Source organism: Somniosus microcephalus, chromosome 1, assembly GCF_052327205.1.
Source record: "Somniosus microcephalus isolate GS21.2 chromosome 1, FLI_Smic_1.0, whole genome shotgun sequence".
NCBI lineage: Eukaryota > Metazoa > Chordata > Chondrichthyes > Squaliformes > Somniosidae > Somniosus > Somniosus microcephalus.
Genome location: NC_140987.1, coordinates 210,257,276 through 210,329,364, shown reverse-complemented (window position 1 = coordinate 210,329,364; position 72,089 = coordinate 210,257,276). Strand labels below are relative to the sequence as shown.

The following is a 72,089-nucleotide window of genomic DNA, read 5'->3' as shown; positions in this document are numbered from 1 at the left end:
GTTGCTGCTTACGGTTGCAGGCCCACAGGCGATAGAGGTATTTACTACATTTGTATTTAATCCAGAGGAGAACAGAGAAAAATTAGAAGATGTGCTAAAAAAATTTGATGCACATTGCTCTCCCAAAAAGAATGAGACCTATGAAAGATACATCTTCTGTTCTCGGACACAGCAGCAAAATGAGACTTTTGATAGCTTTATAACTGATCTGAAACTGAAAGCACAGACATGTAATTTCTCTGAGCTCAAAGCATCCATGATTCGTGACCAGATTGTGTTTGGTATTCATGATAAAATAGTCAGGGAACGTCTGTTGAGAGAAACCGAACTAAATTTGGAAAATGCGGTGAAAATATGCCAAGCCAGCGAGCTAGCTCGAAAGCACGCGAAGACTTTCAGTGAAATCAATAATGATGCGATTGTAATGAGTGATAATGCTGCTGTCGGTGCTGTGTCCTACAAGGGGAAGAAACGTGGGCAGAACAGAAATGAAAAGCAATCAGAGGATGAAATTTTTAATTGTAAACGCTGTGGTTACAAACACCAGTTAAGACAATGCCCAGTGTTTGGAAAAATGTGCACAAAGTGTAATGGAAAGAATCACTTTGCCAAACAATGCTTTTCAAAAGTAAAAACTAAGAAAGGGCAACGAGTTAATGTAATTGAGGACATTGATTTAAGTGAGACAATTTTTGTACGAATGGTGTCATGTGACGATATCAAAAAGGATACAGAAAATGTGCAGCCCTCAGAAATGGACAATGCAGTCAATGCAGTAAAAGTGGACAAATGGATGATCCCACTGCAGATAAATGGAGCATTAGTTACATTGAAACTGGACACTGGGGCAAAAGCAAACTTAATCAGTATGAGTGACATAAAAAATATGAAAGAAAAGCCCAAAATACAGAAAAAGTCAGTACTACTGAAGAGCTATAATGGACAGAAAATAGATAGCTTAGGTGTATGCAGACTTAAAGTGACAGTCAAAGACAAAGTGCATCATCTCATGTTTTCTGTTGTGGCTGAAAGACTTGATTCGATACTAGGTGACAAAGCTTGTGAAGACTTAGAACTGGTCAAGAGAGTCTACCGTATAAACTGTGCCATAAGCAGACCAGATGACTCAGGTGATGAAGCAGAGAGCCCATCAAGGATGAAAAGGCCAAAGGGTATCCATGTCTTCAAAAAGCCTAGTTTCTCCAAGAAGAAAGAAAAAGACTTTAAGATCAAAGAGAAGCCAAAGGAAGAAAAGCACAAAGAGGAAAAACACAAGGAGAACAAGTCCAAAGATATAACTGCAGCAGATGTTGTTAAGCAGTGGAAAGAGAAAAAGAAAAAGAAGAAGCCTGCACCAGAGCAGGAAGCAGTTCCGGTGGATACTCCTTCTTCCCTCAGGCCAATCTTTGGTGTTCCATTAGCCGAGGCTGCTGAGAGGACTATGCTGTATGATGGGATCCAGCTGCCAGCAGTTTTTCGAGAGTGCATTGACTACATTGAGAGTTATGGCATGAAGAGTGAAGGAAACACTGAAACCCTCTCCAAGCAAAGATCGCAAGGAGACCTCGATCTATACAAGAGCAGATTGATGACAATGCCGCAACTGCATCTTGTCATTCACCGCCAGAACAATCTCATGAAGACACATCAGACTTACCCGTGTTGAGAAGATCCACACGTGAAGTAAAAAAGCCTGATAGACTTAATCTTTGAGTACAATGTAAAGCTTTGAAAATGTGTTGACTGTTTTGAAAATGTTTATGATTATAGAGCACTAACAAAAGTGTTACTGATATTATCTTTATTGTTTTCTTGAAAGTTGATTGATATTGATTTTGTTAAACCTCAAAGAAAGGGGGATGTAATGATCAATAACATATCATTCTATAGTGGACACTAGGTGGAGCCGTAGAGCTGTGTAGAGATGTATGTATAAGACTACACTACACAGCTGTATGTATATTAAGACTACATTACCCATGAGGCAATAGGCTACCCACAAGGCAACAGTCAAGATGGAAGCCTCTACAGATACTGTACCTAGTCCACATGTGCGCAATAAAAGTGTCTAGCAAAAGCTAGCTGTGTTCATAATAAGAATGTCTATTTATTAATGAACATAAGAAATGAGAAATGAGAAAACAATAGAGCAGGATAGCGATGGGGGAAATAATAACCAGAGTGTGACAGGAAGGGACAGAGGCCTAGAAATTCAGTTTGGGCCCGCCAGCTCGCTTGCGCCCAGAAGTTACCGCTGCGCGCGGAGCCACTTGCGCCCGCCGGAAATTCAGTTTCAGCGCCCCAAGTCGAAGCCGGCCGCTATTCAAGGGTGTGGCCGCCCCCGCTTGGGGCGCTGAAAATGAATCTCAGCGCGCTAGGTGCCGCAGCGCCACCCGCTGCGGAGCGGCAGGCTGTGGTACTGCAGGCCTTCCTCCCTCTCTTAAGGGGGAGGTGCCTGCAACAGCGAGATCACCGCTCGCTAGTGCCGGCAAATGAGCCCGGCACCATGGAGAAGTGCCGGCCTCCCGGAAAACAGCCGGCAATGCCGCGGGGGGGGGGTGGATGAGACCGGGGAAGGAGGTGCGGGCAGGCGGCCGCCGAAAAAGCGGCCGGCCGCACCTCCACCTTAACTCACCCCACTAAGGCTGCAGGGCGGCCCCGTTTTCAGATCGCTGTTTGCGGCCGCTGCGGAAGAGGCGGCCGCAACTAAATATGGCGGTTGGGCCGGTAGCGGGGCGGTAGCGGGGCACTGCGCACACCGATGACGTCATCGGTGGCGGCGCAGCGCTACTAGCTAACGCCGCCATTACCGCAGCGCTGAATATCGGCGCAATCTCAGCAAGTGGCGCAAAAGCCCTCTTTGGGTGAAAACTGGGCGCAAAGCCGACTGAATTTCTAGCCCAGAATGTTTAAAAATAAGAGTGCAACAGAAAATGGGCCAAAACAAGGAGAAATGGTAAAAAGACAAAGTTAAAAGCTCTATATCTGAATGCACACAGCATTCGTAACAAGATAGATGAGTTGACGGCACAAATAGATACAAATGGGTATGATCTGATCGCCATTACAGAGACGTGGTTGTAAGATGACCAGGGTATTTGACAATTCAGAAGGATAGACAGAGGAAAGGGAGGTGGGGTGGCTTTGTTGGTAAAGGATGGGATCAGTGCAGTGGTGAGAAGTGATATTGGCTCTGAAGATCAAGATGTATAATCGGTTTGGGTGGAGATAAAAAATAATAAGGGGAAAAAGTCTCTGGTGGGTATAGTCTACAAGCTCCCGAACAGTAGTAATACTGTTGGACAGAGTATAAATCAGCAAATAATGGAGGCCTGTTAAAAAAAGGTACGGTAATATTCATGGGTGATTCTAATCTCCATATTGATTGGACAAATCAAATTGGCCATAGTAGCCTTGAGGAGTAGTTCATAGAGTGTATCCGGGATGGTTTCCTAGAACAGTATGTAATGGAACCAACCAGGGAGCAGGCTATCTTGGATCTGGTACTGTGTAATGAGACAGAATTAATAAATGATCTCATAGTAAAGGATCCTCTAAGAAAGAGTGATCATAACATGGTTGAATTTCAAATTCAGTTGGAGGGTGAGAAAGTTGTATCTCAAACCAGTGTCCTGATCTTAAACAAAGGCAATTACAATGGCATGAGGGCAGAACTGGCTAAAGTGGACTGGAAAAATAAATTAAAAGATAAGACAGTTGAAATGCAATGGCGGACATTTAAGGAGATATTTTATAACTCTCAACAAAAATATATTCCAGTGAGAAAGAAAGATTTTCAGAAAAGGGAGCACTATCCGCGGCTAACTAAGGAAGTAAAGGATGATATCAAATTGAAAATGAAGGCATACAATGTTGCCAAGATTGGTGGGAGCCCAAAGGATTGGGAAATGTTTAAAAACCAGCAAAGGATGACTAAAAAATAACAAAGAGAGAGAAGATGAATTATGAGAGTAAACTGGCAAGAAATATTAAAACAAAAAGTAAGAGCTTCTACAGAAAAAGGAAGAGAGTAGCTAAAGTAAATGTTGGTCCCTTAGAGGATGAGAATGGGGAATGGGGAAATGGCAGAGACTCTGAACAAATATTTTGCATCTGTCTTCATGGTAGAAGACACTAACAACATCCCAAATATGGATAATCAAGGGGCTACAGGGAGGGGGGCACTAAAGACAATCACTATCACTAAGGAAAAAGTAATTGGTAAATAATGGGACTAAAAGACGACAAGCCCCCTGGACCAGATGGCCTGCATCCCAGGGTCTTAAAAGAAGTGGCTGCTGACATAGTGGATGCATTGGTTGCAATATACCAAAATTCCCTGGACACTGGAGCGGTCCCAGCCGATTGGAAAATTGCAAATGTAACACCCCTATTTAAGAAAGGAGGGAGACAGAAAGCAGGAAACTATAGACCAGTTAGCCTAACATCTGTCATTGGGAAAATGCTGGAGTCCTTCATTAAGGAAGCAATAGCAGGGCATTTGGAAAATCATAATGCAGTCAAGCAAAGTCAGCATGGCTTTATGAAAGGGAAAACATGTTTAACAAATTTGCTGGAGTTCTTTGAGGATGTAACGAGCAGGGTGGATAAAGGTGAGCCAGTGGATGTGGTGTATTTGGATTTCCAGAAGACATTCGATAAGGTGCCACATAAAAGGTTACTGCATAAGATAAGAGCTCATGGAGTTGGGGGTAATATATTAGCATGGATAGAGAATTGGCTAACTAACAGAAAGCAGAGAGTCGGGATAAAAGGGTCATTTTCCGGTTGGCAAATGGTAACTAGTGGGGTGCCACAGGGATCGGTGCTGGGGCCTCAACTATTTACAATCTACATTAATGACTTGGATGAAGGGACCAGGGGTAATGTAGCCAAGTTTGTGGATGATACAAAGATGGGTGGGAAAGCAAGTTGTGCAGAGGACTCAAAGAATCTGCAAAGGGATATAGACAGGCTAAATGAGTGGGCAAACATTTGGCAGATGGAGTATAATGTGGGAAAGTGCGAGGTTATGCACTTTGGAAAGAAAAATAAAAATGCAAATTATTATTTAAATGAAGAGAGATTACAAAATGCTACAGTTCAGAGGGACCTGGGGATCCTTGTGCATGAAACACAAAAAGTTAGCATGCAGGTACAGCAAGTAATCAAAAAGGCAAATGGAATGTTGGCCTTTATTGCAAGGGGGTTGGAATATAAAAGTAGGGAAGTCCTGCTACAGCTGTACAGTGTATTGGTGAGACCACACCTTGAGTACTACGTACAGTTTTGGTCTCCTTTTGTAAGGAAGGATATACTTGCATTGGAGGCTGTTCAGAGACGATTCACGAGGTTGATTCCTGAGATGAGGGGGTGGACTTATGAAGAAAGGTTAAGCAGGTTGGGCCTATACTCATTGGAATTTAGAAGAATAAGAGGTGATATTATTGAAACATAGAAGATACTGAGGGGGCTCGACAAGGTAGATGCAGAGAGGATGTTTCCCCTCGTGGGGAAATCTAGAACTCGGGGGCATAGTTTCAGAATAAAGGGGCACCCATTTAGAACTGAGATGAGAAGGAATTTCTTCTCTCAGAGGGTCGTAAATCTGTGGAATTCTCTGCCCCAGAGAGCTGTGGAGGCTGATTCATTAAAATCATTTCAGGTGGAAATAGACAAACTTTTGCCAGTGAAGGGTTATGGGGAGCGGGCGGGGAAGTGGCTTTGAGCCCTAGATCAGCCACGATCTTATTGAATGGCGGAGCAGGCTCGAGGGGCAAGTGGCCTATTTCTACTCCTATTTCTTATGTTCTTAGGTTGCTCTTATAGAAATATAGAAGATAGGAGCAGGAGTAGGCCATTCGGCCCCTCGAGCCTGCTCCACCATTCAATGCGATCATGGCTGATCATCCAAATTCAGTACCCGGTCCGTGCTTTCTCCCCATACCCCTTGATCCCTTTAGCCTTAAGAAATATATCCAACTCCTTCTTGAATATATTTAATGAACTGGCCTCCACCGCCTTCTGTGGTAGAGAATTCCACAGGTTCACCACTCTCTGGGGGAAGAAATTCCTCCTCATTTCTGTCCTAAATGGCTTACCCCTTATCCTTCGACTGTGACCTCTGGTTCTGGACTCCCCGGCCATCGGGAACATCCTTCCTGCATTTAGTCTGTCCAGTCCTGTCAGAATTTTATAAGTTTCAATGAGATCACCTCTCATTCTTCTAAACTCCAGTGAGTACAAGCCCAATCGACCGAATCTCCCCTCATACGTCATTCCTGCCATCCCAGGTATCAGCCTGGTGAATCTTCGCTGAACTCCTTCCATGGCAAGAACATCCTTCCTCAGCTAAGGCGACCAAAACTGCACACAATACTCAAGATGTGGTCTCACCAAGGCCCTGTGCAACTGCAGCAAGACATCTTTGTTCCTGTACGCAAACCCTCTCGCTACAAAGGCCAACATACCATTTGCCTTCTTAACCGCCTGCTGCACCTGCATGCTTACCTTCAGCGACTGGTGCACAATGACACCCAGGTCTCGTTGCAATTCCCCTTCTCCCAATCTATTGCCATTTAGATAGTAATCTGCCTTCCTGTTTTTGCCACCAAAGTGGATAACCTCACATTTATCCACGTTACATTGCATCTGCCATGTTTCTGCCCAATCACCCAACATGTCCAAATCATCCTGGAGTTTCTCGGCATCCTCCTCACAGCACACACACCCACCCAGCTTTGTGTCGTCTGCAAATTTGGAGATATTACATCTAGTTCCCTTGTCTAGATCATTAATGTATATTGTGAATAGCTGGGGTCCAAGGACCGATTCCTGCGGTACCCCACTAGTCACTGCCTGCCACTCGGAAAAAGACCCGTTTATTCCAACTCCTTGCTTTCTGTCTGCCAACCAGTTCTCTATCCAAATCAATACCTTGCCCCCAATCCCATGTGCCTTAACTTTACACGCTAATCTCTTATGCGGGACCTTATCGAAGGCCTTCTGAAAGTCCAGATACACTACATCCACTGGCTCTACCTTATCTATTTTACCAGTTACATCCTCAAAAAATTCCAGTAGATTAGTCAAGCATGATTTACCTTTTGTGAATCCATGTTGACTTTGTCCGATCCTGTCACTGTTTTCCAAGTGCTCTGCTATTACATCTTTTTTAACGGACTCTAGCATTTTCCCCACTATCGCTGTCAGGCTTACTGTAATTCCCCGTTTTCTCTCTACCACCTTTTTTGAATAGTGGGGTAACATTAGCTACCCTCCAATCCATGGGTACTGTTCGAGATTCCATCGAATGCTGGAAGATGATCAGCAATGCATCTACTATTTCTAGGGCCACTTCCTTAAGTACCCTAGGATGTAGATTATCAGGCCCTGGGGATTTATTGGCCTTCAAGCTCAGCAAGTCTTTGTTTCAGGGCCTATAAAAACAGGCTTTGAAGGGCGATTTTGCACTGAGTGCGATTTTCAACAGAGTGCTGAGAGTTGGGTGAGTCAGGGAGTCTTAACTGGTTGCTGAAATCAAACTTTAGTTTGTTCCACATTTACTGTGTACTGTTTACTGTTTAAAATCTAAATTTCCCAGCTTTAAGCAGGGTTAAAAAGGGATAAACAAGTCCTACAACTCAGAGCAGCTGAAGGCAGTTAACAAGGGAAACTGGAGTAATCTGGTTAACCTGGTTCTGCTGTAGCTGGGCTCAGCTCAGCAAGTCTTTGTTTCAGGGCCTATAAAAACAGGCTTTGAAGGGCGATTTTGCACTGAGTGCGATTTTCAACAGAGTGCTGAGAGTTGGGTGAGTCAGGGAGTTAGGTGAGGCAAGGCCTCAGAGCTTCGGCGGGTGCTTCAGCGGCAGAGCGGGCCTACAAAGGGCTCCAGAGGCCAGGTAAGGCTTACTTTACTGGTGGTATTGAACCAAGTTAACTTAAATTGATTAAAGGGGTAGGCCATGCCAGGAGAGCCTAGCCCCGTGATGTGCTCCTCTTGCTCTATGTGGGAATTCAGGGACGCTGCCAGTGTCCCTGACCAACACGTGTGCCAGTAATGCATCCAGATGTAGCTACTAACAGGCTGTCTTGCGGCGCTGGAGCTGCGGGTGGATGGGTTGTGGAGCATTCACGATGCTGAGAGGGTCGCGAATTACTCATACAGTGAGTTGGTCACACCGCAGGGTAGGGCTGCACAGGCAGAAGGGAAATGGGTGACCACCAGGCGGAACAATAGAAGCAGGCAGGTAGTGCAGGGGACCCCTGTGGCCATCCCCCTTTCAACCAGGTATACTGCTTTGGATACTGTTGAGGGGGATGACTTACCAGAGGAAGGCAGCAGCAGCCAACTTCCTGGCACTGGGGGTGCTCCTGCTGCCCAGGAAGGGAGGAAAAAGAGTGGGAGAGCAATAGTGGTAGGGGATTCTATAGTAAGGGGAACAGATAGGCGTTTCTGTGGCCGTAGACGTGAATCCAGGATGGTTTGTTGCCTCCCTGGTGCCAGGGTCAAGGATGTCACTAAGCGGCTGCAGGGCATTCTGGAGGGGGAGGGCGAACAGCCAGAGGTCGTGGTCCACATTGGTACCAACGACAAAGGTAAAAAGAGGGATGATGTCCTGCAGCAAGAATTTATGGAGCTAGGTAGAAGATTAAAGAGCAGGACCTCAAAGGTTGTAATCTCTGGATTACTCCCGGTGCCACGTGCCAGTGAGTATAGGAATAGGAAGATAGAACGGATGAATGTGTGGCTAAAGAGTTGGTGCAGGAGGGAGGGCTTTAGTTTCCTGGATCACTGGGTCTGCTTCTGGGAAAGGTGGGACTTGTACAAGTCGGACGGTTTACACCCGAACCAGAGGGGGACCAATATCCTTGCGGGGAGGTTTGCTAGCACTTTTGGGGGGGGTTTAAACTAACTTGGCAGGGGGATGGGATACAGAGTGGAGCTATAGTAGGGGGTGAATTACAGCCAAATACGGAGGAAAAAACAAGTCAGCTGGGAAGGCAGAGCAAATATGTGAAGGCAAAAGGGAATATGGCAAGGCTGGAAGGCATTTATTTTAATGCAAGGAGTCTTGCAAATAAGGTGGATGAACTGAAGTTGTTGTTGAACACATGGGAGTACGATATTGTTGCTATCACGGAGACATGGTTGAGGGAGGGTCAGGACTGGCAGCTCAATATTCCGGGGTATAGAATCTTCAGGCGAGACAGAGGGGGGTGTAAAAGGGGAGGGGGTGTTGCAATATTAATTAAGGAGTCAATTACTGCTGTAAGGAGGGATGATATATTAGCGGGTTCCTCTAATGAGGCCATATGGGTAGAACTTAAAAACAAAAAGGGGGCAAGCACTTTGCTGGGAGTGTACTATAGGCCCCCAAACAGTCAGGGGGAGATAGAGGGACAGATATGTAGACAAATCTCAGAGAAGTGCGAAAATAATAGGGTAATAATAGTGGGGGATTTCAACTTCCCCAATATTAATTGGGATAGTCAGAGTGTGAAAGGCTTAGAGGGTGCAAAATTCTTAAAGTGCATCCAGGAGAGCTTTCTGAGCCAGTGTGTAGAAAGTCCTACAAGAGAGGGGGCGGTACTGGACCTAATTCTAGGGAATGTAGCCGGGCAAGTGGTGGAAGTGTCAGTAGGAGAGCATTTTGGCGACAGTGACCATAATTCGGTGAGATTTAAGGTGGTCATGGAAAAAGACAAAGACAGCCCGGAAATAAGGGTTCTAAATTGGGGGAAGGCCGATTTTAATATGATAAGGCAGGATCTGGCCAAAGTGGACTGGGAGCAGCTACTTATAGGAAAATCCACATCAAAGCAGTGGGAGACTTTCAGAAGGGAAATAGAGAGAGTACAACGCCAACATGTTCCTGTAAAGGTCAAGGGTGGTACCAACAAGCAAAGGGAACCTTGGATGACAAGGGATATACAAAAATGCATTAGGAAAAAAAGGGGGGCTTTTGGCAGTTACAAAAGACTAAAGACGGAGGAAGCCCTAGAGGAGTATAAAAAGTGCAGGGGCATACTTAAAAAAGAAATTAGGAGAGCGAGGAGGGGCCATGAAATAACACTGGCGAGCAAAATAAAGGAAAATCCTAAGATGTTTTATAAGTATATTAAGGGCAAGAGGATAACCAGGGAAAGGGTAGGGCCCATTAGGGACCAAAGTGGCAATCTGTGTGTAGAGCCAGATGATGTAGGCGGGGTTTTAAATGAATTTTTTGCATCTGTGTTCACTATGGAGGAAGACGATGTAGACATAGAAATCGGGCAAGGGGACTATGATATACTTGAACATATTAGCATCGAGAGGGAGGAGGTACTAGCGGTTTTAGCAGGCCAAAAAGTGGATAAATCCCCAGGCCCGGACGAGATGTATCCCAGGCTGCTGTGTGAGGCAAAGGAGGAGATTGCAGGGGCTCTGACACAAATTTTCAGAAACTCTCTGGCCACAGGGGATGTACCAGAGGACTGGAGAACAGCTAACGTAGTACCATTATTCAAGAAGGGTAGCAGGGATAAACCAAGGAATTACAGGCCAGTGAGCCTAACATCTGTGGTAGGGAAATTATTGGAAAAAATTCTGAGGGACAAAATTAGTCTCCACTTGGAGAGGCAAGGATTAATCGGGGATAGTCAGCATAGCTTTGTCAAAGGTAAATCATGTCTGACCAATCTGATTGAATTTTTCGAAGGGGTGACTAGGTGTGTGGATGAGAGAAATGCTGTGGATGTGGTATACATGGACTTCAGTAAGGCTTTTGACAAAGTCCCGCATAGGAGACTGGTCAAGAAGGTAAGAGCCCATGGGATCCAGGGTGCCTTGGCACTTTGGAGCCTAAACTGGCTGAGTGGCAAGAGGCAGAGTGTGATGGTCGAAGGTTGCTTTTGTGACTGGAAGCCTGTGTCCAGTGGGGTACCTCAGGGATCGGTGCTGGGTCCCTTGCTGTTTGTGATCTACATAAATGATTTGGATGAGAATGTAAAAGGTATGATCAGTAAGTTCGCAGATGACACGAAAATTGGTGGGGTGGTAAATTGCGAGGAGGAAAGCCTCAGGCTACAGGATAATATAAACGGGTTGGTCAGATGGGCGGAAAAGTGGCAAATGGAATTTAACCCTGAAAAGTGCGAGGTGATGCATTTTGGACGGACAAATAAGGCAAGGGAATACACAATGAGTGGTAGGGCCCTAGGAAGCACAGAGGGTCAGAGGGATCTTGGTGTACATGTACATAGATCCCTGAAGGCAGCGGATCAGGTAGATAAGGTGGTTAAAAAGGCATATGGGATACTTGCCTTCATTAGCCGAGGCATAGAATATAAGAGCAGGGAGGTTATGATGGAGCTGTACAAAACGCTGGTAAGGCCACAGCTGGAGTACTGTGTGCAGCTCTGGTCGCCTCACTATAGGAAGGATGTGATTGCTTTGGAGAGGGTGCAGAGAAGATTCACCAGGATGTTACCTGGGATGGAGCGCCTCAGCTATGAAGAAAGACTAAACAGGCTGGGGTTGTTTTCCTTGGAGCAAAGAAGGCTGAGGGGGGACCTGATTGAGGTGTACAAAATGATGAGGGGCATAGATAGGGTAGATAAAGAGGAACTTTTCCCCTTAGTAGGGGGGTCAATAACAAGGGGGCATAGATTCAAGGTAAGGGGCAGGAGGTTTAGAGGGGATTTGAGAAGGAACTTTTTCACCCAGAGGGTGGTTGGAGTCTGGAACTCACTGCCTGAAAGGGTGGTAGAGGCAGGAACCCTCACAACATTCAAGAAGCATTTGGATGAGCACTTGAAATGCCATTGCATACAAGGCTATGGACCAAATGCTGGAAAATAGGATTAGATTAGACAGGGCTTGATGGACGGCACAGACACGATGGGCCGAAGGGCCTCTTTCTGTGCTGTATAACTCTATGACTCAATCCCATCAATTTCCCTAACACCATTTCCCTACAAATACTGATTTATTTCAGTTCCTCCCTTTCATCAGACCCTATGTTCCCTGGCATCTCTGGGAGGTTATTTGTGTCATTGGTACCGATATGGATAACGACCTCTGGCTGTTCACCCTCCTCCCTCAGTGTCCTGCAGCTGCTCAGTGACATCCTTGACCCTGGCACCAGGGAGGCAACATACCATCCTGGAGTCATGCCTACAGCCGCAGAAGCACCTGTCTACTCCCCTAACTATCGAATCCCCTACCACTATCGCTCTTCCACTCTTTTTTTCCTCCCCCCCCTGTGCAGCTGATTGGTAGGTATTACTTCACTCTCCTGAATATTAGTTGGTGGTATGTGACTTTATGATTTTGTCAGGAAATTTATTTTGGTAGTCTTCACGGTGATTTGGAAACATGTTACAGTCCTACTAAACTTATCAAGACAATCATACAGCTCCACGGCATAACAATGTCATCTTCATTATTTATCAGCTGTCGCTTGCATACCTTTGGAACTATCAATGGCTGCATGAGTATATAATCAACAACACAAGTCAAAATGCAACCTACTATTAAGCTACTTCCATACGATAGCATCATGCTGGCTGAGTAAAGTTTGCAGCCATTTCTTCATGTCCCTCTCAATAACATAAAAAACCAGAACAATGTTATCTCCAGTAGTTTCCTGATGGCTGTGCCTGCAACATTGAAATACTCTGCTCGCCGCACATTTGTAAATTCAAATCAAATTCCACCTACAAGCCCAAAAATACTGTACTTGGAAGTTAACAAATAAACTACCAGTTAAATCAGTATTAACTTAACCATTGCTCACCATAGGGAAAATTGGGCTCCTAATGTCCAATGTTGAAGATTACTCTGCTGCTGTTTGGAAAAATGTACAACCCATTTCTCAATTAAATCATAAAGGGTCAAAATTACTGTTTTTACTAATACCGTAGGAAAATTAGATGTGAGTAAACCTTTTGAAATTTGTGGAGAAGTTGTTCCCTATTTAGCACTGATCTGACCATTCCTACTCCAAAAAAGGATTAGTAAGATTCAGTGAAAAGACAGTTGAAGTATTTTTTTGCTTATTAAGACTAGCCTCAGCTTTTGAAATTGTCAGCTGTTTTCTAGCTTTAGTAGTCCATTGTAAAAAGTCACTTAAAGTAGATTATAGCAACACCAGCAGATGTCTGGATCTAGCCCAGCAAATACAAGCCCGAGAGAGGTAAGCAAGGACAAAATGATAACCATCAAGATGAGCTAATTGGTTTTATGTCTAAGTGTTTCTTATGCCTTGTGTTTTAAGCAGAGTGGTTGAGAGAATGGAGAAGACAGCTAACAAGAAAGTGCTCCACATGGTGCAAGCACTATTGAGTCAACCTGGGAGTTAGTAATGCTCAAAGAAATTGTAAGATTTGCAAAATTCCCACATTCCCCCAAGGTTATCAATAAAAGGGACCCTGGATGGACAATTTTAAAAAGGGTACCCAAAAGATGGCGTCCGCACCTCGTGACCAAAAGCCTGTAAGATATTAAAAGCTTGGACTCTGCAGCACAGAGCAGGCAGTTTTGGGAAATCGAAACTTAAAATGCATTTCTGCGAAAAGGACTTTGTGTTTGAAAAGCCAGACAGCTAGGCAAACACTGAATATGCATTGCGTCAGATCGGAACAGATCGAACCCAGTTAGGCCTAAGCATGAGGCCATTAGTTTGTCCACATAAATAATTGGAAACAGCTCAAAGAAGCCACCAAGGCTGGACAGGCCGATTAAAATGCATTAATGACAAAACAACTCGGACACCGGGCCATCAGGTGCGATAAACGGCCATCTAAAGCCAGTTAGTTTAGATTGGTATAATCATTTAAAAACAGCCCGCCAAAAGTTAAACAATGGACTGACCTGATCTGGCGCGCAGATAAGGGCCTTCGGAAGGAGTATAATTGTAGGCCCATCAGTAGCAATCGCTCTCTTGGCTCTTGACTCTGACCCCTTGTCTGGTCTTGGGCTGCTGCCGCCCGTACTCGTGCCCTGGCCTCGTGGCGGGTTCTCTTCTTGCTCCCCGCATTAATTTGCAACCAAGGACATCCATACCAACTGCGGGAGGGGAGCGAGACCTGAGTCCAAAGTCATATAGGACACCCGGGCCACGAAAGAAGACGAAACGAAACGAGACGAAGAAGAGGGTAAAGACCCGACAAGAGCAGAGAAGGGCAGCAAAAGACGTATTGAAAAAAGCCAAATGCCTAGTTATAAGCTGGCGTTTGGGGAAGAATTTAGACAAATATGCTGGCATTTGACGCTTGGGTAGTTATAGTAATCTCGGATGTAGTGCTTAAGTTGTCCACCAGAGGGAGACAAATGCTAAGGGGATTATAATTACTAGTCTTAAGGTAAAACTGCATTATGGGTAGAATGACATCATAGGATCCACCATCTTAGATTGCTCGTGCAGTTGTTTTGATGTGCATGCCTGTAGTTGTGAGAGCTCTGTTCTCTCCTGGTTCTGTGTAAATTAAAAGCAAAGTTTTGAGTTCCTGAAGTCTCACTTATATCCCTTATTTGCACCTTAACCACCCGGTTATAACATTTTGGTGACGAGGATTAACAGTTTCAAATTGAAGAAGGGAAAATACAAGAACACTGCATCTGAATCACGGCTACTCGAATAGGAGAGATTTCTGCTTTTGATGTTCAAAATCAAACTTGGATCGAATACTGTGAGTTATTAGAGCATTTCTTTGAAGCAAATGATATTGTCGATGTTGGAAAACGGAGAGCTATTTTGCTAACTTCGGTGGGAAGTCTAACATATCGTTTATTGAGAAACTTATGCAGTCCTGCAAAGCCTGGAGATAAATCATTTACTGAATTAGTGGACTTGCTAAAGGAACATTTCAATCCCAGACCGAGTGCGATTGTACAACGTTTCAAATTTAATTCACGGAACAGGATACCGGGAGAAACTGTGTTGGATTATGTAGCGGTGTTGAGAAAACTGGCACATGATTGCAATTACGGGAACAGCTTGAAAGACATGCTGAGAGATAGGCTGGTTTGCGGAATAATGGATGCTCGAATGCAGAGGAGATTATTGTCCGAGACTGGGCTTACGTATGAAAAAGCGTTGGAACTTGCACAATTAATAGAGACAGCTAACCGTGATGTACAAGAAATACAAGGTTCAGACTGGTCTGCTACAAAGCAAGTTGGAAGTCAGTTTATGGTGCACAAGTTAAATATGAGTCATACATCACAACGTGAGCATTTAAAGGCATGTTATAGATGCAATGGAGATCACCTGGCAAGGGAATGCAGGGTTCTGGAGGAAAAGTGCCACAAGTGTGGAAAAAAAGGACATATCAAACGTGCATGTAGAGCAAAAGCTACCCTGGAGGTATACAAACCTAAAGGGGGAGAAAAGCAAAACCTGTTAAGAGAAGTGAAAAAACAGGGAGCACATCACATCAGTGGAGAAGCTGAGAAAGAAGACGACGTGTTCATAATGCATAGTATGGTAGAGGACATTCCAAAAGTGGATCCTATCACTTTGCAACTGATAGTAAATGACACTAAGGTCAACTTTGAGGTGGATACTGGATGTGGCGTAACCATAATGAACAGGGAAGAGTATTCAAAATTGTGGAACCATGCAAAAGTTCCAGAGTTAAAGTCTTGCTCTATGAAGCTTAAAACCTATACAGGCGAACGAGTGGCAACATTGGGTACAGCTATTGTAACTGTGAAACACAGGGACACCGTGGAACAGCTACCTATAGTTGTAGTATCGGGTTCTGGACCAAATTTGTTAGGTCGGGGCTGGATAAAAGAACTTAAATTGGATTGGGGAGCAATAAATCAAATGGAGAGCGGCAAACAGTTGTCGTTGCAAGAAGTTTTGATTGAACATGAGAACATGTTCAAGGAAGAACTTGAAACATTTAATGGCCCCCCAGCTAAGATTTATGTAGACAAGGAGGCACTGCCAAGATTTTTTAAACAACGACCTGTGCCTTATGCCATGAAACCGAAGGTAGAGGCTGAGCTTGATCGTCTTTTGAGGGAGAACATTCTGGAACCCGTGAAATGTTCAGAATGGGCAGCTCCAATTGCACCTGTTTTAAAACCAGACAATTCGGTAAGAATCTGTGGAGATTATAAATTGACTGTAAATAGGGTATCTAAACTAGAACAGTATCCTATTCCTAAAACTGAGGATCTTTTTGCAAACCTGGCTGGAGGGAAGAAATTCACGAAGCTGGATATGAGTCATGCTTACTTGCAGATTACGCTAGATGAGGAATCCAAGAAGTATGTAGCCAAGTGGGAAAATGCAGTGAATATTTAAGTCCACTAGATGGCGCGGTTCATTTTCCCCTTTAGAATTTGAGAAAAGGGTTATGGGTAAGGCCATGTGATGCCAAAGGAACCTCCCCTTTCTTCACAGCCTCCATTTTCTAGATCCAGCGTGGGGGGTGTGCTCAGGAGAGTTGGGGTGAATATGACTTTTTAAATGAACTTAGTCTGCGTAAAGTACAACTAAAACAGCATTTAGTGCAGCCAGACATAGTTTTAAAGTGATATTGTTTCCCAAATCACTCGATATCACGGGGATGCTTGTAGATTGTCCCACCATGTGCTGGTGTTAACCTTTGTTAAAATTGTTGTTGAGCCCTTGGGGCTACGTTTCGAAAGAGTTTAATACTTTCTGTTTGCTTGTAAGAGGTGACAAGTGATAACGGGACATACGAATGTATGGTATGATATGTTTTGTTTTGTATAATGATTGTTAGTTAATTAACTGCCTTCACCTGTGGTTTGCCTCATGTTCTGTTTTGCAGCAAGCCACTGCCGTATTTTGTCAACTGTGTTTTATGTATTTACAATTTCATCCTAAACCTAGACCCAAGTTATTAATACAGAATAAAAAACCCCAAAAACGAAAGTTCGTGTCCTGTGCTGCTCCATTTCGCCAGGCTACACATTTTGGTACCAGGAGTGGGGTCTGTTAGCTTGGAGTTTCTCAGGTTTGGGAAAGTTACATAAAATACGGCAGTGGGGGAAGAGTGGTGTGGTGCCAAGTGGACCTGGAGACGGACGGAGAGTGCTGCCTGGGGTTGCTAAGGAGGACCAGACCAGACAGACGGGATCCAGAGGGCGCCAGGACCAATCTGGGAGAGGACCCATCAAGGCACCGAGGAGGGACACCATTGGAGAAGAATCGTCACAGCGGCCATCCCATTCAGTGACTGTCAGGGACTTGTGAACTGAGTCAAAATGTTAGACCCTCCTGAGGAGGCGGGTGGAGCTCACAATTCGGATGGTGAGGACAATACCTCGAGTGTGGGTGAGGGCAACCAGATAGATCAACTCAAGGCACAGATTTCAGAGTTGAAAAAAAACCATGACCAAGCAATGGCAATTATTGCCACTCTAGGTAATGGGGCAACCAAGTCATATGTGTATGTACCTAGAGAGCGTCAGATCCAACCATTCAGTGGTGAGGTATCTAAAGATAGTCGTTCAGTTGATGAGTTCATTGAAGAGGTTGAAAGTGTACTACGAGCTAGAGATCAGACTCCTGCAGAGCAGGTAGATTTCATTCGATCTTTGTTGAGGGGGGCAGCCCTACAGGAAATTAGGTTACGGTTGGGTGGAGAGTCTAAGCAGCCCAGTGACCTGTTCAGTTACCTAAGGGGGGCTTTCACCGAAAAACGCAGTGAGTCCCAGCTGTTAGAAACTTTCTATGGACGCAAGCAAGAAGAGGGTGAAGGTTTCCAAGAATACTCACATGCACTCTCTCAGATTATTAGAACTTTGGTAAAGCAATCACCTGATGCTGTGCCGGACACAAAACGGGTTGTCAGAAACAGATTTGTTGATGGTGTTAGAGATCCCTCACTCCGGAGAGAGTTGCGCAAGTTTGTACGAGGCAACCCCCAGTCTACCCTGTTTGATGTACGTGAGGAAGCTGTCTTATGGTCCTTAGAAGACCAGCCCTGTAGCACTAAAGTTGCAAAGAGCAAGAATGTAGTGTGTGACAGTACGGGGAGGGATCTTCAGTGTTCTGCCATTGGGGTACCAGGCAGCCAGGCTGTCACTTTACAGGATGTTCTTAAAGTGGTGGCGGAACAGGGTAAAGCTATCGGGGAACTAACAGAGGCAGTACGGGGTCTTGCTCTACAGAAGGAAAACACGGGTAATGACAAGGTTGGGAAACCTAGAGCCAAGCCAAAGTTCACTGATGAAGGTCAGCCTATTTGCTTTAAGTGCAACGGGGCGGGGCACATTGCCAAACAGTGTCCTCAGAAGCACGAGGTAGCAAACACATCCACCAATGCTGGCTGGGGTGCAGGAAAACTAACTCCCTCAATTGCCATGAGCCGGGCAATGCGAGGAAAACCTGCAGGCTCTCAGAACAGTACTGGTATTCGTGACAGATTTCTTGACCGTGCAGTAGGTAAATGTCCAGTAGTAGATCTCAAGATTGGGGGGGTTACTGCTAACTGTTTACTGGATACCGGGAGCCAAGTCAGCACTATTACTGAAGTTTTTTTCAGAGAGCACTTACTTGGGAGGGATGAGGATATGCTGCCTACAACCGGGTGGCTTAAGATCACTGCCGCCAACGGGTTGGACATTCCCTACTTGGGCTACCTTGAGTTAGACGTTGAAACTATGGGCATAACCTTACCCGAATGTGGTTTCCTGGTAGTCAAAGAGCATCAGCAGTCACAGCCTGCAGCACCAGGTCTTATTGGTATGAACATCATCAGCCGATGCAGACAACTAGTTCATGCTGAGTTTGACACTACTCTAGGGGGAAAGTTGGATTCAGATTGGAGGGAAGCATTTCAGCAAGTACAACAGTGTAACATCACTCCAAAGTCATCTTCTGTCCGTGTAGCTGGTAGGGGTGCTGTACATGTGCCTGCGTCTTCCATAGCTACAGTCTACGTAAAGGGACTTAAAACTCAGTCAGGTGGCAGCACTAAAATGCTGTTGGAGCCAGGTAACACACCATTGCCAGGTGGCCTGGTAGTTGTCCCCACTCTAGTTGAATCAAAGGGACATTTATTTCCAGTGCAGGTGGTAAATTTCTCTGAGGAGGATGTGTGGTTAAACCCCAGGACCAGGCTTGGTATTCCGACTCAGGCAGAGTGTGTAGACAAGGACTCCTGTGAGGTGCGATTTCAACGCATCTCCGCTGACACAGAGGAAGTAACTGTTGGCAGACAAGAAGGACAGATGACAGACAAAGACATTCAGTTGCTTTTGGACAAACTACACATAGGTGGCACACAGGGCCAACAAGCAGAGTTAGGTGCACTTTTAGCCAGGTATTCGGAAGTATTTGCTTTTAAGGATGAGGACCTAGGCTACACTGATAAAGTTGAGCATGAGATTAACTTGGTAGATGACGCACCAGTTACAGAGCCATACCGTCGTATCCCACCTACACTGTACAAAGAGGTGAGGGACCACATCACTAAGCTTTTAAGAAAGCGTGTCATCCAGGAGAGCAATAGTTCATACGCTTCACCCATAGTGGTAGTTCGTAAGACTGATGGAGACATACGACTATGTGTTGACTTTAGGAAACTAAACTCAAAAACCAGACGTGACGCATTTCCTTTGCCCCGCATTGACGAGAGTTTTGATGCCCTTCATGGTGCAAAGTTCTTCTCGACCATTGATCTTGCAAGTGGGTACCACCAGGTTGCTGTTCGTGAAAGTGACAGGCCTAAGACTGCTTTTACAACTCCTTTTGGCCTTTTTGAGTACCTCAGAATGCCTTTTGGTGTCTGTAATGGACCTGCGACTTTTCAACGACTTATGCAAGCGACTATGAGCGACTTAGTGTTCCACATCCTATTAGTGTATTTAGATGACATCCTTGTGTTCTCTCAGACCTTCCCGGACCATTTAGAGAGGCTTGAGACAGCTCTAAGACGACTGAAAGAGACAGGTTTGAAAGTAAAGCTTGAAAAGTGTCACTTCCTGCAGCAGGAAGTCAGGTTCCTTGGGCATCAAATTTCAGGGGAGGGTATAGGGACAGATCCAGAGAAAATTGCCGCCGTAAAGAAGTGGCCGGTCCCCAGTACAGTCAAAGATCTGAGGTCATTTCTTGGTTTCTGTAGTTATTACAGGAGGTTCATTGAGGATTTTTCTAAACGAGCTGGCCCTCTCCATGACGTAGTCAATGCATGCCTTAGGGAAGACAGCCCAGCAAAAGCAAAACGGTTGTTTGAAGGTTCATGGACAGCGGCGTGCCAAGCTGCTTTCGAACAGCTGAAAGAAAAGCTGATCAGTGCTCCAGTGTTAGGTTACGCAGATTTCACTCAGCCTTTTATTGTAGAGACGGATGCCAGTAACCTAGGATTAGGTGCCATCCTCCACCAGCAGCAGGGAGATAGGAAGAGAGTGATAGCATATGCCAGTAGGAGGCTCCGTAATGCTGAAAGAAATGACAGAAACTACAGCAGTATGAAACTAGAGCTCCTCGCCCTCAAATGGGCTGTTTCAGAGAAATTTCGAGGTTACCTTCTAGGTTCCAAGTTCACTGTCATAACAGATAACAACCCCCTGTGTCACCTTTCTACAGCTAAGTTAGGTGCTGTTGAGCAAAGATGGGTGGCTCAGTTAGCTGTTTTTGACTTTGACGTCAAGTACCGCCCAGGCCGCTGTAATGCAGCAGCAGATGCCCTCTCTAGGCAGCCGTTAGCAGGGGAGCCCGAGTCAGACAGTGGGGATGCGGACTATGATGGTTGTGTGGCCATATGTAATGTCACTCACAAGGGAACAGCTCTAGGACCAGACTTAGGGACAGCAGGAGTCAAGTGCTGTAAAGTCAGACAGATCCGTGTTTCGGACGCAGAAGAAAGTACTGAGCGTAGTGAGTTGCAGGGTAACACACCAACACTTCCCGGTTACTCTAAAGAGGAACTACGTAAGTTTCAGGACACAGACCCCACCCTCAGCGTGTTTAGGAAGTTTTGGGGTGAGCAGCGGAGGCCAACTTACAAGGAGAGGTCGCAGTTATCCAAGCTAGTATTATCCACGTTAAAGCAGTGGCCCCGTATTTGTGAGCAAGATGGTTTGTTGTACCGTGTAATCGAGGATGTCCATGTTGGTGAGTGTCACCAGCTACTACTGCCCTCTTGTTTGAAAGAAGTCGTGCTTGAAGGTGTGCATGATCGTATGGGCCATCAGGGAATAGAGCGCACACAGAACCTTTTGAGACAGAGATGTTTTTGGGTTGGGATGTATGGGGATGTGGAACAGTGGGTCAAGAAATGCGAGAGGTGTGTTTTGACAAAAATGCCCCACCCCAAGATACATGCCCCTATGAAATCATTTCTAGCCTCCCGGCCCCTTGAAGTAGTTGCTGTAGATTTCACCATGCTGGAACCGGCCTCCGATGGTCGTGAGAATGTGTTAGTGGTGACCGATGTTTTCACTAAATTCACACAAGCCTTCCCTACTCGGGACCAAAAGGCTGATACCACGGCAAAAGTCCTTCTCAAAGAGTGGTTCATGAAGTATGGGGTCCCAGAAAGATTGCATTCAGACAGAGGTCGAAATTTTGAGAGTGAAATCATTGCCGAGCTGTGTAAGCTTTATGGTGTAAAGAAAACCCGCACTACCCCACACCACCCAGAAGGAAATGCTCAATGTGAGAGATTCAACAGATCTTTACATGATCTTTTGCGTACACTGCCTCCAGAAAAGAAGCGCCGCTGGCCTGAGCACTTATCTGAGTTGGTGTATGCCTACAATGTAACACCCCATGCTACGACTGGCTACTCACCGTACTATCTGCTTTTCGGGGTTCATCCACACCTTCCTGTAGATGCTTTATTAGGTCAGGAGCAAGTGTTAGACAAGAAACATGAGTGGTTGGTTGTCCACCAAGAGCGTTTGAAGGAGGCACATGCAAGGGCAAGAGAGTACACTGAAAAGAAATCAGCTCAAAGAATTGAACTTAACAAAGACAAAGTGTACTGTCCAACCATTGAGGTGGGTCAGTTGGTATACTTACGACACAGGCCTTTGGGTAGGAACAAAATTCAGGATGCGTGGGGTCCTACTGTGTACAGAGTGGTGGAGGTACAGGGTACTACACATGCAGTTGAGCCTGTAGAGGGCGGTCCTTTAAAAAGGGTCCATAGAGTTAATCTTAGGCCATGTGTTACCCCTGTCCCTGAGCCTAGGCGGACGAGAACCAAGTCCCCTGTCACTGTACCCCCTGTCACTCTTTTGACAGAATCGTTGCCAGAGCCCTCTGATACTGAGTTTGTTGTGGTAGAGGAAGTCACCTATCCAGAGTTAACTCAGGAGGAAAAAGTAAACAATGATCCTGTTGGTAATGCCCAAGATGTACAGGAATCAGAGGCTGTTTCTGAGCCAGAGCATTCAGACCCTTCTGAGTGTAGGACTGAGGTTGAGGTACCCATTCCGGCTCCTCGCAGAACTAAAAGAGCCAATGCTGGGGTAAACCCTAACCCATACCATTTGCCTCAGTCAGCCTGTAATGCAGTCTCACTCAGTCCTGAGGTGTTCTCTCATGTTTTATCGAGTCTGGGTACTGCATTTTTTCGAGAAGCTGTAAAAGAAGTGAAAAATGGGTGCTAAGTCACCGAGGACGTTGACTTTAAAGCAGGGGAGAATGTAGCCAAGTGGGAAAATGCAGTGAATATTTAAGTCCACTAGATGGCGCGGTTCATTTTCCCCTTTAGAATTTGAGAAAAGGGTTATGGGTAAGGCCATGTGATGCCAAAGGAACCTCCCCTTTCTTCACAGCCTCCATTTTCTAGATCCAGCGTGGGGGGTGTGCTCAGGAGAGTTGGGGTGAATATGACTTTTTAAATGAACTTAGTCTGCGTAAAGTACAACTAAAACAGCATTTAGTGCAGCCAGACATAGTTTTAAAGTGATATTGTTTCCCAAATCACTCGATATCACGGTGATGCTTGTAGATTGTCCCACCATGTGCTGGTGTTAACCTTTGTTAAAATTGTTGTTGAGCCCTTGGGGCTACGTTTCGAAAGAGTTTAATACTTTCTGTTTGCTTGTAAGAGGTGACAAGTGATAACGGGACATACGAATGTATGGTATGATATGTTTTGTTTTGTATAATGATTGTTAGTTAATTAACTGTCTTCACCTGTGGTTTGCCTCATGTTCTGTTTTGCAGCAAGCCACTGCCGTATTTTGTCGACTGTGTTTTATGTATTTACAATTTCATCCTAAACCTAGACCCAAGTTATTAATACAGAATAAAAAACCCCAAAAACGAAAGTTCGTGTCCTGTGCTGCTCCATTTCGCCAGGCTACAAGTATGTAACCATAAACACACACAAGGGTTTGTTTACCTATAACCGCTTGCCATTTGGTGCCTCATCTAGTCCAGCTATCTTCCAGAGAACTATCGAGGGTGTACTGCAAGGGATTCCACATGTTTCCATCTATCTGGATGATATTCTGGTGACGGGAAGAACCGACCAGGAGTATCTGAGCACTCTGAGAGAGGTACTTCAAAGATTGGATAAGGCTGGGTTACGGCTCAAGAGGAGTAAGTGTACTTTCATGGGGAATGAGGCCGTGTTCCTGGGACACAGAGTGGACGCCACCGGGCTCCATCCAAACAAGGAGAAGGTGAAAGCACTGCAGGAGGCACCAGATCCTACAAATGTGACTGAGTTAAGAGCTTACCTGGGACTGCTAAACTATTATAACAGGTTTTTGCCAAACTTGTCAACAGTGTTAGCACCTCTTCACAAACTACTGTGCAAGGAGACACGGTGGCAGTGGGAGGAGGAACAGAGGGTTTCATTTGAACAATCCAAAAAACTGATGCTGTCCTCGGGTGTGCTGGTTCACTACAATGCAGAGAAAGACATCATTCTCTCTTGTGACGCTTCACCTTACGGGGTGGGGGCAGTTCTTTCACACTGTATGGAAGATGGAACAGAAAGACCGATAGGGTTTATGTCTCGAACTCTGACCCCAGCGGAAAAAAACGATTCCCAGTTGGATAAAGAGGGATTAGCAGTAATGTTTGGGTTACAGAGGTTTCATAAGTACATATATGGCAGGAAATTCACCATATGCACCGATCATAAACCTCTTCTATCTCTTTTCAATGAGATGAAAGCAGTACCACAGATGGTGTCACCCCGAATCCAGAGATGGGCAGTGACGTTGAGGGCATATGAGTATGTCATCGTTTACAAAGCGGGCAAGTACCATGGGAACGCAGATGCCTTGAGCCGTCTTCCACTACCAGGTACACCTATCCGTGCAGCTCCAAAGGACAGAGTTTTGATGTTGGGAACTGGTCAGGTAGTACGCAGACATGTGGATCAGATACTGACCAGACAATGGGAGATCGAACTGGAGGTTCCAGAGGAAATGCAGGAGGACAGGTTGGTCCCCAGTTATCCAAATGCATTGGTGGTACCAACACCACGAACAGAGACAGTTATACCTGGACCCCTTAATCAAGAGGAAACCATCGTAGCAGAGTCAGATACTCTGAGTACTGCTCAGGAGCAGCAGGTGGCTCTACCACAACCAAGCAGGGACTTGACTGTAAGACGTTCAACAAGGTCTCACAGGCCACCAGAGCGATTGATCATGACCTGCTAAATTTGTTCAGGATAGACTATCGTTAAAGGAGTTTCCTTATGGACTTTTAAGAATGTTGTTAAGAATTGTTGTAACATAAGAGGGGGGGGATATAATAATCTCGGATGTAATGCTTAAGTTGTCCACCAGAGGGAGACAAATGCTAAGGGGATTATAATTACTAGTCTTAAGGTAAAATTGCATTATGGGTAGAATGACATCATAGGATCCACCATCTTAGATTGCTCGTGCAGTTGTTTTGATGTGCATGCCTGTAGTTGTGAGAGCTCTGTTCTCTCCTGGTTCTGTGTAAATTAAAAGCAACGTTTTGAGTTCCTGAAGTCTCACTTATATCCCTTATTTGGACCTTAACCACCCGGTTATAACAGTAGTAAAATCAAGCCAGCAGAAAAAGCGCCAATCGCACCACAATCACAACGTTACCGTCGATGACCGCCCGAGGGAGAAGAAGAAGAGAACCCATCGCGACGAGATGACGATGGTAGCTGAGGAGAGGAAAGGTGTGTCGCAGCAACAGCTCCAGCACCGCACCCTGAGACCACGTGGCGACGGAGTACCCCAAAGGACAGGAGACCAAACCTCAAAACTCACAACTGTTAAAGCAACAGGTTTTGGATTGGTGAGCATGAATTCCTGGCCTCTCATAGCTTAATCCAGTTAGGTATAGGGGGTGGGATAAGGATAAGGGGATTGTTAATGTAGTTGTTTTTCCCTCGCTGTGCCGTGTGATCCCCATTCCCTTAATAAGTATAATTATTGTTTATACCTGTAATTGTTATCAGTAGCTTCTCACCAGACTATGTTTTTATTCTGTTTTAATAAAATCTTGTTTTTTTGTTACACCAAACCACTTGTCTCCTCGATTTTCTGTATCGCCGCCTGCACCTAAGTCCGGTGTCTAGAACCCAGGGGTGTGGGAGCGATTCGAACAGCTCACAGGCAGTCAGGGACATAACTGACTCGCCACCCGCCGAGAACCCCTGCAGAAAATGGCAACCATGGCAGGACACCGGCAGCAGGGTTGCGATACGGTAGACAATGGTTCGGATGAGCAAACCATGATGGAGGAAAGGATTTCTGATTATGTGTTTAGCAAGGTGAATATCACAAAGAAGTGGATCACCACTCTGTTAAGGGCTGGGCATCTGGTAGATGCAGCAGCTAAGTGGTCAGAGGGAAAGGAACACAAGAAGTCCTTAGAGAAGGCAGTCTGGCTGATGTGTTTCAAAAAGCAGGTCCAGCTTTTGGACAGGCTCGTTGCAGCACAGGCAGCCGAGTTAAAGGAGTCAGCCCTGGAGATCCAGGATAAGGCTCTAGCAGGGGAGAAGTTATTGGTACCATTGCAGGCCTTGAATCAGGAGAGTGTGTATTTAATGGGAGAACACAATGCCCAGTTGGAATACCTACAGTGCCAAGTCACCGAAGCCAAGGGAAATGAGTTAAGGTTGCGGGAAAAGAACGCCCGCTTGGCAAGGCAAGTTAGGGAACAGGAGGAGAAAGTACAGGAGGTAAAGGCAGCCTACAAGCTAGCGAGCGAACGGGGGTTTGAGGAGGCAGACCATGGCCCCTGCAAAGAGCGGATAGAAAATCTGAGCCTGGCCCTCAGGAAGGCAAAAGGCCTGGTGTGCCTCATAAGCCCAAAGGCAGGCCAGGCGGATTTTATGGGGAACGAGGGGAGGACAGTTCCAACGTCACCGGTAGTACCCAGGGACGACCCGGTTGAGGGACAGGAGGTCTCACGACCACTACCCATAGTGCCAGGCTTCAGCGAGGTCTGGCAGCAAGGGGGTTGGAGCCAGAGGTGGGAGCGGAGGTGGAGCAACCCCCGCCAGAGAAGTCGGAGCAGGGACTGATGTGCCCAGCACGGCATCGGAGGTTCGGCCCACCCGTCAATGGCGACGATGAGGGACCCCTCCAAAACCAGTTCGTATTACCCTATAGCACCCAAAAGCTTAGGGTTATGGTGAACCATATCCCAAAGATCTCCGAAAAGGGAGACCCCTCGATCCACTTCAGAGACATAGAGCAGGCAGCCAGCGTCAACGACTGCGATGGCACTGAGCAGGCCAAGATGCTGCTATTCTCCCTGGAGAGTAGTCTCCTCCAATCCCTCTCTGACGAGTGTAGGAGGGGGCAGAGCGGGTACGAGGAGCTTAGAGATGCGGTCCTGGAGGCCATGGGGATGAATGAGGGAAGTCCTTTCTCCCGTGTGGAGAAGACAGTCCAGCTCGCAGGGGAAACCCCGCAAGCTTTCATGGACCGGTTATGGCCGGTGTCCGGGGGCGCCGAACCAGGTGTTCCTGAACGGGGATCCCCTGGCCCATTGGCTCCATTGCCTGGTGGCGAACAGCTTGCCACAGGTCTGGGCCAAGGCAGAAGTCTGGTTCGACCCCAAGAACCCCCAGACCACCGAACTTACGGTGATCAGACAGTTGACTCTGGCCTATAAAAACGGCAGGGGAGCCGATGCACACCCACCTAAGGGAAAGGTGCATGAGGTAAAACCCGGACCGGGTAGGAAAGAGTGGCACCAGGAAGGGAATAAACCCCCCAACACAAAGATGAATTGTTACGGGTGCGGGAAGGACAGTCATTGGCGGAAGGAGTGCAAGAACCATTGGAAAGATAACAAGGGAAAGAATTCCACAGCCCCAGCCCAAAAGGTGGAGGCAGGAATCACTCCCGCAGCGGTCGAGTCACTTTTGGACACCATGAGGTCCTTATTGACTGGCCAGGGGAGAGTAGCAGCTGCTACCGGTGCTCTGACCCCGTCAGCCCCATCCAACCCACAGCCTTGACTAGAGCCAGCGCAGCCTGTTTACCTGTGTTCCCATCGGTACGATGAATGGAAAAGACCCCTCATGGAGATGGAGGTAGAAAAGGTGAAGGGGACCTATCTGTTGGACACGGGGGCTGTTACGCCCGTGTGTAATTGAGACACGGACTGCAGGAGTTTGTTATAACAGGTGTTTACTGAATGGAGACAAAACTGGAACTACTATACAAGTTACTACACAGGCTTATATACAGGGGTGGTCACTACTGGTACTGCAGTATACAGGGGCTGCAGAATATAGTTCCTTCTTCAAGGTACATGCACTACAATTCCTCCCCTTTTAGCTAAACAGTACATAACATTCGATTAATAATTAAATAACATATTTACAATTACAGTTGCTATATACATTAGCTGAAGTTAGGCAATTATAAATTCAGTCTTTGAGGAGGCTTCCTGATTCTGTCTCGATAACGCCTCTTTAGGGTATCAGGTTCTTCTGGCAAAGTTGATTCGGGATCAACGTCGTTGTTTGGTTCGTCTGCTTCCAATATCACCGATTCTGAGGTAGATGCAATTGGTACTTCGGTTTCATCACCAGGTGTATCGGATCGTGGTGTGGATTTGACGTTTTCCAGTGACTCTAGAATCTGGTCAGCATGGCGTCTTACAATGCTCTCTCCAACGTTCACGGTATACATTAGAGGTCCTTGCCGTGTGCAGATCGTTCCTGGCTGCCATTTCTCTGTGCGGTAGACCTGGGCCAAAACTGGTTGACCTATCTTAAAACTCCTGGTCGGCCTTTCATTCATATTCTGAAACTGCCTGTTCTCCACATCTCTTCTGATGTTTGGCTTAACCAAATCCAAGCGGCATCTTAGTCTTCGATTGAAGAACATCATGGCTGGAGTTTGGTTGGTAACCGCATGTGTCGCATTCCGGTAGGCAAACAAGAAGTTATCCACCTTGTGTTGTAGGGGTATGTCTTCATTACACATTGCCTTGATAGCCTTCTTGAATGTTTGAATGAACCTCTCAGCCAATCCATTGGTGGCTGGGTGATATGGGGCGGATGTATAATGCTTAACACCATTGTTCTTTAAGAACCTCCGGAACTCTTCAGACACAAACTGTGGTCCATTGTCGGAGCAAATCTGTTCAGGCAGCCCATTTCTGGCGAATATGGTTCGTAAGACTGTGATAGTTTTTTCTGTGGTGGTTGAGGACATTCTTATTACCTCTGGCCACTTTGAATGTGCATCCACCGCAATTAAAAACATTGAGTCCATAAATGGACCAGCAAAATCAATGTGCACCCTTTGCCATGGAGATGAGGGCCACTCCCATGGATGTAGAGGGGCTTGTGGTGGGGTGTTTTGGACCTTCTGGCATCCTGTACAGCTCTTGGTCATCTCTTCGATTTCTCTATCGATTCCCGGCCACCACACAAACGCTCTGGCTAAGTTCTTCATTTTTACCCCTCCCAGATGACCCTCATGAAGCTCATTGAGCACTCTATCCTTCAATTTGGGTGGAATTACTACTCTGGATCCACACATCAAGGTTCCTCGGCACACTGACAGCTGTTCTCTTCTCAGTGAGAATGCTGGCAACAGTGGTTCGCCATGTGCTGGCCATCCCTTCACCGTTAAATCATAGACCCTGGAGAGTGTCGGGTCATTTCGTGTTTCCTTTTCTATGTTTGCATTCGTCACAGGTAGACATTCGACTATGGTCGAGTGGAATATCCCCACAGGATCCACTGCAGGTGCTTCTTCTACCATCGGCAACGGTAGGTGCGACAATCCATCAGCATTCCCATGCTGTTTAGTTCCTTTGTACTCGATGTCATATTGGTGTGCCCCTAGGAAAAGGGACCACCTCTGTAGCCATTGTGCTGTCATTATCGGGACGCCCTTCTGAGGGTTGAAAATGGAGACAAGAGGTTGATGATCAGTTAGTAGAGTAAATTTCTGACCGTGCAGGTAGTGATTGAACTTCTTCACCCCCCACACCAGGCTGAGGGCCTCTGTCAATCTGGGCGTAGTTACGCTCGGCTGAAGTTAACGAGTGTGACGCAAACGCTATCGGCCTCTCTGAACCATCAAGGAATTTATGTGACAGTACCGCTCCAATGCCGTAGGGAGACGCATCACACGCCAGTCTTATCGGTAGTGATGGGTTGTAGTGAGCCAATACTTCTCTTGAAGTGATTAGCTCTTTACACTTCTGAAAGGCCCGCTTACATTCATCGCTCCATTTCCATGCTACTCCAGTTTGTAGTAGGGCGTTCAGTGGGTGCAGAATTGTGGACAAATTCGGCAAAAACTTATGGTAGTAATTCACCAATCCGAGGAATGACCTCAGTTGCGACACATTTTCAGGCGCTGGAGCTTTAACTACTGCTTCAATTTTGTCAGGGGACTTATGTAACCCCTCTTCATCAATCACGTGGCCACAATACGATATCTGTTTCTTTAAAAACTCGCACTTGGGGCGATTGGCTCATAGCCTATGTTTTTTTAGTCTAGTGAGCACCTGCTCTAGGTTGGCAAGGTGTTCACTGTCATTTTCACCTGTTACTAGGATGTCGTCCAAGTAGCACTGAGTCCCCGGAATCCCTTGCAGGACTTGTTCCATCGCTCTTTGCTATATCACCGGAGCTGATGCTACTCCGAATACCAGTCGATTATACTGGTAAAGACCTTTGTGAGTGTTTATCGTGAGATACTTCCTAGAGGATTCTTCAGCCTCCATCTGCAAATATGCTTGTGCTAGGTCAATTTTTGTAAAACGCTTCCCTCCAAATATGAGGCGAAAATATCTTCTATCCTCGGGAGAGGATACTGTACTGTGTGAAGGACTGGGTTCACCGTCACCTTGAAGTCCCCACAGATGTGAACCTTCCTTGGTTCCTCAGACTTATTGTTTAACGTTTTCTTCATGACAGGAACGATGGGTGTCGCCCACTCGCTCCAGTCTACCTTAGATAACACGCCTGCATTCTCCAGATTCTCCAGCTCTGCCTCGACGGCTGGGCGAATTGCATACGGTACCGGTCTTGCTTTGAAAAACTTGGGAATTGCATTCTCTTCTATTTTTATCGAGGCGGTTACGCCTTTAAGAGTTCCCAGTTCTTGTTGAAATACCTCTTTTTAGCATTAGCTAAGATTTTTGACAATCGACCAGGTGTGACATCGTCATCCTTTTTACCAGCCACAGTCAGTGCCTGAATGGAGTGCCAGTCTAAACTTATCTTTCTGATCCATTCACGTCCAATAATGGTGGTCCACCATCTTGCAGTATGTAGAGATACAATTTCTGTATTTCCTTGCCGTTGTATTTGACAGGCACCCTTATTTTCCCTCTGGGGTATACTTTCTGCCCCGTATACGTCTTCAAGACAATGGATGTGTCTTTCAAGTGTATGTGTGAGAATAGCCGCTCGTAGTCTCATCCATTCATGATGGTCAGGGATGATCCTGTATCCAATTCCATTTTGACTTGGGACCCTGCTATCGTGAGGGTGGCCCAAATGGTTTGGTGATCCTCTTTTGCGATTACGTTGTGAAGTTTGAGACAGCTTAGTCTCTTGTTCCCGGATTCACTATCGCTCTTCTGGTCTTCGGAACTACTGTCCATCATCTTTTGTACTTTCCTGTATTGTTCCTTAGTAGCCTTTTTGTTATCATTAGTCTTCTTCCCGGACCTGCAAACTCGTGCAATGTGTCCCATCTTTCCGCATTGCCTGCATATTTTGTCCTTGGACCAGCAGTCCTTCTGGTCATGGCTTGTTCTGCCGCAGCGATAACATTTTTCAAATCCCCGTGTCATTTCATGGGTGCTGTATTCCTGTGGCTTTTGCTGTACTTCCGCAGCTCCCCTTGCTGCTGCTTCGTACGATACTGCCACGCTGAAAGCCTTCTCTAGCGTCAGCTCTTTCTCTGAGAGTAACCTCTTCTGGGTTCCTTCACTCAGGAGTCCACAGACAAATTTGTCCCGTAGGGTATCTGCCAGTCCTGCTCCGAACTGGCAGTGCTTTGATAGCTTGTGTAGTTCCGTAAGGTAATCAGCATTGCTCTCATCTTTATGCTGACTTCTCTTGTGGAATTTAAATCTTTCTGCTATCAGCAGCGGTGTAGGATTTAGGTGTTCCTGTAGGATATCAACAATTTTGTTAAAACTCTTCGCCATCGGTTTGGCTGGAGTGATCAGGTTCCGCAATAGGCCGTACGTTCTTGCACCCATTAAGTTTAGTAGTACCGATGCCTTTTTCTCATCGGCTACTTCATTTACCTTGCAATATACTTCGACTCTTTCCACATATGTGGTCCAGTCTTCTATTGCATTATCGAAGGCAGTGATATTGCCAGTCTTCGGCATCTTGGAGAACTAAGATGGTGCCTCCCGCGCTTTGCCTTCTTCCCCGATTGAACAAAATGGCGCCTCCCGCGCTTTGCCTTCTTCCCCGCTGGATTAAGATGGCGCCTCCCGTGCTTTCTGTCTTCTCCGCTGCTGCTAGCGCTGTTGCTGGCGTTTTTATGCCTTGATGGCGATGCCCTATGGTCTTCGCGCATTTCCCCCCCGCGCTGCTGCTAACGCCGCTCTCCGCGGTCCCCGTGGCAAACTGCAGCTCCTCGCGGCTTTCTGCGCTTCTAATTTCTTTTATTTTAATTACTGTTCCCGTCGTCAGAGCAAACCCTATGGGACACTTTCCTCCCTCTTCTCGGGCCTGTACGCTGCCCGGCTTCGTAGCACCGGCCGCGCCCTGTGCGCTCCACCCTCTCGCTCTCTCTCTCTCCTCTTCCCGACAACGCTGCTCGGCCCCGTTGAAAAGCCACCCGATCGAGCTCTAGCCCACCGCAGCCCAGGAAGGATCAGTGTACTACCTGCCACCAGCCCGATTAGCTGGAACACCATAGACAGGATAACCAAGCCCCGCTCTCGACAGCCTCTCCTGCAAATCTTCGAATTCGATGAATCAGAGGCGGTTGCCCACGGTCGACGCCCGTTTCTTCTGTTTTTTTTTTCCTTCTGGCCTCGACCTCTAACAACTTCGCTTCAGGGATGGATCCCCATGAGGTGGTGCAGAACTGTAGGTATGTTCGGATCTGTTCGTCGCCAGTGTTACGTCCGTGTGTAATTGAGACACGGACTGCAGGAGTTGGTTATAACAGCTGTTTACTGAATGGAGACAAAATTGGAACTACTATACAAGTTACTACACAGGCTTATATACAGGGGTGGTCACTACTGGTACTGCAGTATACAGGGGCTGCAGAATATAGTTCCTTCTTCAAAGTACATACACTACAGGGGCATCATGCACTGTGGTCCATTCAGCTAACCCCACCACCTCGCCTCTATCTAACGGGGTCCCATACAGTCTGTCGGGATTCACAGGCAAAGAACAGGCCGGCTCATTTTCTATCCCGCTCGCCATTCGTTTAGGACCGCTCCGCTCTAAGTGGACCTGTGTCCTGATGAAATGGGAAGTGGAGGGTGGAAGAGGGGTCCTGGGAGCCGACTTTATTGTAGGCCATGGGATCCTAGTCGATTTAAGAAATCATTGCCTATGGGGAGCAAGTACAGGAAAGGACGGCGAGATAGTAGTAATCCCAGGGAAAGAAGGGAAGGGGACCCCATGCGCCATGAAGCCCAAAGAGGGTTATAACCTCGAGCTCATGGTCAGTAACACCCCACAGGAGTTCCAGGCATTTGTGCAGGCCCACCTGGCCACAATTGCCACACACAAACACGACTGCGGGAAGGTCAACGGGTTTGAGGTCAGTGTAGACGGGGACCCCATGGCCCGACCACAGAAACAGTATAACTTCCCCAGGGAAGCGGAGCCAGACATGGAAGCACCCATGTCCTCGTTAGTACAGCAGGGGGTTCTGAGACCGATAGCCACCCACGTAAACTCTCCACTGTGGCCGGTTAGAAGGCCGGTCAATTCCTGGAGGGCCACGGTGGACTATTGGGTGCTCAATAGTAACACCCCAGCCTGTGCACCCACGGTAGCAGCAGTTGCCGACCTGATAGGAAGTATTCCAGCATCCGCGACTACTTTCACGGTGCTGGATATTTCCAACGGGTTTTGGTCCATCCCTTTAAGGAGGGAGGATCAGTACAAGTTTGTCTTTACATTTAAAGGGCAACAGTACACGTGGAACTGCTTGCCTCAGGGCTTCCACAACAGCCCCAGCATTTTCCATCAGTGCAGTTTAAAGGATTTCAGTCAGCCCAGACAGTTGGTACAATATGTGGATGACCTGCTCCTGTTCACGTATTCGAGAGAGGAGCATGGCCCACTATTGGCCGAACTGCTGGAGCTGCTCGGGCAAAAGGGTTTATAGGTGAACCCCAAGAAAGCGCAGATCGGCCAGCAGGAGGTGAAATTCCTGGGCCTGACCGTACGCGCTGGAGAAAGGGCCATAGATAAGGCTAGGAGAGAAGCGGTACAAGAGTTACCAGTCCCCAACACAGTCACGGGTGTGAGGTCGTTTCTAGGGCTAACCGGGTACTGCAGAGACTTCATTGAAGACTATGCAGCCACAGCAGCCCCTCTGCTCCGACTCCTACACAAGGGAGTGGAGTGGGTTTGGGATGAGGGCTGCCAGGCAGCATTTGTCAGGCTCAAGAAGGACTTGCAGACCGCACCAGCTCTAGGGGCCATAGATGGGGGGAAAGAGTTTTTCCTGGAGGTAGCAGCCAGCGGGGACAGCCTGAGTGCTGTGCTGCTCCAAGAGTGGCATGGCAGGCTGAGGCCAGTGGTCTACTCCTCCAGGATACTCACGGATGTGGAGAGGAGCTACTCCAATTGTGAGAGGCACCTTTTGGCCACACATTGGGCTGTGAAAAGATCACTGATCTTCACAGGCACCTCTCCCATCACCCTCCTCACCCATCACACACCCACACAGATGCTCCTGGATGGGAGGATCAAGGATGGAACGGTGAGCAGTGCCCGTGTTGCTCGCTGGACCCTGCTCCTTTGACAGATGGACTTCAAGGTGAAGGGTTTCTGCGAGCCAAAGCTCGCAGCCAACCTGGTCTATCCTGGAACAGCCCACCGGTGTTCCATAGAAAGGGTTTGGGAAGTGGGCATAGGTTTACGGGCCGGGATACATCCCACAGGCCGCGAGACCTATGTGGACGGCTCCAGCATGGTATCTGCTGGCGAGCGACTCACGGGGTGTGGAGTTTATGACCCAGCGGCAAACACTGCCCTGGCGATTAAGCTCCCCAGCACCATGAGCACCCAGCAGGCTGAACTGTCCGTGGTAGTGTACGTCGGTACACACCCTGAAATCTTCCCTACCCCATACACGATTTGCTCAGACAGCATGTTCACGTGCAATTTGTGTACGGAGTACCTGGCCACCTGGTCCCGCCGCCGACGGGAGACCCCTCACAGTAAAACCCCTGCTGGAATAGATCCTAGCAGCCGTGGGGGAGGAAGGGGAGGTTTTCATTCACAGGGTGAAGGCCCATTACTCCACAGAACCCTGCAGCCAAGGCAACCAGCAGGCTGACATGCTCGCCAAGGAGTGTGCCTGCACAGGCACTTTCTGGGACCCATTTGGGTCCAGACCCATGGCGGCAGTCAGAGGTAGGGATGGGACACAAGGGAGTGCAGGGGTAGCTTTAGCCCCGGACCTCAAGACGGTCCAAGCCCAAGACCCCCATCCTCAAGGCGGTCCTCAGCGCAGTGACTGAGGGAAAAGGGATAGAGGGTCCTTACGGCACAGCAACCCTCTATGTGAAAGAGGGCATGCTGTTCCTGGGGGGAACAATGGGTAGTGCCGCAGCAACACCGGAGGGAATTCCTTCAACTGGCCCACGAGGGTCCAGGAGCGGGACACCCCGGGCCAGAGACCACCTGGCAGTGGGTGGAACAGGCGGGATGGTGGCCGGGATTCAGGGAAGATGTCCGCAAGTTCTGCGCTGGCTGTCTTGAGTGTGCTGCTAATAACCCTGACCCCCACAAAAGGAAGGTACCTATGGGACATATTAGGAGGGTAGAGGGACCATCGCAGTCGATACAGGTCAACTACATCAGGCCTCTGCCCACCGCCCAGGGAGGCTATAAGTACTGCCTAGTCCTGGTAGATGTGTTCACCAAATGGGTAGAAGCCTTCCCCTGTAGAACAGCCACAGCTCTGAGTACTGCCAGGATCCTGGTCTGGGAAGTGTTCTCACGGTGGGGACTACCACAGCATGTGGAGTCCGGCCAAGGGAGTCACTTCACCGGACAGGTGATGCAGAATACCCTTATGCTGCTAGGCATCGAGGGGAAATGGCACGTGGCCCACAACCCACAGTCATCAGGGATTGTGGAAAGAATGAATAGGACCCTAAAAGAAAGATTGAGGAAGGAGACGGTGGACTCGCCCCGTAAATGGGCCGAGGTCCTACCGTTGGTTCTGATGGGGATCCGGGCCAGCCAGTCTAAAAGCACGGGGCACTCCCCGTACGAGCTGGTGACTGGCAGGGTTATGCGGACCCCCACCCATGTACTAGCCCCGGTGCTCACGGAGGGTCAGCTCAGAGAGTTAAACTGGGACAGGTTCGCCCGAAACCTTTTTGAGCACCTGAAGCAGGTCCACGGGCAGGCGGCTGGGAACATGGGAAGGCAGCATTGGAGTAACCGATTGCTGCTCGAACCCCGAAAGCACCACGAGTGGGAAATAGGAGATCAGGTTATGGTGAGGAACTATGCCCAAGTAGGGAGTATGGAACCATTATACATGGGGCCCTACAGCATTGTAGATAAAGCCAGCCCCATGGTATACGCCGTTAAGATGCCTCGGCGCACAAAATGGTTTCACATTAATCAGTGCAAACTGTTTAAACCCGAAAGGAGAAAACAGCCAGTTGGGGTAAGGTCTGAGGATAGAGATTCTCAGCCTGCAGTAGGAGCGAGTTCACAGACTGCACAGGCAGGCGCTGTGGCTTGTCTTAAAGGGAGGGGCCATCCCGCCCACCGATTGGGACAGTCCCCCGCTCTTCTGGGATCCAGATGAGGAGGGACCCGAGGGCGAAAACCCCGCCCCTAACCCAGGTGTGGAGGAGAAGGGACCTGAGGTCGAAAACCTCGCCCCGGACCCAGCCATGGGACCTGGGGGCGGAGACTCTCAGCCTGCAGCAACAGGCTGCAAAGAGTTACCTGCCCCTAGCCCAGGTTTGGGAGAGGTCAAGCCTGAGGGAGCAGCGGTTCGGGTTAAAGGCCCATCAGCCAAGAAAGCCCCACCCGCCAAGGTCCCTAGAAGGTCCTCACGGACACCCCAGCCAAGGAAGCCATGGTCACTGGCTCCCCAGTTCAAAGGGACAGCCTCCCGAGTCAGGGGGAAGTCAAAGGACAGAGGTCCTCAGCCAGCAGCCACAGGCGGCGAGGGACCAACAGTGCAGGACGGTGCGGCCACGCCGGAGGAAGCGGTGTGCCGCAGTCCAACCAGGAATTAGCCTGGCCGCCCGGAGACGGGCGGCGGATGTATATAGGTCAGTTAATGTAAGTTTATATTTTTAAGTTAGGTATTTAGCTTAAGTTCGGGTGTTTTAGCTTAAGTTAAGTAAGGTGATGGGTAGTTTTAATTATGTAGTAATCTGCTAAGAGTGTGTGTATTTGAGTCGAGGCCGCAAGGCTCGACTATGCTTCACCCAAGCCAGAGAATCTCTTGGGGACCTGGCTGCATGTCTTTGTATCTGTTGCAGAAAGACTTTCAGGATGAAGCTTGGGATCGTAATCCTACTCGCCCTGATGGGACTGAGTCTGGGAAAGAGGGGCGACGTGGAAGACTCTCACATGTACGGGTGCTCAGGGGCTAGAGCGCCGATAGCAACCGACGGAAGCGGCGAATGGGATGCAGAGGAGACCGCCGTCTATGTCCACGAGGGAAGGTGGCCAGGGTGGCTGGGGTCCAATTCGTCTCAGTACTCCAGCCAAACCGGATTCACGTACGGGGAGGCCCCCTCCTGTGCCCCAGGGTACGGGTCGTTACCACAAGGATCAGCGTCACCGTAGGGAAGCATGTATGTTTAACATGCAAGGGACACATTCCTCTGGATAGGTGGTGGTGGCTCAGAAAGCTGAGCAAAGATATGAGAAACCCTGCAGTCGAGTGGGAACGTTTGGGGAACAATACCCACCGGACGATTACAGGGACTCATGGGGGATTAAGCGTGTGTTGGGACAAGTGGTGGGAGCCGGATCAAGGGATTTACATCTGTATGTGGGGGTCAGAGAGGGTCTGCCCCTCAGGCATATCCATTGTTTTCCACCGACAGTGGCGAGACACCGGGGAGAGGATGAAGTGGGATACCAGCCGGAAGATGTGCACGGTCCCATACTCCCCGATCCCAGTCAATGCCACTGAGCTTGTTACCCGCCCCCGAAAGCCCCTGCCCACGGCGCAGGTGGCGAGGTTACCCAGGGAAGGGTGCCCCACCACCACCAAGGGACCAGGGAATGGACTGGTACTAGTACCTACCGATCAGATGCTGTACCAGGGGGTACACTATGCGGTAGCCTCCGTGATTTTAAATCTCACCGAGGTACATTTACCGGAGTGGTGCCCCAAAGAAACAGAGCAGCTATATCAGGCCCTATTAAAGGACATGTTCAAGAAGTTTTATGAGTTCGATTTCGCCAATATTGACAAAACCGAACTGTACACCACACACCGCGAGATTTTGGGTAATACAGGGAGACAAAGAAGGGGAGTATGGAATGATGTTATTACTGCATTTAATACTGGGTCCTCTGTCATCAACAGTTTGGATGACATAGAGCTGCAGACCCAGATAAACGATTTAAAAACACAGTTAAGGAAGATATTAATGGATGAGAACAAGGTAGTGGGCTCGGAGTTGCATGAGGACCAGGCCATGACGGTCCATTTAAAGGAGATTATAGTGGAGTTGGTGAAGCATGCAAAGATGGTAAATGCCCTCATAAGGGAGGACAGAAATGCTTCTGACCAGGCTGCGCAGAACGAGGTGTGCGTGCTATACGGGGCGTGGTTGCTGGGCGAAGGCCGCAGTAATCTGGAGGATTTAAAACAGGGTTTAGTCCCCTCCTGGATCAGCAACAAACACCTCGCAGCCCTCCATCCATTTGAGAATGCATTAAGCCCATGCCAACTCCGGCTAGCTTCCGAGGCCTACCCAGTCCCAGTGGATTGTGGGCGGTCCAACCACATGATCATGGGAGTAGTAGTCAGGATGCCGGCCATGGGTAGGACAACCCGACCTGCACTGGTATACAGGGTTGAGAACATTGGAGTCATTCAAGGGGGTGCACACATTTGTTTCACAGCGGGGGAGGTGGGACCAGTTCAAACCGAACGGTTTGCACCTGGGCAGGGCTGGAACCAAGGTCCTAGGGGGAGTGTTTGCTAGTGCTCTGGGGGAGGGTTTAAACTAAAATGGCAGGGGGTTGGGAGCCTGAGCAGGGAGAGAGAGGAAAGGGAAACAAGGATAAAAGCAAATGATAGGAAGGAGAAAAACCAAAGTGGCAGTCAGAGAAATCAATGGTTTAAATCAAACGTGGCCACAGTAAATAATAAATCTAATAGGCCTAAGAGCATTAAAAAAACAAGCTGAAGGCTTTGTGTCTTAATGCGAGGAGCATTCGTAATAAGGTGGATGAATTGGCTGTGCAAATAGAGGTAAACAAATATGATTTGGTTGGGATTACGGAAACGTGGCTCAAGGATGGCCAAGGCTGGGAACTCAACATCCAGGGGTATTTGATATTCAGGAAAGATAGGCAAAAAGGAAAGGGAGGTGGGGTAGCATTACTGGTTAAAGAAGGGATTAACACAATTGTAAGGAAGGATATTAGCTCTGATGATGTGGAATCTGTATGGTTAGAATTGAGAAATACTAAGGGGCAGAAAACGATAGTGGGAGTGGTATATAGACCTCCAAACAGTAAGGCGGAGGTTGGGGATGGCATTAAAAGGGAAATTAAAGAAGCGTGCAATAAGGGCACAGCAGTCATCATGGGTGACGTTAATCTACATATAGATTGGGCTAACCAAATTAGTAACAATACTGTGGAGGAGGAATTCCTGGAGTGTTTACGGGATGGTTTCCTGGACCAACATGTTGAGGAACCAACCAGAGATCAGGCCATCTTAGACTGGGTATTATGTAACGAGAAAGGATTAATTAGCAATCTTGTTGTACGAGGCCCCTTGGGTCGGAGCGATCATAATATGATAGAATTCTTCATTAAGATGGAGAATGAAGTAGTTGAGTCAGAGACAAGGGTCCTAAATTTAAATAAAGGAAACTACGATGGTCTGAGGAGCGAGTTGGGTAGGATTGATTGGAGAATGTCACTCAAAGGGTTGACGGTGGATAGGCAATGGCAAACATTCAAAGACCGAATGGATGAACTACATAATTTGTTCATCCCAGTTTGGCATAAAAATAAAACAAAAGAGGTGACGCAACCGTGGCTAACAAGGGAAATTAGGGATAGCATAAGAGCCAAGGAGAGGACATATAAATTGGCCAGAAAAAGCAATAATCCTGAGGATTGGGAGCAGTTTAGGATTCAACAAAGGAGGACAAAGGGATTAATTAAGAAGGGGAAAATAGAATATGAGAGTAAGCCTGCAGGGAACATAAAAACTGACTGTAAAAGCTTTTATAGATATGTGAAGAGAAAAAGATTGGTGAAGTCAAGCATAGGTCCCTTGCAGTCAGAATCAGGGGAATTTATAATGGGGAACAAAGAAATGGCAGACCAATTAAATACATATTTTGGTTCTGTCTTCACAAAGGAGGACACAAATAACCTCCCAGAGATGCCGGGGAAAATAGGGTCTGATGAAAGGGTGGAACTGAAAGAAATCAGTATTTGTAGGGAAATGGTGTTAGGAAAATTGATGGGACTGAAGGCCGATAAATCCCCAGGGCCTGATAATCTACATCCTAGGGTACTTAAGGAAGTGGCCCTAGAAATAGTAGATGCATTGCTGGTCATCTTCCAGAACTTGATAGACTCTGGAACAGTACCCATGGATTGGAGGGTAGCTAATGTTACCCCACTATTCAAAAAAGGTGGTAGAGAAAAAGCGGAGAATTATAGACCGGTAAGCCTGACATCAGTAGTGGGGAAAATGCTAGAGTCCATTATAAAAGATGTAATAGCAGAGCACTTGGAAAGCAGCGACAGGATCGGACAAAGTCAACATGGATTTACAAAAGGTAAATCGTGCTTGACTAATCTACTGGAATTTTTTCAGGATGTAACTGGTAAAATAGATAAGGGAGAACCAGTGGATGTGGTGTATTTGGACTTTCAGAAAGCTTTCGATAAGGTCCCGCATAAGAGATTAGCGTGCAAAATTAAGGCACATGGGATTGGGGGCAAGGTATTGACTTGGATAGAGAACTGGTTGGCGGATAGAAAGCAGACAGTTGGAATAAACAGGTCGTTATCCGAATGGCAGGCAGTGACTAGTGGGGTACCGCAAGGATCGGTCCTAGGACCCCAGCTGTTCACAATATACATTAATGATCTGGACAAGGGAATTGGATGTAATATCTCCAAAGTTGCAGATGACACAAAGCTGGGTGGGAGGGTATGCTGTGAGGAGGATGTCGTGAAACTCCAGTACGATTTGGACAGGTTGGGTGATTGGGCAGAAACATGCCAAATGCACTATAATGTGGATAAATGTGAGGTTATCCACTTTGGTGGCAAAAACAGGAAGGCAGATTATTATTTAAATGGCAATAGATTGGGAGAAGGGGAAGTGCAAAGAGACCTGGGTGTTCTTGTGCACCAGTCGCTGAAGGTAAGCATGCAGGTGCAGCAGGCGGTTAAGAAGGCAAATGGTATGTTGGCCTTCGCAGCAAGAGGGTTCGAGTACAGGAACAAGGATGTCTTGCTGCAGTTGTACAGGGCCTTGGTGAGACCGCACCTTGAGTATTGTGTGCAGTTTTGGTCACCTTACCTGAGGAAGGACGTTCTTGCTATGGAAGGAGTGCAGCGAAGATTCACCAGGCTAATACCTGGGATGGCAGGAATGACGTATGAGGAGAGATTGTGTCGATTGGGCTTATACTCACTGGAGTTTAGAAGATTGAGAGGGGATCTCATCGAAACCTCTAAAATTCTGTCAGGCCTGGACAGACTAGATGCAGGAAGGATGTTTCCGATGGCCGGGGACTCCAGAACCAGGGGTCATAGGCTAAGGATAAGGGGTAAGCCATTTAGGACTGAAATGAGGAGGAATTTCTTCACCCAGAGAGTGGTGAACCTGTGGAATTCTCTGCCACAGAGGGCGGTGGAGGCCAGTTCATTAAATATATTCAAGAAGGAGTTGGATATATTTCTTGAGGCTAAAGGGATCAAGGGATATGGGGAGAAGGCAGGGACAGGGTACTGAATTTGGATGATCAGCCATGATCTCATTGAATGGCGGAGCAGGCTCGAGGGGCCGAATGGCCTACTCCTGCTCCTATCTTCTATGTTTCTATGTCCCACCTTACGTCATAAAGTGAGAGCACGCTATGACAGGTACTGACCTCTCAGAGTGCCGGAGCCGGGGAGCACACATAATCCTGTGTCCCCAGCACTTGAATGCCTATTCAAAACTGCAGTGCTGGTTCAGAGCTGCTGGTGCGAAACCTATAAATTGTACCATGGAGGCAATGGCACAAGGCCATGTTCCCCCACAGGTAGCCTATATAGGAGGTGGGACATATTGTGTCACCACAGGTGCGCCCCACTACCAGCATGGACAGCATAGCTGGTGTCCGGTAAGTGACAGCAGTTTCTGCTTCAAACCCGAGGCAGAAGTTCACGTGGCCCAGGAGCGAATTTTCCCCATTCCTGAACCCTCCACTGTTCACCTCACTGTGAAGGAGAATTTTACCAATTTACAGAAGTACGTAGCGCATTTCGGCTACGAAATTCCCCCTCTCCCAGAACACCTTACCAAAATACTCAAAGCCATTATAGTTTCACAGAAACATTTTTACACGCTAGAGCAGAAAACAGTAGAGATAGAGGCTAAGATATTGGATATTGTGATTCCACCCCGGTGGGACATTTTCAATAACATAGAGGTCCCTTCGTGGATCAGACTGGCTTCCCACATTCTCGTGGTTTGCCAGTTAGGGATAGTGTTGTATCTAGTCTGCATTCAGTGCAAGGGAAAAGGTCAGGTGCTAGAATTCCGAAACCAGAGGATGTGGAAGGAACATTATGTGAAGGTGGAGGGAGATACACCTGTGTGAGTTTTTTTTGAATTTTTGATTAAAGATTGGGTTTTTTGTGTTTGTTGTTTTTAATAAAGATTTTGCGACGCGTTGTTAATAAAGATGTATGTGTACCAAGTGGTGCAGGGGTGTTGGACCCCCTCCATGCTTGGATGTGTGTGTAAAAGACTGTAGTTATTCTATGTATGCTTATGTACACTACATTTTTGCGGAAGTGCATGTGTCGTGGGTATATTAGATAGGTAATTACAGGGGGAGGTTGACTATGGAGGGTCAGAAGTTTTGCTCACTTTGTAAGGATGATACTTCAAGCAAGTTTTAGTATCACAGTGGGGAGTGTAAGATTTGCAAAATTCCCACATTCCCCCAAGGTTATCAATAAAAGGGACCCTGGATGGACAATTTTAAAAAGGGTACCCAAAAGATGGCGTCCGCACCTCGTGACCAAAAGCCTGTAAGATTTTAAAAGCTTGGACTCTGCAGCACAGAGCAGGCAGTTTTGGGAAATCGAAACTTAAAATGCATTTCTGTGAAGAGGACTTTGGGGGAGAAATTCGGTGGAGCCGCAAACGGGGCGCCGAGCTCGTCTGGGCGCCGGAATTACCACTGCAATCGGAGCAGTTGCGACCGCCGGAAATTCAGCTTGTGCGCCCCAAGAGGGACACGGGGTGCTGCTCGAGGCGCTCTGCGTCCCTCTTAGGGCACTGAAACTGAGTATCGCAGCGCTGCGGCACGGCGCGCTGTGGTACTGCAGGCCTTCCTCCCATTCTTAAGGGGGAGGAGCCTGCACCAGCGCGATCAGAGATCGCGAGTGCCGGCAAAAGAGCTCGGCACCAAGGAGAAGGGCCGGGCTCTCGGAAAACAGCTGGCACTGCCGCGGGGGGAGATCAGGAGGCCGGGGACGGAGCTGCTGGCAGGCGGCCGCTGAAAAAAACGGCCGCCCCGCACCTCCACCTTAATTTGCGCCACTCCCGCCACAGGTAGGCCCCATGAACCGGGCGCAATTTGCGAACAGCGCTACAGAGGCGGGCGCTACCAAATATCACGATCGGGGCAGCAGCGGGGCGCTGCGCACACCGATAATGTAATCGGTTGCGGCGCAGCGCAACAGGCTAATGCTGTTATTAGCGCCCCAGCTAAATATCACGGGAGGCGTGGCCAGTGGCGCTAAAGCCACTGAGTGCCCTCTTTAGGCGCTAACTGGTGGCGCAGCCCACCGAATTTCTAGGCCTTTGTCTTTGAAAAGCCAGGCAGCTAGGCAAACACTGAATATGCATTGCATCAGATCGGAACAGATCGAACCCAGTTAGGCCTAAACATAAGGCCATTAGTTTGTCCGCATAAATAATCGGAAACAGCTCAAGGAAGCCACCAAGGCTGGACAGGCCGATTAAAATGCATTAATGACAAAACAACTCGGACATCGTGCCATCAGGTGCAATAAATGGCCATTTAAAGCCAGTTAGTTTAGATTGGTATAATCATTTAAAAACAGCCCGCCAAAAGTTAAACAATGGACTGACCTGATTTGGCGCGCAGATAAGGGCCTTCGGAAGGAGTATAATTGTAGGCCCATCAGTAGCAATCGCCCTCTTGACTCTGACCTCTTGTCTGGCCTTGGGCTGCTGCCGCCCGTACTTGTGCCCTGGCCTCGTGGCGGGTTCTCTTCTCGCTCCCCGCATTAATTTGCAACCAAGGACATCCATACCAACTGCGGGAGGGGAGCGAGACCCGAGTCCAAAGTCATACAGGACACCCGGGTCACGAAACAAGACAAAATGAAACGAGATGAAGTAGAGGGTAAAGACCCGACAAGAGCAGAGAAGGGCAGCAAAAGACGCATTGATAAAAGCCAAACGCCTAGTTATAAGCTGGCGTTTGGGGAAGAATTTAGACAAATATGCTGGCGTTTGACACTTGGGTAGTAAAATCAAGCCAGCAGTAAAACCGCCAACCACCCCACAATCGCAATGTTACCGCCAATGACTGCCCGAGGGAGAAGAAGAGAACCCATCACGACGAGACGACGACGGTAGCTGAGGAGAGGAAAGGTGTGTCGCAGCAACAGCTCCAGCACCGCACCCTGAGATCACGTGGCAACGGAATACCCCAAAAGGACAGGAGACCAAACCTCAAAGCTCACAACTGTTAAAGCAACAGGTTTTGGATTGGTGAGCATGAATTCCTGGCCCCTCGTAGCTTAATCCAGTTAGGTATAGGGGGTGGGATAAGGATAAGGGGATTGTTAATGTAGTTGTTTTTCCCTCGATGTGCCGTGTGTTCCGCATTCCCTGTATAAGTATAATTATTGTTTATACCTGTAATTGTTATCAGTAGCTTCTCACCAGACTATGTTTTTATTCTGTTTTAATAAAATCTTGTTTTTTTCTTACACCAAACCACTTGTCTCCTCGATTTTCTGTATCGCCGCCTGCACCTAAGTCCGGTGTCTAGAACCCAGGGGTGTGGGAGCGATTCGAACAGCTCACAGGCAGTCAGGGGCATAACTGACTCGCCACCCGCCGAGAATCCCTTACAAAATGCCTAAAGTAGGTACCACACGATGAACCTCAACTGTGCCTTCCTGGGGAATCTGGTTTAACTTTAAAAATAGGTCCTACAATGATAGCTCATAGAATGGTAAGATAGGAGTATATCTTTGGGACTTTCCATGTGCGAACCTTTTGAGCAGCAGGTAATACCCTTTGGGAAGAAACATGGATTGGGGTGAATGGCCCCATGACCTCTAATACAGACCAGGGTAGATCCCTAAAAAACAAATATATCTTTTACCAATACAGCTATTCTATTAAAAGTTTTATGTTTGTAAGAATTGGCCTGAGCGAGAACACTGACGTTGGTGCAGCTATCCTGCCAATGGATTTGCAGGATCTTGTGGAGGGAGCATTGGTAACACTACTCCAGTGCTTTGAGGTGCCTGCTGTACATGGTCCATGTCTCTGAGGCATACAGCAGGGCGGGTATCACTACTGCTCTGTAGACCATGAGCTTGGTGCTGGGTTTGAGGTCCTGGTCTTCAAATACTCTCTTCCTCAGGTGACCGAAGGCTGTACTGGCACACTGAAGGCGGTGTTGGACTTCGTCATCGACGTCTGCCCTTGTTGACAGTAGGCTCCCGAAGTATGGGAAGTGGTCCACGTTATCCAAGGCCTTGTCGTGGATTTTGATAATCAGGGGGCAGTCCTGTGTGGCAGGATAGGTACACCAACGTCAGTGTTCTCGCTCAGGCCAACATCCCCAGCATCGAAGCTTTGACCACGCTCGATCAGCTCCGACGGACGGGTCACATCGTCTGCATGCCCGATACGAGACTCCCAAAACAAGCGTTCTACTCGGAGCTCCAACATGGCAAGAGAGCCCCAGGTGGGCAGAGGAAACGCTTTGAGGACACCCTCAAAGCCTCTTTGAAAAAGTGCAACAACCCCACTGACACCTGGGAATCCCTGGCCCAAGACCACACAAAGTAGAGGAGAAGCATCCGGGAAGGCGCCGAACACCTCGAGTCTCTTTGCCAGGAGCAAGCGGAAGCCAAGCGCAAACAGCGGAAGGAGCGCACGTCAACCCAAGCACCCCACCCACTCGCCCCTTCAACCAACATCTGCCCCACCTGTGACAGAGACTGTAGGTCCCACATTGGACTCATCAGTCACCTGAGAACTTATTTTTAATGTGAAAGCAAGTCATCCTCGGTTCCGAGGGACTGCCTAAGAAGAAGAAGAAGTTTGTAAGAATGTAGAGATAATGCCAAAAATATTGCCTTTGGTCCATGACAACAACACTAGTGATGCTTGTCCAACTGCATAATCATTGACCCTGCCATAATTTCCAGGGTCAGGCTTGCTGGAATAAATAGAGTGAGCATGAAAGATCTCTCCAATTGGGAACTCGGCTGTTGGAGGAGTGAAATAGCATGTTTCTGCAGGATTTAATAGTCCACAATGATTTAAAGGGGAAGACATCCATACACACCCATACACTGCCACTCAAACAAACAAAGATTGTGAGCTGGATTTTGTCAGCCCCGAGGAGGCGGGAATGGAGGCAGGACTGCCGGTAAAGTTGCAGAATGTGGGGGCAGCTGGCAAACCCGCCCCCATCCCACCTCCATGCCCTTTTGCCAGGAGGCAGGAAGCCCTCCTGCCCCAGGTCCCGTCTCCTCAAGGCGGGAAAGGGATTAAATCCTATTAACTGCCTGTTAACAGGTAGCTAACAGGCGGAAAACAGGATTAGTCACATTTTACCTTTTCAAGTGCAGGCTTCCCAACCTCGGAGAACCCCGTCAGGGCGTAAGAGATGTGAAGGAGGTCTGCGGGGGTCGGAGGGGTCTGAAAGTGAGATGTAGAGGTGAGTGATGGGTGCAAGTGTGGAGTGGTAAGTATGTAAGGTGAGTGTTAAGTGTTATAAAATGTTCACTTACCTTTGTTTCTGCCTACAGTCTTCAGCCGCTGTGGATCCGTAGTCCCGACATCTTCATTGTAGATTTCACAGACTGGCTGTTGGATCCTCCAAACCAACCGCCAGGTGATTTCTGCAAAGTTGAAAAGTTTGATGAGTCCTGAACACAAGAACTCATCAAACTACACAGAGTGTCAGTGTTTGACAGCTTCACAGAGCTGTCAAACACTGACATATCTCCTTTCAAGAAATCTTGACAGATGGCACGTCAGACGTTGACGTGCTCCGTCAGTGACTTCCCCCTAATTGGCCTGCTGAGCCCGCTGGGCGGGCTTAACGACATCAATCAGGGGAAAATCCCACTGGTTGGTCAGAGGCTGATGGAGGCAGGACTGAGACCCGGCAAGCAGCAGTCCCGCCTCCAACACGTCTCCATTGAGAAAATCCAGTGTGTGTGTGTGAGGGGTGGGGGGGAGGGGGTGTGGGGCGGGGGGGAGTTGGAAATAGTCATTTTAAGTGGCAGACATGCTTAGTACAGTGCACTCTTGGAATGTGTAATTGGCTCCTCTTGTCTTATCTGACCTGGTAAAGTAATTAAATGTTTTCTGGCACTGAGTGTATGGGGTGTTTGCATTGGCATGCACTGCCCTGGCCACTGCTCTACTAGACCTCAGCAGCTTTCCCTGGAGCCTTCTGTCTGTAAGTTCCAAAATAGGCCTCCCTCCTCAGTGTAACTTCTTGCAACAGCACTTCAACATCTGCAGCAGACGTTGCCAACATTTTGACAACAATAAATTGGTTTCTCACAGTAAAAAGCAATGTGGTGTTCTGCCCCTTTAACCTTTAAATCCTGCAGGAGTTGATTATTTCCCTCCTGGAACAGCTGAGCTCCCAATTGGAGAGATCTTTCAAGCTTACTCTATTTATTCAAATGAGCTCGACACTGGATAAGAAAAATTGAGTTCATTTAAATTTATGCTGATGGCCAAGGATGCTTTGTGTATCCACAAGAAAAAAAGGAAGGTTCCTGGTAAAGTGAAGCCTTAATAGGAAAGCTCGTAAGGAAATTAACCTGAGAAAAAGTATTTCACTATGTATAAGGGTACAATTGTCAAGGCAGCAGGGACATGCATGAAGCACAGTTGAGGACAACTAGGGCCAGTACTAGGAATGTCAATCAGGCATTAAAAAAAAGGATAGAGGATCACTGTTAGTGATGACAAGGTTTTGTTAGTTAGAAGGCTTTTATTTCCGCATTGTGGTCAAGAGGACGCTGTGATGGTCAGTAACAGAGGGAAGGTAAGGTGTAGGACAAATGTTGAAAGGGGAATTGTGGTTTTGGTCACTGGTACCACAGGCGGGGGATTCCATCCCGGATATCCTGGCCAGAAAGGGGCTGGCTAGGTTGCATCCTTCCTTCTGCTTCCTTCTCTTCTGCTTCCTCCTCATCTGCGTTTTCCTCTTCTACGTCTTCATCTTCCCTCTGCGAGTTGATGCTGTAAACCTGAAATAAAAGCATATAATGCTGGAAATACTCAGCAGGTCAGGCAACATCTCGACCTGAGACGTGAACTCTGCTTCGCTCTCTATGGATACTGCCTGACCTGCTGAGTACTTCCAGCATTTTCTGTCTTCTCAGAGCCTTTCCTTTACCATCCGAGGCCTTGCAAGTGTGCAGCAGCACTCCCTGCACTCCCTGCAAACTTAAAACTTTTAACATGCATTACACCAAGCCACTACTTCAATAAAATAAAAAAAAATCCAGTCCAATAGCTTAAATGCAAACTTACCTGAAAGATGTGTGTGTCCCTTTAAGAGGTGCTGACAGCATCTCTGTCAGTCTGCTGAACACTCGGTTTTCCGAGCGAGCTTAGGACCCAGCGCTGAACTCAACGCTATGGTTGAACTCACTGAGGTGACATTAGACGTCACTGTTGTGTCTCCTTGTGTTCTTATTACTATGTAATACAGACACTTTTAACTCATTTTTGGCTTACGACTTTTACTCAGTTGTATTCTTGCTTTTATGATGTTGCTGCTGCATGGTGCGGAGTGATACAAGATGTCCGACCTTGCACTGCGCACTGCCCTTTACAGTGTGCCACATAGCATTATAAATACACTAACCAAAGTAGTTCCATATAACGATGTAACAAGTAGTTCCATTTAACGATGTAATAATATAACGATGTAACATCCCTCTTTCTCAAAAAAATTAAAACATGAAATTTAATTTAATTTAAAAAAATTTCTAAACTATTATTAAATACAAAGAATTGTGAGTTTTCTTTTCTTATTTGCGATATCGCTCAGGTGGTTGGATGTTGTCCCTCCATCTTGTGGATTTGGTGGTGACCACTCCTCTCTGTGGTGTTTTGGTGTGTTCTGCTCTTGGAGTTGGAGTGTGCATGCTCGTGGTTGCTTGATTTGTGGCGCTTGTTTCTGGCATCGTACTGCTTGTGGTAGCTGGTGTTGTCAATGTTGCTGATGTTGTCTGCTGCTTAATCAGTTCAGGTGAAGGTCTGATGTGGAGTCTGTTCCGTCTGTATTGGTTACCAGGTTCGGTCTCTACGAAGTAGGATCTTGGAGTATCAGCTTTTCCAATGACCTTGGCTGGATTCCAGGTTTTCAACACCGGGTCTTGCACATGCGCTGATTGCCCATTCAGCAATTCTGGTAGCATCTTTGCATGTTTGTCGTAATGTTTGCTTCCTACGACTTGTGCTTCTGCCAGCTTCTGTCTGAAGTCCTCCTGGTCCTGGGGAGGATGTATTTTTGCTGGTAGGGTAGTCTTAAACTTCCTCCCATTCAGCAATTCCGCAGGTGATTTCATGTCTGCTTTCAGTGGTGTTGATCTGAGTGATAGGAGGGCAAGGTCTTGGTCTTCCCCCATCTCACTACTTTTGATGAGAGTTCTCTTGACAGTCTGGATCTGTCTTTCAATGAACCCGTGTCCCCTTGGGAAATGTGGGGATGAGGTTACTATTTTGAACCCATACTTTTCTGCCAGAGTTCTGAATTCACTCGATGTGAACTGGGTTCCATTATCACAGATTACCTTTTCCGGGATTCCTTGTTCAGCAAACAAGCTCTTTGCAATTCTGGTGGTAGTTGTGGCTCTCAGATCTTTCATCCTTCTCACAAAAGGAAACTTGGAATAGTAATCTGTCACTATGAGATACCATTCTTGATTGCACATGAAGAGATCTGCCCCAACAGTGTGCCATGGTCTTGACGGTATTTCACTAGGTATCATTAAAAGATAGCCATCCGTGGCTAAGTAAAGTAATTAAGGATAGTATCCGACTAAAAACAAGGGCATATAAGGTAGCCAAATCTAGTGGGAGGATAGAAGATTGGGAAGTCTTTAAAAGACAGCAAAAATTAACTAAAAGATTGATTAAGAAAGGGAAGATAGATTATGAAAGTAAATTAGCAAAAAATATAAAAATGGATAGTAAAAGTTTCTATAGTTATATAAAAAGAAAAAGGGTGGCTAAAGTAAATGTTGGTCCCTTAGAGGATGAGACTGGGAAATTAATGGTGGGAAACATAGAGATGGCAAAAGCGCTGAACAAATATTTTGTATCAGTCTTTACGGTAGAGGACACTAAGAATATCCCAATACTGCACAAACAGGGGGCTCTAGGGGGAGAGGAGCTAAATACGATTAAAATCACTAAGGAAGTGGTACTTGGTAAAATAATGGGCCTTAAGCCAGATAAATCCCCTGGACCTGATAGCTTACATCCTAGGGTCTTGAGGGAAGTGGCGGTAGGGATTGTGGATGCATTGGTAATAATTTTCCAAAACTCCCTGGACTCAGCAAAGGTCCCGGCAGATTGGAAAACTGCTAATGTAACACCCTTATTTAAAAAGGGTAGTAGGCAGAAGGCTGGAAACTATAGACCTGTTAGCCTAACATCTGTGGTTGGTAAAATGTTAGAATCCATTATTAAGGAGACAGTAACGGGACATTTGGATAAACATAATTTAATAGGACAAACTCAGCATGGTTTCATGAAGGGGAAGTCATGTTTGACAAATTTGCTTGAGTTCTTTGAGGAAGTAACATACAGGGTGGATAAAGGAGAACCAGTGGACGTAGTGTATTTAGACTTCCAAAAGGCATTTGACAAGGAGCCACACAAAAGATTATTGCTCAAGATAAAAAATCACGGGATTGGGGGTAATATTCTGGCGTGGGTAGAGAATTGGCTCTCTAACAGAAAGCAGAGAGTTGGGATAAATGGTTCATTCTCAGACTGGCAATCAGTAACTAGTGGTGTTCCGCAGGGGTCAGTGCTGGGTCCCCAACTCTTTACAATCTATATTAATGATTTGGAGGAGGGGACCGAGTGTAACATATCAAAGTTTGCAGATGATACAAAGATGGGAGGGAAAGTAGTGAGTGAGGAGGACATAAAAAACCTGCAAAGTGACATAGACAGGCTAAGTAAGTGGGCAGAGATTTGGCAGATGGAATACAATACTGGAAAGCGTGAGGTTATGCACTTTGGCAGGAAAAATCATAGAGCAAGTTATTATCTTAATGGCAAGAAACTGGAAAGTACTGTAGTACAAAGGGATCTGGGGGTCCTGGTGCACGAAACTCAAAAAGTTAGTATGCAGGTGCAGCAAGTGATCAAGAAGGCCAATGGAATGTTGGCTTTTATTGCTGGGGGATAGAATATAAAAACAGGGAGGTATTGCTGCAGTTGTACAAGGTATTGGTGAGACCGCACCTGGAATACTGCATACAGTTTTGGTGTCCATACTTAAGAAAAGACATACTTGCTCTCGAGTCAGTACAAAGAAGGTTCACTCGGTTAATCCCGGGGATGAGGGGATGGACATATGAGGAGAGGTTGAGTAGATTGGGACTCTACTCATTGGAGTTCAGAAGAATGAGAGGTGATCTTATTGAAACATATAAGATTGTGAAGGGGCTTGATCGGGTGGATGCAGTGAGGATGTTCCCAATGATGGGTGAAACTAGAACTAGGGGGCATAATCTTAGAATAAGGGGCTGCTCTTTCAAAACTGAGATAAGGAGAAACTTCTTCACTCAGAGGGTGGTAGGTTTGTGGAATTTGCTGCCCCAGAAAGCTGTGGAAGCTACATCATTAAATAAATTTAAAACAGAAATAGATAGTTTCCTAGAAGTAAAGGGAATTAGGGGTTACGGGGAGCGGGCAGGAAATTGGGCATGAGTCTAGGTTCGGAATGGTCATGGCCCTGTGGGTAGTGGAGCGGGCCCAGGGGCAGTGTAGCCTGGTTCTGCTCCTACTTCTTGTGTTCTAATTCTGTGTTAGATTTCAGGAGATGGTTTTATTCCTGTTCCTGGCTGGGGTGGAGATCGCCTTTACAGAAGGTAAATATTGTAGAAAATATAGGGACAGAGTGATCTCCTGGAAGAGTTTCAATCGCCTAGATGGGTCGGAGAGGAATTTCCCAGATTTTTTCTCCCAAATTGGCCATTGGGTTTTTTATCTGGTTTTTCGCCTCTCCCGGGAGATCACATGGGTTCCTGTGGGATGGAGAGTGATAGAAGATTTGAGGTTAGGATCAGATCAGCCATGATCTTATTGAATGGTGGAGCAGGCTCGAGGGGCCAATTGGCCTACTCCTGCTCCTATTTCTTATGTTCTTATGTTGTGCATTTCTGTATTTCTGGCATATACCACATGCAGAAACCATCTGTTCGATATTTTTGTACATGCCTATCCAGTATACAGCTGATCTGGCTCTTAGCTTGCATTTCTCCATTCCCATGTGGCCTTCATGTATTAGATGGAGAAGTTCTGTCTGCATCATCTTTGGCACGATGATCCTCGATCCAGCAAGGAGAATACCGTCTTCTATTGCGATGTCGTCTCTAATCGTCCAGTATTGACGAATTGTCGCCTGTACCTGCTGGATTCTCTCCGGCCACCCTTGTAGCACTTGTTGTGTGAGTAGTTGCAATTCCTCATCTTTGCTAGTCTCATCTCTGATTTGACTAAGCTTTGTAGGGGTAACACTCACTAGGTGGTGGATTTTTACTGTCAGACCCTCCACCTCGTGTTTCTCATATGGTGACAATCGAGACAACGCATCTGCTAGCACCATTTCCTTTCCTGGCTTATATTTAAGTGTGAAGTCATAGCTTTGGAGCCTTAGAAGTAGTCTTTGCAGTCTTGTAGGTGCTTTGCACAGATTCTTCTTGTAGATCTGTTCTAGTGGACGATGGTCACTCTCTATTGTAAACTGCCTTCCATACAGGTATGTATGGAATTTCTCGCATCCATACACTACTGCTAATAGTTCTCTTTCAATGTTGGCGTATCTCATCTCAGCTGACGTCAAGGCCTTTGATGCGAAAGCTATTGGCTTTCCTTCCTGCACAAGAGCTGCTCCTAGTCCCCTGGTAGAAGCGTCTACTTGTAGAGTGGCTGGTTTTCTTCTGTCATAATATGACAGACTTGTTTCTTTGCACAACAGTTCTATAAGTTGTTTGAAATTCCTTTCATGTGATTCAGACCACTGGTATTCGGCGTCTTCTTTCATTAGCTCTCTGAGATTTGTTGTATGTTCCGACATGTTTGGGATGAAAGAACTTATGTATTGGACCAAGCTGAGGTAACTCCTCAGCTCTTTCTTATCTTTGGGTGGTTTCATTTCAGCAATCGCCGCAATCTTCTCAGGACTTGGCTTGACTCCCTCTAGTGTGTAAATCATACTGAATAATTGGCATTCCTTGACTTTAACTATGCACTTATCGGCATTTATCTTGATGCCAGCCTTCCTGGTACGCTCCATGGCCTCATGTAGGTGCATATCATGGTCTCTTTCATCTGCTCCATAGATCTGAATATCATCAGCTATTCCTATAGCTCCTTCACAGCCTCTGTATGTCTCGTCTATTTTCTGTTGAAAGATATCTTGACTGACCTTTAACCCGAATGGTAGCCGCAGGAATTTGTAACGCCCAAATGGTGTGTTGAATGTTGTCAGTGTTGTTGATTCCTCATCCAACTTCACGTTCCAATATCCATTTCTGGCATCTAGTTTTGAGAAAACCTTGGTTCCTGCCAGTGATGGCGTAATCTCCTCTAGCGTTGGGGTGCGATAGTGGTCCCTCTTTATCGCCTGGTTTAGATCTTTGGGGTCCAAACATATTCTGAGACGCCCGTTTAGCTTTTCTCGTACCACAATTGAGTTTACCCAGTCTGTGGGTTCAGTGACCTTTATGATCACTCCCTTTTCTTCCATCTCCTTTAGCTCTCTTTCAAGCTTTGTCTTCAGCTCAATGGATACTTTTCGTGGAGCATGGATAACGGGCTTTACCTCTGGATCGATGGTGATGTGGTATTGGAAATCTCCTAAACATCCCACTGTATCATCAAAACATTCCGGATACATGTCTATCAAGTCTTTTTTACTCTTGATTTGTGGGCGATTCTCCAGCGTGGTGTTGCTGTCTATCCTCAGTGACGTTTCTGTCAGCTCGTGATTCACTGAGATCAATCTCAACTTCTCGCAGCTATTTAATCCCAGGATCGCTGGCCCCTCAGTGTCGGTGACATAGAACATGCAGTTGATGTTCTTTCTTTTATGTGTCCCTTTGACAAAGGTTGTTCCGAGTTGTTTAATCTCACTCCCCCCGTATGCTGTCAGCATGACATTACTTGCCTTTAAACAACCCTTTTTCGGGTAGCCATCTTCTCTCAAGTTTTCGGGAAAGATCTGCTGGTACAGTCTCAATGGGAGAATGTTGCTCTGAGCCGCTGTGTCCAGCTTCAACTTTAAGTTGATGGTTGTGGGCTGACCTTTGACCCTCTTTTCGATTTGGATGATGGTGTGCAATTCTCTCTTCGGAGTATTTTCCACTCTGGCCATCTCGTGAAGCTGTACCTTTATGGTTTCGATGTTTAGTGTATTGTCATGACCATAATCATCATCATCCTGTTCATCCATGGCATGGATATTGTGTTTCTTTCTCTGGTTCTGCTGTCCGCCTTTGTTTTTGATGTATGTTCCTTCTTTCTACACCACTTTTCCCAGTAGTTTAGTTTGCCACATGCATTGCAGCTTGTTCCATATGCTGGACATTTCCTCCTGTCTGTATAATCGTGCGGTCTTCCACAGTTTCTGCACATGTTTCTCCCGTTGTCATGTGCATGTCTTTGTGTGTTGTACTTTTCTCTCACTGTATCCACTCTGTTGTTCGTCTCAGAAGCCGTCCGCATGTCAGCCGTTTGGGAAATCAGCGTTCTCATTTGCTGCTTCATGGCTTCATGAGCTCTTGCAGTATCTATAGCCTCTGTTATTTCGAGCTTTTCTTTCCCTATCAGGGCTTTTTGTACCTCTGCATGCGCTCACCCCCATGTCAGCTGGTCCACAAGCCTTTCCTCCATTTCCTTAAATGCACACTTGCTGGCTTCATTTCTCAGCCTTGTCAGGAAATTGTCAGCTGTTTCACCAGGTTCCTGTCTTAGACTCTGGAATTTGTATCTGTGTATACGGTGATTGGATTTAGGCTCTAGATGGTTGCTGAATTTCTCAAAGATTGTTGCAGGGTTTTCCTTTTCCTCTTCAGTCAAACTCTAGCTATTATGCAAATCTAGACCTTTTTCTCCTGTCCACAACAGAATGTAACTAACCTTTTCCTTGTTGGCAGTACCCTTCAGGAAGCTTTTGAATGTAAGGTCACATTTCTGTTTGAACTTGCGGAATGCCTCTACTATATCGTCGGCTTCCCAGTTCATGAGGGGTTGCATTTGCGCAGTCAATGCCGCAGCAGCCGCCATCTTAGTTGCCCGTACGATTCATGCTCAATCACCGCAGACACCGACACTCACGATCAGCTCATATATTCACTTTTCGTCTTATTCGTAGTTCGTATGGCACAAGTTGTACTCACTTATACCGCTGCCACCATGTTGTGTCTCCTTGTGTTCTTATTACTATGTAATACAGACACTTTTAACTCATTTTTGGTTTACGACTTTTACTCAGTTGTATTCTTGCTTTTATGATGTTGCTGCCGCATGGTGCGGAGTGATACAAGATGTCCGACCTTGCACTGTGCACTGCCCTTCACAGTGTGCCACATAGCAATATAAATACACCAACCAAAGTAGTTCCATATAACGATGTAACAAGTAGTTCCATTTAACGATGTAATAATATAACGATGTAACAGTCACCCTCTCTTCATTTATTTTCCAGGGCCAGCACTGCTATCGGCAGTGCTAAGGCCCTCACCAAAATGGCGGCTGCCAAGTCCCACACCAGAGAAGGGCTCTAGTGTGACAGACGGCATTTTCCACCAGGATCATGGCGGTAAACCGTGGTGGTAAGTAGCCCAATTTCTAGGCATGTGTGTTTGTTGAGTAGTCAATGGTGTATGTGGTTACACCATGTCTGGATAGCATGGATTTGATGGTCTTTTCCGAGTCTTCTTTTCATGTATTCATTTGTCATAGGCACAAGAGGCAATTGCAATTTTTTCAAGGAGAAGACATAATAGAGATTGGCAACAAGGGGTGGCCTCCTATACCTCAGATCTCATGTCCTCATGAGGAGGAAGCCTTGCAAATTCTGGGAAGAGAGGCCATCGACAATGACAGGAGGGAATGAGCCAGCTGAAGGAGCATCATGGAATTTGTTTTTTTCATTCTTTTGTACCCTACATTAATGGACAGTGAACTATATTGTCAACAGTCATGTCACTCCTACTGCAAGTAACATCTGGGGCTGGATTTTCCTCCGTAATCCTACCTGACTTCAGATGGGCGGTGGAAATAGGAGCAAAATCGAGCATGAGGGTTACTGCCGCATCCCTGCACTGAACTCCATTTCACTCCGCCCCACCCTGCTGGGATCATTGCAGGCCGCCCTACTCTGCCCACTGCATGTAAATGCCAACAAGGGGGGATGAGGCCCAGCTCCATTGCCCATTGCCTTTCCATCCACCCTTTTACTCCTTGGGACTGTCTGGTGAAAGGTGTCAATAGGACCAGGGTTGTGGCGGTAATGGTCCCAATTTCGGTAAATGGAGGTACAGGGCCTAATACAGGCCTCCTATCCCTTCAAATGGCCTCCCAGACACTTACCGTTGTTGGCTTCACATCCTCTTCTGGTAATCCCACTGCAGCACTGCCTGATTTCCCAGACTTGCAGTGGCGGACTCTCTCTTGTTGACAGTAATCCCTGTGGGAGACCTCCTTCCATAGGATTTGACCCCTGACCTAGAAAAATGGGTCACGGGTACAGCAGGGTCAGTGGGACAGGTGGGAACCATGCCCTGACATTACTCCACCACAAAAGGGGTAATCACGCCCTGGAACTCTGCTCCTTAGGAAAACATTCTTACCTCTGTTTTTACTACGGACATGATCAAAAACACCATGCAATAATCCCTCCCCTGGTGTCATGTGTGAAGTAGAACTAGCTTCTAATAAGCAACCAGCAATTAAAAAAAAAAAATAAGTGTAGGCATTCGTACTCAGCATCATAAGTGCCAGCTGTAACCGTAACAATTCCTGCCATAAATTCTTCTACTTAATAGAAGTTCAATCTTCAAGAAAAAAAAAATTGTCACACTGGACTAAAATCCCACTTCTGAAAGATAGACAGCAATTAAAAGAAAAAAACATAAATACTGGAGATCTGAATTAAAGTTAAAAATTCTGAAAGAACAAAATGAGTTAGTCAGCATCTAAAAGAGAGAGGGACAGACCATCAGAACATAATAGATGCAGATATTTTAAAGTATTATCGCAGTAACGCGAAACTATGTTATTTTAATTGAATATTACATAGAAGTTATTGAGTGCCACAGTCATGAAGGAGACCTCTGGAACTCACCAATGACTGGTTACTTGTGAGTTATTGGCCTCCTTTAAATCATGGAACTACTATTGCAGTCAGCAGCTTCTTATCAGTGTCTTCTCTATAACTCAAAGTTGCCAAACTGCTAAAAATGTTAGATCCCATTTTAAAAACATTTGGAACCTCACAATGCCCCATAATGAATGGCGTTTTTCTGCAATCAGTCCACTGAACTAAATGCGGCTGCTGAATATTTTCAAAATTAATGATTGAGGATCAACAAAGGCCTTGTGGAATTTACTGGGCAAATGAGCTGTAAGGATCCACTTTACAAACCACAAGTGGTCAGAAATATTACAAGGCATAAAAATATCAATCATTGATTTGATTGGCTTGTGGAGACAACATGTTCTCAAAATAACCTCCAAACACCTTGGTGGTCCTGTGGTCTGTCTAAGGTCATAACAATAAGACAGAAAAATGCTCCAAATTCACATGCTCGCTAATCTTAAATTTCAGAATTCCCCATTCATTATATCATAGGTTTAAATTAAAACTTAAAGTCAATGGTGTAGGTTTTGACTGTGGGCGATAGTGGCCATCTGCTCTCTGCTGGACCTGGTGGCCACACGTTACGAGTGGCTGTCAAAGTGACCACCGCACTCAAATTTTATGTCTCCAGATCCTTTCAGGACTCTGCCGGAGACATATCCAAGATCTCCCAGTTGGTGGCGCACAAATGCATAAGACAGTTCACTGATGGGTTGTTTGCCATTTTACATCTCTCCTGATTTTTATTTCCATTGAAGTCAAAGGGGGGAAACATAGAAACATAGAAAAAATAGGAGCAGGACTAGGCCATTCGGCCCTTTGAGCCTGCTCCGCCATTCAATATGATCATGGCTGATAAGAACATAAGAACATAAGAACATAAGAAATAGGAGCAGGAGTAGGCCAATTGGCCTCTCGAGCCTGCTCCACCATTCAATAAGATCATGGCTGATCTGATCCTAACCTCAAATCTTCTATCACTCTCCATCCCACAGGAACCCATGTGATCTCCCGGGAGAGGCGAAAAACCAGATAAAAAACCAATGGCCAATTTGGGAGAAAAAATCTGGGAAATTCCTCTCCAACACATCTAGGTGATCGAAACTCATCCAGGAGATCACCCTGTCCCTGTATTTCCTACAGTACTTACCTTGTGTAAGAGGTGATCTCCACCCCAGCTAGGAACAGGCCCAATTTACTCTTGAAGGTCTCCTAGCTGGCAGCCTGTTCCCGAGGTCTCCACTAATCCCTGTGAATAGAACCATCTCCTGAAACCTAACACAGAATTGGAACACAAGAAGTAGTAGCAGGACCAGGCTACACGGCCCCTGGGCCCGCTCCTCTACCCACAGGGCCATGACCATTCCGAACCTAGACTCATGTTCAATTTCCTGCCCGCTCCCCGTAACCCCTAATTCCCTTTACTTCTAGGAAACTGTCTATTTCTGTTTAAAATTTATTTAATGATGTAGCTTCCACAGCTTTCTGGGGCAGCAAATTCCACAGACCTACTACCCTCTGAGTGAAGAAGTTTCTCCTCATCTCAGTTTTGAAAGAGCAGCCCCTTATTCTAAGATTATGCCCCCTAGTTCTAGTTTCACCCATCATTGGGAACATCCTCACCGCATCCACCCGATCAAGCCCCTTCACAATCTTATATGTTTCAATAAGATCGCCTCTCATTCTTCTGAACTCCAATGAGTAGAGTCCCAATCTACTCAACCTCTCCTCATATGTCCACCCCCTCATCCCCGGGATTAACCGGGTGAACCTTCTTTGTACTGACTCGAGAGCAAGTATGTCTTTTCTTAAGTATGGACACCAAAACTGTATGCAGTATTTGAGGTGCGGTCTCACCAATACCTTGACAACTGCAGCAATACCTCCCTGTTTTATATTCTATCCCCCTAGCAATAAAAGCCAACATTCCATTGGCCTTCTTGGTCACTTGCTGCACCTGCATACTAACTTTTTGAGTTTCGTGCACCAGGACCCCCAGATCCCTTTGTACTACAGTACTTTCCAGTTTCTTGCCATTAAGATAATAACTTGCTCTATGATTTTTCCTGCCAAAGTGCATAACCTCACACTTTCCAGTATTGTATTCCATCTGCCAAATCTCTGCCCACTTACTTAGCCTGTCTATGTCCCTTTGCAGGTTTTTTATGTCCTCCTCACTCACTACTTTCCGTCCCATCTTTGTATCATCTGCAAACTTTGATATGTTACACTCGGTCCCCTCCTCCAAATCGTTAATATAGATTGTAAAGAGTTGGGGACCCAGCACTGACCCCTGCGGAACACCACTAGTTACTGATTGCCAGTCTGAGAATTAACCATTTATCCCAACTCTCTCCTTTCTGTTAGATAGCCAATCCTCCACCCATGCCAGAATATTACCCCCAATCCTGTGATTTTTTATCTTGAGCAATAATCTTTTGTGTGGCACCTTGTCAAATGCCTTTTGGAAGTCTAAATACACTACGTCCACTGGTTCCCCTTTAGCCACCCTGTATGTTACTTCCTCAAAGAACTCAAGCAAATTTGACAAACATGACTTCCCCTTCGTAAAACTATGCTGACTTTGTCCTATTAAATTATGTTTATCCAAATATCCCGTTACTGTCTCCTTAATAATGGACTCTAAAATTTTACCAACCACAGATGATCCTCTATCTCAATACCATATTCCCGCTCTCTCCCCATACCCCTTGTCGCCTTTTGCGTTTTGAAATCTATCTATCTCCTTCTTAAATATATTCAGTGACTTGGCCTCCACAGCCTTCTGTGGTAGAGAATTTCATAGGTTCACCACCCTCTGAGTGAAGAAATTTCTCCTCATCTCAGTCCTAAATGTCCTACCCCGTATCCTGAGAATGTGACCCCTCGTTCTAGAGCTCCCCAGCCAGGGGAAACATCCTCCCTGCATCCAGTCTATCTAGCCCTGTCAGAATTTTATTTGTTTCAATGAGATCCCCTTTCATTCTTCTAAACTCTAGTGAATACAGGCCTAGTCGACCCAATCTCTCCTCATACGACAGTCCTGCCATCCCAGGAATCAGTCTGGTTAACCTTCGCTGCACTCCCTCTATGGCAACTATATCCTTTTTAGGTAAGGAAACCAAAACTGCACACAGTACTCCAGGTGTGGTCTCACCAAGGCCCTGTATAACTGTAGTAAGACATCCTTGCTCCTGTACTCAAATCCTGTTGCAATGAAGGCCAACATACCATTTGCCTTCCTAACTGCTTGCTGCACCTGCATATTTGCTTTCAGTGACTGGTGTACAAGAACACCCAGGTCCCTTTGTACATCAACATTTCCCAATCTATCACCATTTAAATAATACTCTGCTTTCTGTTTATCCTACCGAAGTGGATAACTTCGCATTTATCCACGTTATACTGCATCTGCCATGTATTTTCCCACTCACTCAACTTGTCCAAGTCGCCTTGAAGCCTATTTGCATCTTCCTCACAACTCATAATCCCACCTAGTTTTGTGTCGTCAGCAAACTTGGAAATATTACATTTGGTTCCCTCATCCAAATCATTCATTATATTGTGAATAGCTGGGGCCCAAGCGCTGATCCCTGCAGTCTGAAGGAATAGCTATGATTCAGAGAAATACATGATACCATGAACAGATTTCTTATACTATTAAAGCTGGAGTGCCCGGAGGTGCCAAGGCTTTTTCGAGGCCATGTTGTTGTTGGAAGAGAGAGAGAGAGCGACTGGGGGGGAAGAGAGAGAGCGACTGGGGGGGAAGAGAGAGAGCGACTGGGGGGGAAGAGAGAGAGCGACTGGGGGGGAAGAGAGGGAGCGACTGGGGGGGAAGAGAGGGAGCGACTGGGGGGGAAGAGAGGGAGCGACTGGGGGGAAGAGAGGGAACGACTGGGGGGGAAGAGAGAGAGCGACTGGGGGGGAAGAGAGAGAGCGACTGGGGGGGAAGAGAGAGAGCGACTGGGGGGGAAGAGAGAGAGCGACTGGGGGGGAAGAGAGCGAGCGACTGGGGGGGAACAGAGCGAGGGACTGGGGGGGAAGAGAGCGAGCGACTGGGGGGGAAGAGACCGAGCGACTGGGGGGGGAAGAGAGCGAGCGACTGGGGGGGAAGAGAGCGAGCGACTGGGGGGGAAGAGAGCGAGCGAATGGGGGGGAAGAGAGCGAGCGACTGGGGTGGAAGAGAGCGAGCGACTGGGGGGGAAGAGAGCGAGCGACTGGGGGGGAAGAGAGCGAGCGACTGGGGGGGAAGAGAGCGAGCGACTGGGGGGAAGAGAGCGAGCGACTGGGGGGGAAGAGAGCGAGCGACTGGGGGGGAAGGGAGCGAGCGACTGGGGGGGAAGGGAGCGAGCGACTGGGGGGGAATGGAGCGAGCGACTGGGGGGGAAGGGAGCGAGCGACTGGGGGGGAATGGAGCGAGCGACTGGGGGGGAAGGGAGCGAGCGACTGGGGGGGAAGGGAGCGAGCGACTGGGGGGGAAGGGAGCGAGCGACTGGGGGGGAAGCGAGCGAGCGACTGGGGGGGAAGAGAGCGAGCGACTGGGGGGGAAGAGAGCGAGCGACTGGGGGGGAAGAGAGCGAGCGACTGGGGGGGAAGAGAGCGAGCGACTGGGGGGGAAGAGAGCGAGCGACTGGGGGGGAAGAGAGCGAGCGACTGGGGGGGAAGAGAGCGAGCGACTGGGGGGGAAGAGAGCGAGCGACTGGGGGGGAAGAGAGCGAGCGACTGGGGGGGTAGAGAGCGAGCGACTGGGGGGGAAGAGAGCGAGCGACTCGGGGGGAAGAGAGCGAGCGACTGGGGGGGAAGAGAGCGAGTGACTGGGGGGGAAGAGAGCGAGCGTATGGGGGTGAAGAGAGCGAGCGACTGGGGGTGAAGAGAGCGAGCGACTGGGGGGGAAGAGAGCGAGCGACTGGGGGGGAAGAGAGCGAGCGACTGGGGGGGAAGAGAGCGAGCGACTGGGGGGGAAGAGAGCGAGCGACTGGGGGGGAAGAGAGCGAGCGACTGGGGGGAAGAGAGCGAGCGACTGGGGGGGAAGAGAGCGAGCGACTGGGGGAGAAGAGAGCGAGCGACTTGGGGGGAAGAGTGCGAGCGACTGGGGGGGAAGAGAGCGAGCGACTGGGGGGGAAGAGAGCGAGCGACTGGGGGGGAAGAGAGCGAGCGACTGGGGGGAAGAGAGCGAGCGACTGGGGGGGAAGAGAGCGAGCGACTGGGGGGGAAGAGAGCGAGCGACTGGGGGGGAAGAGAGAGAGCGACTGCGGGGGAAGAGAGAGAGCGACTGGGGGGGAAGAGAGAGAGAGAGCGACTGGGGGGGAAGAGAGAGAGCGACTGGGGGGGAAGAGAGAGAGAGAGCGACTGGGGGGGAAGAGAGAGAGAGAGCGACTGGGGGGGAAGAGAGAGAGAGAGCGACTGTGGGGGAAGAGAGAGAGAGAGCGACTGGGGGGGAAGAGAGAGAGAGAGCGACGGGGGGTAGAGAGAGAGGGAGCGACTGGGGGGGAAGAGAGAGAGAGAGCGACTGGGGGGGAAGAGAGAGAGAGCGACTGGGGGGGAAGAGAGAGAGAGAGCGACTGGGGGGGAAGAGAGAGAGAGAGCGACTGGGGGGGAAGAGAGAGAGAGAGCGACTGGGGGGAAGAGAGAGAGAGAGCGACTGGGGGGAAGAGAGAGAGAGAGCGACTGGGGGGAAGAGAGAGAGAGAGCGACTGGGGGAAAGAGAGAGAGAGAGCGACTGGGGGGAAGAGAGAGAGAGAGCGACTGGGGGAAGAGAGAGAGAGCGACTGGGGGGAAGAGAGAGAGAGAGCGACTGGGGGGAAGAGAGAGAGAGAGCGACTGGGGGGAAGAGAGAGAGAGAGCGACTGGGGGGAAGAGAGAGAGAGAGCTACTGGGGGGAAGAGAGAGAGAGAGCGAGCGACTGGGGGGGGAAGAGAGAGAGAGAGCGACTGGGGGGAAGAGAGTGAGCGACTGGGGGGAAGAGAGAGAGCGACTGGGGGGGAGGGGGGAGTGGAGGGGGGAGGGGGAGGGGGAGGGGAGGGGTGAGAGGGAGTGGGGGAAGGGGAAGGGGGGGAGGAGTGGGGGAAGGGGAAGGGGAGGAGTGGGGAGGGTGTGGGGGTGGAGGGAGGTGGGAGGGGGAGGGGGAGGGGAGTGGGGGAAGGGGAAGTGGGGGTGGGGGAAGGGGAAGGGGGGAGGAGTGGGGGAAGCGGAAGGGGAGGAGTGGGGGAGGAGTGGGGGGGAGGAGGGGGAGAGGTGAGTGGGGGAAGGGGAAGAGGGGGCGATGAGGGGGAGGGAGGAGGGGGAAGGGGGAGGCAGGGGGCAAGGGGGATGCAGGGGGAGGGAGGAGGGGGAGGGAGGGGGGGAAGGGTGGAGGAGGGGGAGGGAGGGGGGAAGGGGTGGGGAGGGGAGGGAGGAAGGGGAAGGAGGGGAGGGGGGAAGGGAGGGGGAAGGGGAGGGGGGAAGGGGGAAGGGGAGGGGAAGGGGAGGGGGGATGGGGAAGGGGGGAGGGGGGAGGGAGGGGGGAGGGGAGGGGAGGGGAGGGAGGGGGGAGCGGGAGGGGGGAGAGTGAGTGGGGGAAGGGGAAGGGGGAGGAGTGGGGGAAGGGGAAGGGGAGGAGTGGGGAGGGAGGTGGGAGGGGAGGGGGGAGGGGGTGTGGGGGAAGGGGAAGGGGGGGTGGGGGAAGGGGAAGGGGGGAGGAGTGTGGGAAGGGGAAGGGGGAGGAGTGGGGGAGGAGTGGGGGGGAGGAGGGGGAGAGGTGAGTGGGGGAAGGGGAAGAGGGGGCGATGAGGGGGAGGGAGGAGGGGGAAGGGGGAGGCAGGGGGAAGGGGGATGGAGGGGGAGGGAGTAGGGGGAGGGAGGAAGGGGAAGGGGGGAGGGGGGAAGGGAGGGGGAAGGGGAGGGGGAAGGGGGAAGGGGAGGGGAAGGGGAGGGGGGATGGGGAAGGGGGGAAGGGGGGGAGGGAGGGGGAGGGGAGGGGAGGGGGAGGGGAGGGAGGGGGAAGGGGGGGAGGGAGGAGGGGGAAGGGGGAGGGAAGGGGGAGGGAAGGGGAGGGGAGTGAGGGGGTGAAGGGAAGGGGGAAGGGGAGGGGAAGGGGAGGGGGGAAGGTGGAGGGGGAAGGGGAGGGGAGGGGGGAGGGGAGGGGGGAGGGAAGGGGGGAGGGGAGTGGGGGAGGGAAGGGGGAGGGGGAGGGGTGGGGGAGGGGGAGGGGAGGGTGAAGGGGTGTGGGGAGGGGGGGAGGGGAGGGAGGGGGGTGGAGAGGGGGGAAGGGGGTGGGGAGGGGTGGGGGGAGGGGAAGGGGGGTGGGGAGGGGGAGGGGGTAAGGGGGAGGGGAGTGGGGGAGGGAAGGGGGAGGGGGAGGGGAGGGGGTAGGGGAGGGGAGGGGGGTGTGCGGAGGGGGGAGGGGGTTGGAGAGGGGGGAAGGGGGGTGGGGAGGGGGAGGGGAGGGGTGGGGGGAGGGGAAAGGGGTGGGGAGGGGGGTGGGGAGGGGGAGGGGGAAGAGGGGGTGGGGAGGGGGGTGGAAGGGGGGAAGGGTGTTGGGGTTGTGGGGGGAAGGGGGCTGGGGAGCGGGGGGAAGGGGGTGTGTGGGGGAAGGGGGGAAGGGGGTGAGGTGGGGTGGGGCGCGTGGGGGGGAAGGGGGTGTGGGGGGGAGGGGGGGTGGGGTGGACGGGGGTGTGGGGGGGAAAGGGGTGTGGGAGGGAAGGTGTGTGGGGGGTGTGGGGGGGGAGGGGGTGTGGGGTGTGTGGTGGGGGGGTGTGGAAAGGGAGGGGTGGAGATAAACTTAAAGTACAGGAAACTTTGTGCTATCCGGCACCCACGGGACCGAGCTGCTGCCTTGCCTCAAAACTGCCGTACTTTCCAGAGTTAATGTTGAGAGATACGGAGATTCTTATCTCCGTATTTGACAACAAACACTGTTGCTTAGCAACAGCTTCTAAACACTCAGGTGTGGCCTGCAAGCTCTGTAGCTAAAGCTGTTGCTATAGCTATAGACCTTGCACAGCTTGACTGTTCAAACAAAGCAAAAAAAACAAACAAAAAGAATAAAAAACGGCTGCTGATTTTTGCCGGTGGCTCCAGATTGCCGGATAGCTCACCTCCGGATAGCACAAAGTTTCCTGTACTTATAAAACATTTTTGGTAAATCTTTCTATAACATACACTTTACAACCTCACCAATCTTTTTATTAAAAAAGGGGTGCTCACCTCTCAGTGTGTTGTATCACAAACAATGGCTGCCGCTTGCTTTTCAGTTGGAAAGATTAGGCCCCACCCACACAGTCGATTGTCTGTCTCGGTCACCAGGACCCGATTTGGAGCACAGAAGCCCCACCCACTCTCTGTTCCTGTACTAAGATGGCCGCACATGCACTCTGTTACACACTGAATCAAAATGGCGTCGCACTGAAACTTTTCGCCCTCCTTGACAAAGATGGCTGCCGTTAACCTGGGGTTGTCAGCAGAAGAAATTTCCTCAGCTGCAAACACAGGATCTTCAGATTATTATTCGGGGCTTGCGACCTACCTCAGTTGCTTATGAAGCCTCCCCACCTACTGACCCCGGGAATGGAGCTGAGGCAGCACACCCTCTCCCCTCTGCCAGTGTTTGTCTCTGTCTAGGCCGGGAGCCTTGGTCTAGAGTTGCACTGCTGGCAGTTGGAGAAGCCTAGGCCCCGGGCCTGGAAAAACGGTGAAAGGTAGGAGAATTATAGAGGTTAGAGAAAAGATTTACAAATTAATTAACTTTTTTTAAAAACAATTTGTGTTTTAAAAGCAACTTTTTTTTGCTGGAAATGTAGATTTTAAAAGAAACACGCAGAAAGCGGGAAAAAGAAAGGAAAAGTTTGGAATCAAGATGGCGGCGACTCACCTCGGTTCAGAATGATAAGGCCCGCCCACACATGCACCGATTGGTCAACCGTCAGGTCACTGAACTGTAGGATTGGTCAATCATCACGTCACTCAACTGTAGGATGGCCCGCCCGCACACACAATGAACCCGCCCCCACTCGATGCAAATGAGCAGATAATGAGAGGAATTTTGAACGTTTTTTGGATACCGTCGGCACAATTTTTGTCCGACCGTCGGCACAATTTTTGTCGGAGCAAAAAGTAAATACACCTACAAGAGTCCCCTAATGATGAGCTTTCTTTTGATATAACATATGCGTAGGTACGCTCTATAACTTTTGATTGTATAGCCGGCCAGAGAGACAGAAAGACAGACAGAGAGACAGACAGAGAGACAGACAGAGAGACATATCCTTTTATATATATAGATACATGATATACTGGGTTTAAAAATCTAAAGCCTTAGAGACACAAGCTGTAAAACCTCAGCGACATAGGCTGTAAACAGAGAACAGGCTTCTGATATAAAGATCAGTTGATAACAAAGTTGTAAACAAGCTTTGAAATGGGAATTAGTTAAATATACTAAAACAGTGAAAGATTGAAGCAAACCATTGGTGCTTCCAAAAGGTCTAGAGTTTGGAGGTAACACAATGAGAAGACCCAGTTTAAAGTGTTAAGAGATAACACATTGAACAGAAACACAAACATTAAAAGAACCATGTGCCTTTGAAACATGACATCAAGTAAAATAAACACCTGCTGGTCAAATAGTTTTTATGTTAAACTTGGATGACAGGAAACACGATTAAATATGCAACCAATTGAGATGGCTAGAAATGCATGAAACATTCAGTTGAAGTGTCTTTAATTTATATACATAGTAAATATGATACCAACAAGGACACTTTGAAGATATAACTTCAATAGAGACACCAAGCAATTACATTGTGTTTGTATTAAACTTGGAGCAGCACGGAGTCACAACATCTGCTAAAAACCAGTAAAGCCAATAGTAAGAATTGAATGAAGAATCTTCGATAAGAATGGCATCAAACAGAAACCATTGCTATCATTGTTTTTATGATGGTTTTTGGAACACAAAGGTAGAGAAATAATTATGCATACAATAGTTGAATTGACAGTAAGAATAGAAAGCGTTCAAAAGAAGTCTCAATAAAGACAATTAGCTGACATCAGCAGAGAACATCAAAGAAGAAACCACTGCCAAAAGAGTATAACAATAGACCTTTTCAACAGAAAGGCAGAACTTGAACGGGCAAAGCGTTTCTCAACTCTTAAGAGGCATCTCTGTAAGTCTTTAACTACGAGTCTCGGGAAGTCAAAGTAATTGATTTTGGTGGATGTTCTGGATTTAGAAATAAGTAAGAAATGTAGAAATGTAACGAAGTAAAGATTTGAAAATAAGGATCTCTAAGAAATAAGAAATGTAAGCTATCTGTATTTTGAATTGTTAATGTTGCGATTGATTCAGCAGATGTTAAATGAATGTCAGCTCTTAAAATAAAGCTATATATTTTTAGAATTGTCTCAAAGAGTAATTTTGTATAAACTCGCGAACCCAAATTCTGTACACTCTTTTGTAAGGAGTTGCAGAATTCTGGGGGAGTATTCCGGACCCTCATAATATCCAGAAGGTTACAGTCTAGTTCAACTTATTAAAAGTACTATCTGGAGGACAGTAACATCTTCAGTCATTCCTTTCCTTTAGGGAGAGAGAGCCTGAACCGTAAGACCCATTTAAGCATCTTATGGAATTCGGCTATCTCTAACTTAAGTTGAGGGTGAACGTCTGGGAAAGACGCCTGATCTGGAATAGCCCAAAAGGGCTAGGACTTGTAATTATCCCTTCAGCGGTACCCCACTAGTCACCGCCTGCCACCCCGAAAAAGACCCATTTATTCCTACTCTCTGTTTCCTGTCTGTAAACCAATTTTCAATCCATGCCAGTGTATTACCCCCAATCCCATGTGCTTTAATTTTGCACACTAACCTCTTATGTGGGACTTTATCAAAGGCCTTCTGAAAATCCAAATACACCACATCCACTGGTTCTCCCTTATCTATTCTACCAGTTACATCCTCAAAAAACTCCAGTAGGTTTGTCAAATTCAATTTCCCTTTCATAAATCCATGTTGACTTTGTCTAGTCCCGTTGATATTTTCTTAGTGTCCTGTTATCACATCCTTTATAATAGACTCTAGCATTTTCCCTACTACTGATGTTATGCTAACTGGTCTGTAGTTCACTGTTTTCTCTCTCCCTCCTTTTTTAATTAGTGGGTTACATTTGCCACCCTCCAATCTGCAGGAACTGTTCCATAATCTATAGAATTTTGGAAGATGACAACCAAAGCATCCACTATTTCCATGGCTACCTTTTTTAGTACTCTGGGATGCAGATTATCAGGCCCTGGGGATTTATCAGGCCCTGGGAAAAATTGAGTCGCGCCCCCTTTGGGGCGCTAACTTCGCTGGGGTGCTACTTTCAGCGTCCCGAAAAAATCAGCACCCCTGCAGCTGATTTTCCCAGGCTGCACCCCGAGAGGGAGGAGGGGCGCTACTGGAAGCACCCCACGTCCCTCTTGGGGTGCTGCGAGGCAATATCGCAGCACTACGTGCAGTGGTACTGCAGGCCTTCCTCCCCTTCTTAAAGGGGAGGGGCCTGGCGCAGAGCATCCCAGCACCCAGCTGGGTCACCAGGGATCGGGAGTGCTGGCAAACGAGCCCAGCACTCAAGAGTGCCGGGTTCACAAAGAGCAGCTGGCACCCCGCGGCAGGGCTTCACGGAGGCCGGGGACAGCAACGGGGGCAGGTGCTGGCAGGCGTCCAGCAACAAAAATGTCCGACCACCACCTCCCCTTTAACTAGTGCCACCCCGGCTGCAGGTAGGCCCCCCTGACCCCGGCGGACATAGCGTCCGGCGGTAAGTCGGGGGCGCAAAGCAACTGAATTTTTCACCCAAAGGCTTTATCGCATTAAGTCAAAATCTACCCCAAAATTTCTGCAGAGGCAGCACTAATGCACTATCAAAGTCAATTGTAATATTGAAGAAAAATGGAGCAGACAGGAAAAATTGTAGAAATGCATAAACCTGTGAGAAACCAAGTCCATGTATATACTTTCACTAGCTGACCTTTAAGAGACAATTTTAACATGGGATAGGAGTCATGAGGGCTGGAGCCGAAGGGGAAGCTAAACCGCCTGGCCCTCCACAGTTTAAGGCATGGGAGATTTAAACCCTGGGCCTCAACTGCATAGATCCCGTCAGCCTCCTCCTCGAACCCGGCGGGAAGTGACTGCCAGCCAGCGGGCAGGAGCAGGATGTCCCCAGCACTTGTAAGTGGTTAGAAAAGGGTTCAGGAGGGCTTCGTGGTTGGGGTATGAAATCAGGTCTGCACAGGGAAGACAATGAGGCTTCCCTGCTTAGCCAACCTGTGGGGAGGGGAACTGAAGCCAGAGGTGACCCAAAAAGGTAAGTGGAAACCTTTAACCATCCCAAATCCATTCTCAGAGCTCGTCTCCGCTTGCTTCCAATTCCCAATTCCTCCAAATTCCACCTTTGAATTGGCCCTTTAAATACTCCACTTGAGAGCGCATCATGCGGATCCACACCATGCCCGGTGCTGTGCATTTCACACCAAAACCGGATGTAAAATGAGAATGAATTGCCTGCATTAAAATGCCACCACCACATGTGCTGAATTAACTTCCGGGTTTCCTGTGCGATATTGGACTCCCCGCCCCACTCACCGCTCCCGACCCGCCTCGCAGGTAATATTGTGGCTGTCTCCACATGTTCCAAATCATTAAAAAAATATTAATTGTCCAGTCAATAAACGAACCAGTTGACAATTCACAACTGCCTTTACTTGTTGTTTCATCATCTTTTTATTCTTCTCTCCTGATTTTAATCATACTATATTTTCATGCTAATTTATCTTAATCAAAATGTATGATTTTATCTATAACAAGCATCGACACCAAAAGAATTTTGTTATTTTAGTTTATCTTGGACAGACATTTCCTAAACAATTCGACAATATAATACCATTTGTTTCAAGATATGATGTTACTGTTCTTTTATTCAGCTTAAGGTAATGGATTGAAAATTAACTGATTGACTGTACCAATTGAATATGGGAAATAAATTGTAGCTGTGTTGAAAGAATTTTAGGACTCCAGAGGTGATGGTGCTTAATAAAAACATAATGACAGCAGCTACACAGAAACATAATCCTGAAACAATTAAGTTATAAGGTTACGACATGAAAAATAGAAAATGCACATGGTTTAAAATAAACCTTAAGCAGGTGATAGATATTGGAATCTAATAGACAGTTCACAAATAATTACAAATGTGAAGCTATTGTGAAGTAACAGACCAAGAAATTGGGACAATTTGTTATTAGGCAAGGATATCCTTAGTGACAGTATAAAAAGTGTTCATAATAAAGCTGTTTGGATTCTGCTGGGCTGTAGTGATTGAACGTTCAATAACTAGGGCCTGGTTTCAGGTTTTCTCAGTTGTGAAAGGAAGGTAAATGAGGTATGAAAAGGCAAAATGTGAAATAATTTATCAGATTTCCAGTGGTGCATGATTCCACCTCGGAGTGTTTCCACAGTGAACAATATGGCACTTTCTTCTAAATTTCCCATCGTCTCTGAAACATTAAATGCTGTTGTTGGCTTCAAATTAAAATTTCACATCGACAACGCAGTAAGGATGGATATTTGTAAAGGAACTTTAGAGAAAAGCAAGGATCCAGTGCATTTATACAGTGCATTTCAAGCATGAGAAAAAAGGTAACAACATTGAGGCAGCTATAGCGAGGAATGAGTAGAGCTTGACTCCTATGGCTGTTTAGTGCTAGAGGGAGTTCAGTCTCATATTATCTAGAATGGCCAGTTCAGAAGTAGTTTGGACAAAAAGGAATAAATCTAAACAACGAGATGTTATGTTTCACTTTTTTTAGATATAATGTAGAATATTACAATGGCAAATGGACAGTTCTGACAAGAAACAGAGACGACCCCAGTCAAAGACAGATAAAAATATTTTGTTAACTTATTTATTCCGGTTTGGACTACTGCAGAGTTGGCAAGCTGGTAGGAGGTTGGCTGAATAAATGTTTTCTTTTCAGTTGAGTTCATAGCATAAGAAATGGAGGAGCAAGAAATCCTCAGGATATATTCAATTCAATTCAATTCAATTCAAATCGCTTTATTGGCATGATAAGGTACATCTTATGTTGCCAAAGCATCGAAAAACATTTATGGTTGAACACATAAACGCAGGTCTATTCATACAGTGTATAAACAGATATA

At 47.6% G+C, this 72,089-nt stretch overlaps 1 protein-coding gene across 1 annotated transcript; it reads left to right on the top strand.

The window, feature by feature from the left end:
* The first annotated feature begins 15,834 nt into the window (after positions 1-15,834).
* Positions 15,835-56,666, top strand: LOC147124564 (uncharacterized). The gene is made up of 3 exons (XM_085981944.1): positions 15,835-16,091; positions 16,795-18,585; positions 56,513-56,666. The coding sequence occupies exons 2-3, from the start codon at positions 17,231-17,233 to the stop codon at positions 56,664-56,666; spliced, it is 1,509 nt and encodes a 502-aa protein (XP_085838070.1). The 5' UTR covers positions 15,835-16,091; positions 16,795-17,230.
* The last annotated feature ends 15,423 nt before the right edge of the window (positions 56,667-72,089 follow it).

Excerpts from the sequence above, each read along its gene's own strand:
- LOC147124564 (XM_085981944.1), top strand. The coding sequence starts at position 17,231 with ATGTTAGACCCTCCTGAGGAGGCGGGTGGAGCTCACAATTCGGATGGT. Across the intron at positions 18,586-56,512 it reads AAGATCACTGCCGCCAACGG|GCACAAGAGGCAATTGCAAT; the intron begins GTTGGACATTCC and ends CATTTGTCATAG.